Source organism: Oratosquilla oratoria, chromosome 30 (assembly GCF_046742065.1).
Source record: "Oratosquilla oratoria isolate Oo_2021 chromosome 30, ASM4674206v1, whole genome shotgun sequence".
NCBI classification, from domain to species: Eukaryota; Metazoa; Arthropoda; class Malacostraca; order Stomatopoda; family Squillidae; genus Oratosquilla; species Oratosquilla oratoria.
In genome coordinates, this window is record NC_134806.1 from 1400001 (window position 1) to 1470000 (window position 70000).

Consider the following 70000-nt stretch of genomic DNA (forward strand, 5'->3'; position numbering starts at 1 on the left):
GTGTTTACAAGTGACGTTGGATAGAACGACGTAACAATACCGTTACACCCATCCCGTTACAATCCCAAGGAATTCTATGGTTACATTAGAGATAAAAAGGTTGTTAGGAATCACATTGGTCCACTATTATCTGCTGACGGTCAACTTGAATATTCAAATGAAGGAATGTGTAATATGTTAAACAACTATTTTAGCTCGGTATTCGTAAACGAAACACCTCAAAGTGAACTCCAAACTGAAACCTGTGAAAAGTCTAGGGTAAACTTACTCACTACGGTAAATATAACAAAAGAAAAAATTAAAAGGTGTATAGAGACACTCAAAGTTAATAAAACACCAGGCTCTGACGGTTGGCATCCAAGAATCTTAAAGGAAATGAAAAATGAGATTGCTGTTCCATTAGAAATTATTTTCAAGAAATCCATCATATCCGGAGATGTCCCAAGAGAATGGAAGCTAGCTAACGTTACTCCCATATTCAAAAAAGGTGACAAAAAGAAACCAAATAACTATAGGCCTATAAGTTTGACTTCAATCGTAGGAAAAATAATGGAAACTATCATCAGAGATGCTATCGAACATCATTTAGAAAGTAACCGTTTGATAAATGATAGCCAGCATGGTTTCAGACGGAAACGCTCTTGCGTGACTTACTCGAATTCTACAAATCAGTTATCTCGAATTATGACAAAAGAAACAATATAGATTTGATATATCTAGACTTTGCAAAAGCTTTTGATATCGTCCCCCACGAAAGACTACTTACTAAATTAGCTTCACACGGAATAAGTGGTAGCCTATTAAGTTGGACTAGTAATTGGTTGAATGATCGAAAACAGAGAATTGTTCTAAATGACAAAACTTTGAGTCCTCGAACGTACTACGTTTCAATTTCTGCATGCGCCTATATATATATATATATATATATATATATATATATATATATATATATATATATATATATAATTTTGTAAATCAAAATACATCAACGTATTTTACTTGGAAGAAACCAATAACAACAAACCTTGCTAAAAGCGATATACAAGCAACAACTCAGACGTCAGCTAGCTTCGAGACGCCATGTTTGTTTGTTGAAGAAGACGAACTAACGGAAGTCTAATAAATTGGTCTAATCTATTCTGATGGCCTCTAGGGATGTTAAATGTACACTCCATTGGAGGTTAGGCTAGGTTAAACCAATTCATTAGACTTCCGTTATTTCGTCTTAGACAACAAACATGTATCGCTTTTAGTAGCTTTATTGTTATTGATCTTCGCTTAGGTATGCACTTCTGAAGAATTGGCTTAATTCATATTTAAATAATAAATCACTTGATAAATCTGATGAAAGTCTATTTTTTATTCTGAATTTCAAAACCAAAAATAACATATTGATTAATAAAGTACAAAATCTACTTTTCGAGTATCCAAGTGAATTGTGGAAGAAAGATTGTATGGTAGTCGAATAGAAAAAAAAGAATATTTCAATAAATCTACAAAAATTCCGAGAATGAAGAGGAGGAAATACATTTTATCTATAATCAACAGACATTCTCATGACGAAAACAGGAAGTGTCCGTTTCAAGTCGATAAAAAATCACAATTAGGTGGAGGCGAACGAATAACGACATTATTATGACAACATGTCTGCCGCACCTTCATAGTCATTTTCACCGCGAGCCGGATTTGTCAATTAAAACTCAAGTGTTCTAAGATAAAACCTAATCTAATAACAAAGCGGACTGAAAAGAAATATAATGTTCCCCTCGTGAGATAGGCGGTGGTGAATCTTGTACCTTGAGATATGTAACAGGTGATCAATGAACACCGCCAGCTTTGATGAAATAAACCTGGGAGCGGTCGGCTTTGCGCGGGCGGCGGTCCTGTTAGCATCTGCTACAAAATGCATAGTTTACATTTGACTAAACTTTATTCTTAATATATATATATATATATATATATATATATATATATATATATATATATATATATATATATATATTAGAATCTTACAATTAATGCTGTCGGCAGCCGGTAAAGCGATACGACGTATAGACCAGTCAAAGTAGGGCTGGACCTAGAACAAATTGCAATAGAAGGTTTTTTGGCTTTATCTTGTTTATTAGGTCCCTCTGATGAACATATAAAAAGTCTCCAACTTTTGGACACCGGGAAAGTGGTTAATTTGCATAAATTCAAGATGGCCGCCGTCCAAAGCTTCAATTTACAGATAACTTTTTTCTGGCTGCTCCCAGACCCTATAAATGTATTACAAACAACAGTTTTTGGCTTTAACTTGTTTATTAGGTCCCTCTGATGAACATATAAAACATAAATTCAAGATAAATTCAAGAAATACAGAATGAGGCATTGCAAATGTGATATGACGTCACCATGACGTAGTATGACGTCATTAAGAGGCATGATAGGAGTTCGTATTTAGAAAGCTTGATCCCATTTCAGCATCTGACAAGCTTGAAAATCTGGACATACTGTGGAAAACGTCAGGGTTGCTACGACCAGGCTGGTCCGGCTTAACGCAGAGTGTGTGCCATGGACAACACCCAGGGAAATCTTCCGTCCATTTCTTGCCCATGATTGACATGGACCCTACGGACATGAGTTGTATTTACTCAACACTTCACTTCGTTGCTGCGGAAAGCCATCGCCAGGGAACGACGCCAATGCTGACATTCGACCAACCGCTTTATTGGAAAGCGAAGACGATCATTGTTCATGAGAAGGAAGGAAGCGAACTGAAACCCATTGTTTTGAACCTTGGTGGCTTTCACTCTGTGATGAGCTTCTTGGGATGCATGGGCCATGTTATGGAAGCATCTGGGCTTAAGGAGGTTTTGGAACTTATATACGCTGAAAATGCTGTGACCCAAATCCTATGTACGAGCAATCAGAGGCCACTTCTTGGTTGACACAGCCTTGAGTTCGATTGTGTTAGGCAGGGCATACGGTGTCAACCTCTCAATGGTAGATGAGGAAAGTGACGCATGCAAGGACTTCCAGGAGGCTGCAGATCTTTTGGACAAGCTGTTGCGTGAAGACGTTTCACCGGATGAAGTCTGCAGTAAAGACGTTTTCAACAGAATTTCTGAAAAACTTAAAGCTGAGAAGAGCTCCTTAGCAGAGCATAAGATGGGAAAGCTATGGATTCAATACATGGACATGATTGACTTGCTGCGTCGCTTCCTGAGGGCACTGAGAATGGGCGATTTCCTACTGTACCTCGGAACACTCCAGGAGATGTTGCCGTACTTTGCAGCGTGTGGTCATAACAATTATGCCAAGTCAGCCCATGTGTACATTCAAGACATGATTGAACTTGAGCAGCTCAACCCGGACATGTTCTGTCAATTGAACTCCGGTCTATTTGTGATCCGCCGAAGTGATCGGCTGTGGGCAGGACTGCCAAGCGACTTGGTTATAGAGCAGGTTTTGATGCGCTCTTTGAAAACGAATGGTGGATTGACACGTGGTAGGGGCATGGAGGAAACGCAACGCCTGCGCTGGTTACTTGCTATGCCAGCCTGCGCTGCGGTGAGTGAAGTTATGCAAGAACTGGCAGGGAAGCATTTCCACACCTCTGAGCAGCACAAAGAAATGACTGAAGCAAGGCGTGAACGAGATAGGAAGGACACAGAGAAGGTTCTCGCATTCTTCAAGGATTATGATCCATTTCAAGAATCAAATGAACTCAGGAATATTGCCAACGGTGTGACAGGACCAGCCTCGGCCAATCCTCATTTAGTATATGAGGTTGGTATGAACATTGTGCAGAAGATGGAAGGCAGCAATGCTTTTGACTTTTCATTTTGGAAGAAAGATCAAGTTGTGTCGTTGGGTGCAAAGGTTACAATCAGTGCTGAAAAAGTACCAATCGACCCACAGCTCCTTTTCCAGAGGCTCCTCATCTTTGCTAATAACAGTGACTTAGGTGTTGAAGAGGTCTTTGCGTATGAGTTGTCTAGCTACCCTACTGCTCTGTTCGATAAGTGGGGGAGGCTCAGGGAAGCCAATAAATCACAGCTAGGGGATGAGATAGCTGCTGTTGTTCCCAAGTCGGCATTGGAATCATTTGAGGAAGAAAGGACTGTGGCCCATGTTCTGGATGGTGGTTCCTTATTGCAAAGGATTCCATGGAAGAAGTGTGACACATTTGAGGACATTGCAAGCATGTACATGAAGCATGTTTCCAAAAACTTTCTCAACCCGGTGGTTGTATTCGACGGTTATAAATCAGGACCTACTACCAAGGACATGACACACAATCGACGATCAAAAGGAGTCTTTGGTCAAAAGGTGATGTTCACTCCAACCATGCCCCTTCGGTCAAAAAAGGAAAACTTCTTGTCGAACTCGGACAATAAGCAAAACTTCATTGACTTATTGTGTGAAACATTCAAGACAAATGGAATTGACTGTGTCAATGCGCCAGCAGATGCAGATGTCATGATTGCGAAGAAGGGAATTGAGCATGCAAGGGAAACCGTGACATATGTGATAGGTGAGGACACAGACTTGTTGGTGCTGTTGTGTCATTATGCGGAACGAGGGATGAATGATTTGTACTTCAAATCGAGCAAGGAAGGTGGGAAATGTTGGCATATTAACTCAGTAGCAGAAGCGCTCGGTGAAAGCATCTGTAGTGTCCTGCCAGTTGTCCATGCACTCTGTGGATGTGACACAACCTCACGACTGTATGGTATTGGTAAAGGGGCTGCCTTGAGGAAAGTGAGGGAAGACAACGGTTTCTTGAAATGTTTAGAAGCATTCTGTTGCCAAAGTGGAAGTAAAGACGCGATATCATCAGCTGGTGAAAAGGCCTTGGTTTATTTGTACGGGGGAAAAGGAAATGACACCCTTGACGGACTGCGAAAGACAAAGTTTTGCAACAAGGTGGGAAAAAGTTCAACTACCGTTGAAGTTCACAGCCTTCCCCCAACAACCGATGCAGCCAAATACCACTCGTTCCGTGTTTATTGTCAGGTCCAGGAATGGATGGGGAACTGTGTGGACCCCGAGAAATGGGGCTGGTGTCTGCGGAAGGGACAGCTTGAACCGAAGACGATGGATTCGCCAGTGGCTCCTGCTTCACTACTAAAATTGGTCAGATGTCAGTGTAAGGGCAACTGTGACACTCAACGCTGTAGTTGCAAACGGAATGAGCTTGAATGTTCCAGTGCATGTGGTGAATGTAAAGGACTCTGTCAAAATAGCAACTTTGATGCAAGCACCGATGATCCAAGTGAATACGAACTCCTATCATGCCTCTGAATGACGTCATACTACGTCATGGTGACGTCATATCACATTTGCAATGCCTCATTCTGTATTTCTTGAATTTATCTTGAATTTATGTTTTATATGTTCATCAGAGGGACCTAATAAACAAGTTAAAGCCAAAAATCGTTGTTTGTAATACATTTATAGGGTCTGGGAGCAGCCAGAAAAAAAGTTATCTGTAAATTGAAGCTTTGGACGGCGGCCATCTTGAATTTATGCAAATTAACCACTTTCCCGGTGTCCAAAAGTTGGAGACTTTGTACGTGTTCATCAGAGGGACCTAATAAACAAGTTAAAGCCAAAAAACCTTCTATTGCAATTTGTTCTAGGTCCAGTGTAAATTATTGCTAGATTTACTGGACTAGTAGTCACTGACGACTTTGGGTGGTCCCGTAGGAAACATATTAGCTTTTCGTGACCGTTATATTTTGTTCCTTATTGACTTTACAGAAATATCAACCGCATTACGCCGATTCACGATTCAAAACAGAATTATGCATTTCATAGGCAGAATCGCGTGTTGGGCTACTTAACAGGATAGTTAGGGATATTCAAAACCAGATGAACTATACTTTGTACAATTTGTACTTAAAGGACAGTGAGGGTTTCGATAGTTACATTATATTGATAAAAAAAAAGTTCAACCCGATTGACCTTCGACACTCAGTAATGCATCAGCCCTATAAATTAGCTATACTTTATCAGGTACTTGGGCAGTGATGGCTTTTTCCACATCGGAATATCCTGTATGAATGTGAGAAGACTTGTGAATCTCAAGACGTGACCAAAATACAAAATGCAAAGATATACAATATGTTTTGGTACGAAATGAACTAACGGTTATTTTTTGTTTATTTTTATACCAAGGCAGACTTTTTCGGTCGATTGGAATTTGCATATATATATATATATATATATATACATATATATATATATATATATGTATATATATGTATATATAATGTATATATATATGTATATATATGTATATATATATGTATATATATGTATATATACATACATATATATATATGTATACATATATATATATGTGTGTATATATGTATATATATATATATACATATACAGTATATATATATACTGTACACAAACGAATCTATAAACAAATAAAGTAAATAACACAGGGCAGCCAACATTTCACAGTCAGAAGTACCAACCCTTCCAAAACGTGGAATATACTCTTGTAGTTGGACAAACGAATACATTGTGAAATCCACTTCATATCATGCCCCACGAGTCCCACAACCATCACTGTACAAATAACTATTTCTAGAATTCGGTAACTTCCGGTATAGAATACGGAAAGGTTTTCGTAATTTAGAAAAATCCGAATATCAAAATCACTTTCTTGAGGTTTGGATTTTTTTTTTCGTTCAAAATATTGCAAAAAATATTCTACGATAAAAGTACCCCGTAATTAAATAAAACAAACAACAAATGAATAAATATATAAATAACTGAAAACAAAAGAACAAATAATCAAATTTATAGTGTCTATATTCGCGTTTGTATGTGGGGGAGGTTATCAACAGCATGGGAGAATGGCGAAATAATATTTCGGAGCTGCTTGGAAAATCTGTCCTTTATATTAATATGGCAACTATAGTCTTTGGTGTACACTGTTGGAAGGACAATTAACTAATATCTGGTACCACAGTCGCGTTAGACAAGGGACGATTTTATATTAAATTCTTAGCGAAAGATATCAACAACAATCAACGCGGTAGACGCAAAATTAAAATACTGCATTAAACAACAAAGGACACGGCACAAGTATTATTGTAAATCATATCCAGGGCCTTTGTATCCATTCTGTAAATTATCAAAACATAGTCTTCTCAAATTTAGGTTTAATATAAATTACATTCACAGTAAAACGGTCACTTCAATGAGCATGTAAAAATATCACGTAAAGTAATTTAATGTAAAACTAGCATCCAGCGTCATCCATTATAAACATTTCAAATGTCATTCATATTGCTTCTATATTGCATAACCTGTTATTATTATACTATACACATATATACAGTATGAAGAATCCATTACTACTAAGATCATAGCACGAAACTCGTTCTTCACAAAAACCGTTTTTATCTGTCTTAGAGTCGAGTTGAATTTTAAGAAAGAAATTTCAGTAAAACCTAGTAAATCTTACCAATGAAAAGTAGCAGAACTTCCTGCTGTCCATCTACGTCTTCAGAAGGATTGAATAAGCTGACACCAGTATAGATTTTTGCCCAATGAAGTGTTTTCCGGTCACTGAGTTTTGTTTTGAAGCTGTATCGTTGGACCCTGAGGCCTGTGACGGTAGTGGGGCCGTGGGAAGCGCTAATTTCAGTCTCCCTTAATCAAATCATTTATACATAATATGGAATGGTGAATAAAACATAATATGCATGATACAATACCACAAAGCTGTTGTTAATCATTCAAGCTATTAGTATCACAGTTATAATCATATCAAAAACGTTATAATAAAGACACTTATTTTTCAGCATCAAATAACTTGCAACAAACCGTGTGGGATTGGAGTCGTCGTATAATAACGGTTGCAAATCGCAGAGGCGATTCCAGCCAAACATTACAAAAAAAAAAAAAAAAAAAAAATACCAACCATGAAAATATGACCAAAATTTACGCCGTGCACTTGCTGCTGGCGTATTTAATAGCTTTGGTAATGACTTAAAAATAGTGTGCCATTTGTCGATCCTCTAAATTGTATTTCCATTAGTGCTGCCCATATTAATACTGGAGAATCTATGACTAACCATTTTAGTGCTCCTTCCTAAGGTGATTGATATATAATCTCAGTTGAATTCTTAATCTTATTCCTTACAATCAAAGCACTAATGTCTACAATACCAAGCACTGAAATTACCATGTATGTACGTATGTATATATCTACGTATGTATGTATGTATGTATGTTACAACACCTGAGATGGATTTATCACATTTTTTCCAATCAGTAACGATAACAGTCTAGGATGTTAGAAATCCAACTCTGTGTCGACGTCGTGACACCTGGTCTATATTCCTTACACGGACAACCTACTGCGACGAAGTATTGGCCCTGATGTTCATATGATGACGTCACGCGAGCAGGCAGCCTTTCCGTTCTTTCTCAATGCTTCGCGTTCATCAACTATATCAACTTTTGCTTCCATTTCCTTTAAATGGTCAGTATCCAATGACGATAGAAGACATCATTGAACTTATATCTGATGATTAGTAATGAAATAAGAACAATTTCATGAATAATTGATAGAGTTTAGGGCATTTATACACCATGATTGTGTAAATGAAACACCTCTTTAACTTACATGCAATGGAGTTAATTTCTTTGCTACTTATATATATTATTGTACTTTATGAGGAGTACAATAACAGCATCTCCATCAGCGTTTCTTAATCTCCTCCAATTTACGAACATCTTTCAAATTCAGTCACTTTGTACCCCCTGATACGCTGCATAGTCTCGATATAAGTGTAACGTAAAGGTTTGAATTGCAGTGTTGCACTCCCTACATACATACTATAAGAAGATATTTAGGTGTATCAAGGCACAGTACTCGGTACTAAAGTAGATATCCTCGCAGCCTGGTTATGATCCACTTATCTACACGCACGCACACACACACACACACACACACACACACACACACACACACACACACACACACACACACCAAGTTCCATTACGTATTACTTGTATTTAAACAACTAGGCAAACACACACACACACACACACACACACACACACACACACACACACACACACACACACACACACACACACACACACACACACACACACACACACACACACGCACGCACACACACACACACACTACGCCGATCAGGGTTCGAATCCTTTCCAGGGCTGAAATTATTTCAGTATCGCTGCACTTCGAGTCGTTACTCCAACTCTCGTGGGCAGGGAGTTGAGTGTGTGTGCGCGTGTAAGGTCACAGCATTACCCATAGATCGGTCATACGAACTCTGAGCTCTCTTCCAGGAGGGAAACAGCTGTCGATCACGAGTCCAACACGTGATCCAAAAAGACCATGGTGAATCACACACACACACACACACACACACACACACACACACACACACACACACACACACACACACACACACACACACACACTTTCGTCGGATGGACGGCGAAGATTGGAGTTCCGAAGAAAAATCAAAATTTACGTGGATCTCAACGTCAAGGAAGTACCTTATTGTATTTACAGGGAAGGGGAAAACTCGTGGTGTAGTGGGTAGGTGAGAAAAAAGGAGAAGGGAAGGGATTACTGAGGGAAATGGAAGGAAATGAGGAAGGGGAGGACTTGGGCCAAGAGGCCAGACGTCTTGTAAACAAACGAAGGACTGAGGATTTTGGAGAAGAAGGGATTAACAAAAATGTAAAATTAGAAATATAAATAAGAGCAGCACAATGGAAGGTGAGGATAATAATTTCCAGGGATTTAATGAGGGGAGGGGGATACCAACCTCCCCCGATTAGCAAGACTAGAGGAAAAACTTGAAAAAATGACCGAACATTGGGAGAGTAGGTTCGGTAACATAGCAAAGATTGCGCAGAGAGTTGAAAAATTGGAAGAACTAGAGAAGGTGAACAAAAACTTAACTAAAGAAATAGAAGAATAAAAAAGACAGTTAAGAGAAGTAAAAGAGGAGAATGAGGAATTAAAGAGGAATAATTAAGACAATAAAGAGGCCATAGCAAAAGAAGCACAAGGTAGGAAAAAATCCAAGAGAACAGTAAAGTTGCATTTACTGACATAATCAAACAACAAATGAAAGAACAAACTGAGGACTCAGTTATTAAAGTGATGAGACAGAAGGAGAATATAGTAAGAGACTTAGCAGATAAAAAGAAATGTATAATTATATTAGGAATGGAAGAGAAGTATAACCTAAATAGAATTACAAGAATCAAAGATGAAAAAGACAAAGTAAGCAATTTACTAGAATTAGTTCAGGAAGATGAACCTGAAATCATGAAACAAATTGAAGAGATGTATAGACTCGGAAAACATAGTACAGATAAGACCAGAACAATTAAGATTAAATTCAGGTCACAAACGACAGCAGAGAATATCTTAGCAAAAACAGGGAAACTAGCAGCAAATGAACAATATAAAAAGGTATAGATAAAAAGAGAAATGAATAAAGAAGAAAGAGAGGAGGGCAAAATGAAAAGACTTGAAGCTAAGGAAAAAAACGAGAACAGAACAGAGTCAGAAAAAGAGGAATTCTATTGGAGAGTAGTGAATATAAAAGTAAGGAAATGGGACACTAGAGAAAAACAAAAGGGAAATAGAAAATACAATGGAAGTGGCAGAAAACTAGGAGTGTCTTACACAAATATAGATGGATTAATAACAGGATTGAATGAGCTGAATGATTATCTGAAGGAAAAAGAACCGGACATAATGGGAATTGTAGAAACAAAATTAAAAGGTCCACTACCACCCAACAGTGTAGGACATGATGCATATAATTATTGGATTAGAAACAGAGAGACAAAACAAGGGGGTGGAGTTATGTTCCTGACTAAGAAGGATATAAACGTGAGGTGTGTCACATATGGAAAGAATACAGTAGAGATGATTATGATCGAAGTGGAAGACAGAGATAAGAAGAGCAGAAAGTTTGTGATAAATTATGTGCCTCCAAAAACAGCCTCGTGGGAACAGAGTGAACATAAAAGTATGTTAGAAGACACAAGGATAACATTAGATAAGATAATGGAAGATGGAGGTAGAATAGTTATGATGGGCGACTTTAATTGCAAAGAGGTCTGCTGGGAAGAGATGACCATAAAGGGTGGAGACGGCTCATAGGGAAATGTTGTACTCGAGATGATTATTGACCATACAATGACACAATGGATACAAGAGAACACTAGGTATAGAAATGAAGAAGAACCATCGAGACTAGACCTAATAATCACATCTGAACCTAAAATAGTAGAAAAATTGAATATAAAACACCAATAAGTAAAAGTGACCACATATTGATTGAACTGGAACTAAATGAGGAAAAATACATGAAAAGAAATGAACAATATAAAAAAAGGAAGAATGATGTATGAAAAAAACAAATTTTGATAAAATAAGAGAATTCTTTCAAAAATAAAAATGGGAAAGAATATACAAAGAAGAAACAACAGTGGAAGAGAAAAGGAATATTTTGACAAAAAATTATAAAAAAAAAAAAAAGGAGTGGAAAAGTATGTCCCAAGACAAAAACAAGAAAAAGAATATGTAAAGTGCTGGTACAACAAAAGCTGTAGGGAGTTAAAAGACAAAAGAGATAAAGCTTGGACCAAATTGAAGAAAGCCAAAGACCTGAAAAATGGAAAATATATACTTGTTATAGAAATGAATATGTACAAGTGTGCAGAGAGGAAAAGAGAAAATATGAAAAAGATGTCATAGAAAAATGTAAAGATCAACCAAAACTATTTTACAGATTTGTAAACAACAAACTGAAAAACAAACAAGATTTGGAGAAATTAAGACAAGGAGTTGAATACACAGAGGAAATAGAAATGGCAGAAATTTTGAACAAGCATTTTAAATCAGTGTTTACAAGGGAGAACATACAACCTGAAGAGATCGAATGGAAAGAGAAAGTCCCCCCCATGAAAGAAATAGAAGTAACAAAGAATGAAATAATGAAACACTTGAGTAATCTTGATGTCAGAAAATCGCATGGACCAGATGAAATAGCAAATTGGATTTTGAAAGAATGCAGAAATGAACTGGCAGACAAAATACATAGCATAATAAACAGTTCCTTGAGAGAAGGAAAAGTTCCAGAAGATTGGAAAAAAGCAAATATAGTACCTATATATAAAGGGGGGAATAAAGATGACCCTACCAACTATAGACCAGTCTCTCTAACAAATACAATAGCAAAAATTTGTGAAAGAATTGTCAAAAGTAGATGGGTAAAATATAAAAAAAGTGCTAAATCCAAGGCAATTTGGATTCAGACAAGGACGAGCATGCGTCACCAATTTAATATGTTTCTATTCAAGGCTAATAGAGATGGATGGGCTGATTGTGCATTTCTAGACATAAAAAAGCTTTTGACAAAGTACCACATAAGAAGTTGCTTAAGAAATTAGAAACTGAAGGAGGAATACAGGGCAAACTGCTTAAGTGGATGGAAGACTTTTTGCAAGAAAGAAAAATGAGAGTAGTGATAAGAGACAAACACTCAAATTGGGATGAAGTAATAAGTGGTGTTCCACAAGGAACAGTTCTGGCCCCAATAATGTTTGTTATATATATTAATGATATGGATGAAGAAATTGAAAGTTATATGAGCTTCTTTGCAGATGATGCAAAACTATTAAAAAAAAAAGTGAACACGGAAGAAGATTGTGAGTCACTACAGAGTGATCTAAATAAAGTATGGGAATGGAGTAGGAAGTGGGAGATGGAGTTCAATACTAAAAAGTGTAGTATAATGGAATTTGGAAAAAGCAAAAACAGAATAACAGGATCATATAAATTGGGAGAAGAAAGAATGAAAAATTAGAAAATGAGAAGGACCTGGGAGTCATTGTTATGAATAATATGTCACCTGAGAAACATATATATAAGACTTTTGGAGAAACTTATAATTTAATAAGAACAACCAAAGTGGCATTTACATACCTGGATGAAGAAATGGTGAAGAAAATACTAATCACTCTGATAAGACCAAGATTGGAATATGCAGCAACGATGTGGTCACCAAGTACAAAAAAAAAAAAATGTATAAAAAAACTTGAAAGAATACAAAGAGCAATTACAAAATTGGCACCAACACTCTCAAAACTATCATATGAAGAGAGACTAGCAAAACTTGAGCTACAGACACTAGAGCAAAGAAGAGAGAGAGGAGATTTGATAACTATTTACAGAATCATGAAAGGCATAGAAATTATTGATAGAGAGAATCTAATAAAATGGGATGATAGAAATACAAGAGGACACGGAAAGAAAATCAAGAAAGACAGCTATAGAAGAGATCTGAAAAAGAACAGCTTTCCTCACAGAGCAATAGACAGTTGGAACAAGTTAGACGAGAAAGTAGTGTGTGTAAAAACAATACATGAATTTAAAAATAGTTTAGATAAAATGAGATATGAAGATGGGACACCACGAGCATAGCTCCCCTTCCCGTAAAATACAACTAGGTAAATACATACACACACACACACACACACACAGTTCCATTATGTATCAATTGTATTTAAAGAACTAGGTAAACACACATACACACACACACACACACACACACACACACACACACACACACACACACACACACACACACACACACACACACACACACACACACACACACACACACACGTCCGTTGGATGGAAGGCGGAGATTGACGTCCTGAAGAAAAATTGAAATTCTCGTGAATCTCAACGCAAAGGAAGTACCTATTATATTTACAGGGGGGGAATTGCTCGTGGTGTAGTGAGAAAGTGAGGAAAAAGGAGAAGGGGAGGGATAACTGAGGGAAATGGAAGGAAATGAGGAAGGAGAGGACTTGGTCCAGGCAGGCAGACGCCATATAAACAAAAGAGGGCCGGACTAATCTAGTGATGACGAAAGGTCTAACAAAAATGTAAAGATTAGAAACATAGATACGAGTAGCACAATAGAAGGTGAGGATAATAATTTCCATGGATTGAATGAGGGAGGGGGGGTGGATACCAACCTCCCCCGACTGGCAAGACTCGAAGAAAAACTTGGACAAATAACCGAACATTGGGAGAGTAGGTTCTGTAGAATGTCAAAAATGACAGCAAGGGTTGAAAGATTGGAAGCACCAGAGAAGGCAAACGAAAACTTAACTAAGGAAATAGAAGAACTAAAAAGACAGTTAAAAGAAGTAAAAGAGGGGAATGAAGAATTAAAGAGGAATAGTAAGGACAACAAAGAGGGTTGGAAAAAAATCCAAGAAAACAGTAAAGTTGCATTTACTGACATAATCAAACAACAAATGAAAGAACAAACTGAAGACTCAGTTATTAAAGTGATGAGAGAGAAGGAGAAAATAGTAAGAGACTTAGCAGATAAAAAGAATTTTATAATTATATTAGGAATGGAAGAGAAACAAAACCCAGATAGAACCACAAGAATCAATGAGGAAAATGAAAAAGTAAGCAGTTTACTAGAATCAGTTCAGGAGGATGAACCAGAAATAATGAAACAAATAGAAGAGAAGTTTAGGCTCGGAAAGTATAGTACAGATAAGACCATACCAATTAAGATTAAATTCAGGTCACAAACGACGGCAGAGAATATCTTAGCAAAAACAGGGAAACTAGCAACAAGTGGTATGGATAAAAAGGGAAATGAATAAAGAGGAAAGAGAGGAGAAAAAAAGAAAAGACTTGAAGCTAAGGGAAAAAACGAGACCAGAACAGAGTCAGAAAAAGAGAGATTCTATTGGAGAGTAGTGAATATGAAAGTAAGGAAATTCGACATACAAGAGAAAAACAAAAGGGAAACAGAGAACACAATGGAAGTGGCAGAAAACTAGGAGTGTCTTACACAAATATAGATGGATTAATAACAGGATTGAATGAGCTGAGTGATTATCTGAAGGAAAAAGAACCGGACATAATGGGAATTGTAGAAACAAAATTAAAAGGTCCACTACCACCCAACAGTGTAGGACATGATGCATATAATTATTGAATTAGAAACAGAGAGACAAAACAAGGGGGTGGAGTTATGTTCCTGACTAAGAAGGATATAAACGTGAGGTGTGTCACATATGGAAAGAATACAGTAGAGATGATTATGATCGAAGTGGAAGACAGAGATAAGAAGAGCAGAAAGTTTGTGATAAATTATGTGCCTCCAAAAACAGCCTCGTGGGAAGAGAGTGAACATAAAAGTATGTTAGAGGACACAAAGATAACATTAAATAAGATAATGGAAGATGGAGGAAGAATAGTTATGATGGGCGACTTTAATTGCAAAGAAATCCGCTGGGAAGAGATGACAGTAAAGGGTGGAGACGGCTCATGGGGAAACGCTCTACTTGAGATGATTACTGACCATACAATGACACAGTGGATACAGGAGAACACTAGGTATAGAAATGAAGAAGAACCATCGAGACTAGACCTAATAATTACATCTGAACCTAGAATAGTGGAAAAGATTGAATACAAAACACCAATAAGTAAAAATGACCACATATTGATTGAACTGGAACTAAATGAGAAAAAATACATGAAAAGAAATGAACAATATAGAAAAGGAAGAATGATGTATGAAAAAACAAAATTTGATAAAATAAGAGAATTCTCTCAAAAATAAAACTGGGAAGGAATATACAAAGAAGAAACAACAGTGGAAGAGAAATGGAATATTTTGACAAAAATTTATAAGAAAAAAAAAAAAGAGTGGAAAAGTATGTCCCAAGACAAAAACAAGAAAAAGAATATGTAAAATTCTGGTACAACAAAAGTTGTAGGGAGATAAAAGACAAAAGAGACAAAGCTTGGACCAGATGGAAAAAATGCAGAAGGCCTGAAAAATGGAAAATATATACTTGTTATAGAAATGAATATGCACAGACGTGCAGAGAGGAAAAGAGAAAATATGAAAAAGATGTCATAGAAAAGTGTAAAGATAAACCAAAACTATTTTACAGATTTGTAAACAACAAACTGAAAAACAAACAAGATTTGGAGAAATTAAGACAAGGGGGAGTTGAATACACAGAGGAAATCAAAATGGCGGAAATTATGAACAAACATTTTAAATCAGTGTTTACAAGGGAGAACATACAACCGGAAGACATCGAATGGAAAGAGAAAGTCCCCCCCATGAAAGAAATAGAAGTAACAAAGAATGAAATATTGAAACACTTGAGTAACCTTGATGTCAGAAAATCGCATGGACCAGATGAAATAGCAAACTGGATTTTGAAAGAATGCAGGAATGAACTGGCAGACAAAATACATAGCATAATAAACAGTTCCTTGAGAGAAGGAAAAGTTCCAGAAGATTGGAAAAAAAGCAAATATAGTACCTATATATAAAGGAGAAAATAAAGAAGAACCTACCAACTATAGACCAGTCTCTCTAACAAATACAATAGCAAAAAATTGTGAAAGAATTGTCAAAAGTAGATGGGTAAAATATTTAGAAAAAAACAACGTGCTAAATCCAAGGCAATTTGGATTCAGACAAGGACAAGCATGCGTCACCAATTTAATGTGTTTCTATTCAATGCTAATAGATATAATACAAGAAAGAGATGGATGGGCTGATTGTGCATTTCTAGACATAAAAAAAGCTTTTGACAAAGTACCACATAAGAAGTTGCTTAAGAAATCAGAAACTGAAGGAGGAATACAGGGCAAACTGCCTAATTGGATGGAAGACTTTTTGCAAGAAAGAAAAATGAGAGTAGTGATAAGAGACAAACACTCAAATTGGGATGAAGTAATAAGCGGTGTTCCACAAGGAACAGTTCTGGCCCCAATAATGTTTGCTATATATATTAATGATATGGATGAAGAAATTGAAAGTTATATGAGGTTCTTTGCAGATGATGCAAAACTACTGAAAAAAGTGAACACGGAAGAAGATTGTGAATCACTACAGAGTGATCTAAATAAAGTACAGGAATGGAGTAGGAAGTGGGAGATGGAGTTCAATACAAAAAAGTGTAGTATAATGGAATTTGGAAAAAGCAAAAACAGAATAACAGTATCATATAAATTGGGAGAAGAAGGAATAAAAAAAGTAGAAAATGAGAAGGACCTGGGAGTCATTGTTATGAATAATATGTCACCTGAGAAACATATAAATAAGATTTTTGGAGAAACTTATAATTTAATAAGAACAATCAAAGTTGCATTTACATACCTGGATGAAGAAATGGTGAAGAAAATTCTAATCACCCTGATAAGACCAAGATTGGAATATGCAGCAACGATGTGGTCACCAAGTACAAAAAAATGTATAAAAAACTTGAAAGAATACAAAGAGCAATTACATAATTGGCACCAACACTCTCAAAACTATCATATGAAGAGAGACTAGTAAAACTTGAGCAAAGAAGAGAGAGAGGAGATTTGATAGCTATTTAAAGAATCATGAAAGGCATAGAAATTACTGATAGAGAGAATCATATAAAATGGGATGATAGAAATACAAGAGGACACGGAAAGAAAATCAAGAAAGACAGCTATAGAAGAGATCTGAAAAAGAACAGCTTTCCTCACAGACAGTTGGAACGAGTTAGATGAGAAAGTGGTGTGTGCAAAAACAATACATGAATTTAAAAATAGTTTAGACAAAATGAGATATGAAGATGGGACACCACGAGCATAGCTCCCATTCCCGTAAAATACAACTAGGTAAATACACACACATGCGCGCGTACATTCACGACTTGATGGCTGCCACTAAGGGGGCCCGGGTCCCGCCCAGGGCTGAAATTATTTCAGTATCGCTGCGCTGTGAGTCGTTACTCCAACTCTCGTGGGCGGAGAGTTGTGTGTGTGTGTGCGTGTAAGGTCATAGCATTACCCACAGATCGGTCATAAATTAGCGTTGAGCTCTCATACGGGAGGGAAAAAGTTGTCCCTCACGAGTCCAACACGTGATCCATGACAATGGTGAATCACTCACACACACACAAACATGACTTGATGGCGCAGTGGTAGCGTTCGAGGCCGCCAGTACGGCGGTCCGGGTTCGAATCCTGCCCAGGGCTGAAATAATTACAGTGTCGCTGCGCTGCGGGTTGTTACTCCAACTCGTGTGGCGTAGAGTTGGGTGTGTGTGTGCATGTAAGGTCACAGCATTTCCCATAGATCGTTCATATATGAGCTCTGAGTTCTCCTCCGATAGGGAAATAACTGTCGATCACGAATCCAATACGTGGTCCAAAACAATGGTGATTGACACACACACTCACCACGTTCTATTACGAATTAGTTGTATTTAAACAACCTTCGTATGGTAGAACACATATCTATTACATCAATATTCTTTCAACTTCATATACTTAATGTTAATAATGTCCTTTTCTTAATATGCCATCTCCGTTTGGTCACCGAATCTTATAAGACTTTGACAGATTGGAAAAAGTACAACGGTGAGACACAAATCTGATTTCAAATATCAGAAGTAAATCATACGAGAATCGACTAAAACATATTCATCTTTTTGAAAAAAGTAGACTCGGGTGTGATATGCTACAGGTTTAAGATTCTTAAGGGAACTGACAACATCAAATGTGACGAAATTTTCACATTGAATGCGAATCAGGCAAGAAATAATGGTCTCAAACTGTCAGGAAATATATCTAATTTGAGAGTGGGTAGAAACAACTTCGCCAAACGTGTAGTAAATGAATGGAATAATACAGACATAACAACATTTTTTTCGTTTACATATCGATGCTGTTTTATCTATTCATCTATCTTATTTTACCTTTTAACATCACTTCTGCTGTTTCACCTCTTCTAGTATGAAAAATTTATAAATGGCAGAATACTTGGTTGTAAATAATTTAATATTGCCTCAGTTTGGTCGAATATGATAAAAATGATAATAAAATTTAGTACTTTCGGAATAGTTCACACCGTACAAATATTAGTGCCGCCTGTATTTTTTCTTTCGTGTCTAGGTAGGTTAAAATAGTTAGTTTCTTGATCTTATATAGACGAGTAACGGACTATATATTTATATTACCGTCATTTCGTAATTATTATTATATTTGGAATTAATGGGAAATGGGATATTAATGAAGCACTTTTCTATGTAAATCAGTAAATCGATTAAATGAATTGCCATCTGGCATGACAGGAACCTGCGTCCTAGACAATCCAAAGTTTAAACCCCAACAAAGATTATACAAGAGGGAACTCAACAAATAAGGCCGTGAGACGGTAACCAATAACAATAACTTTTATAATTCAACTTACAAAATTCTAGGTAATTGAATATAGACAAATTGAAATATTGTAATCAATCCTTCTCCAGAAATAGTAGAGCATTGTCGAGTGAAAACATTTATCAACCCAAATACGACAATTTACGAGTTCTTTGTATACGACAGTTTTAGCGTTACATATCCGTTTACCACCAAAACACTAACGAACCAACGGCGGCAAACCTTGATTTTAATTTGATTATAGTGATATGTATAATGTACCTGGTATAATTTCGAAAAAAGTGAAGTGCAGTGGAAAAAGAATAGCGGAGAAATGTCGAACCAGCTAAGTATTTACAAAAGAGGATCCACTACAACATTGTATTAACATTAAGGTATGGAACGATATTTTTTTAAATGGGTGGGAGGAATATGAAGTAGACAAATTTATTTGCAGTGTATTTCTTAGTAGATAGATAAAGTATAGTAGTAGAGATGATAGTATGAGTGTCTGGATTTAGAAATTACAGTGATCATCATTAGTGTTTAAAAAAATAGCCTTATCTAATTGAAAACAGCATCTTTGAATTTATATTGTTTTGAAACCTAGCCTAGGTCCTAGACCTAGGCTTCTATCATTTAAAGTTAAAAACCTGTTTGATTAAACAACTAAAGGATTCGAATACTAGGCCTTGTGGTATGAGGCAAAGACACTGCCAATCATGCCATTTCAGGAGAATCTGACAAGTATAAATAATTTAATGAATTCAAATTGCTCTTGAGGAAAAAAAACTTTGAGCTTGCAAATTTTTATAACATGAGTTGATCACAGGAGGCTGGATGTATAGTTCTAAGCATATTTTTATATAGATTTGCCATGGCACAATTGGTAGCATTGTAATCTCATAGTGCACAGTGTAAGTGTTAGTGTAGTCATAGGTTTCAAATCCAAAAATAATTTTTTGTCTGCAAATGCACAGCCACGCTATTACCAACAATTTCAAAGTTGCCCCCATCTGGGAGAATAGAGGCTAAAAAACATGATTAATACATTGATATCAAATTTGCTAGTTTCTTACCTTTAGATTTTTACTTGGAAAACTAATTTGCCAAAGTCAATATAAAAATTTGCCTTTAAATTGGTAAAAATTAGTAAAGTTTTGAAGAACTGGGCATACACTTGCAGAAAAGGAAGACTATTTAAAATTTTGTGCATGCGCTGAACGCTTCAAGCATTCAAACTGAGGTTTACCCCTTCGAACTGGTCACAAAAGATGGTGGTGTAAATATTACCACCGCGATGGTGGTGTCGTCCACGGATTCGTGCGTACCTACCCAAAGAGTCATTTGATCAAACTGTCAAAACAGATACTAAAAATATCCATTGCTGAATTATATATGATTTAAAAGAAAATTAAAATGCCTGTGGCTGGTGCTATGATCAATGAAATTTAGTCAGAGAACATTGGTTAGGTCAGTTTCTGAAGTTCTCTATAAAATCCATAATTCTCTTCCTTTTCTCTAATTTCTGCTGTTCTTGATAAGATTTTCCCATTTAGTTCTCGCTGTTTCATCCCTCCTGGCTTTAATTTGTATCGGCCTTCTCTTTATAGTTATTTGTTACTTTGGAATATTGGATTAAGTTTTATTTTGGCAGAGGTCTATTATAATAATAATGATAATGATAATAATAATAATTTTATTTGGCATTGAATCAATATATGAATTGCAGATAATGAAAAGAATGTGTAGTTCAAAATAACAATTACAAATGCCGAGGATAACACAAAAAAGCATTACATGCCTCATAATTTTTTCTATTCTAGATTCAATTGCCTTTTCAATTAAATCAGATTTTCCTGAAGACTGCAAATGTATGTTTTTTATACTAAAATTTTTCTTTTGTTGTAATGTTATGTCTAATGTATGCACACTGTTTGGCCATCCACATAAAATTCTCTACTCACATCTGTGTCTAGCTTTCTCCTTTCCCTGCGTCTCCACTCACAACTATCTCTTACCTTCTCACCCCCCTGCTCAACAGACATTCCCCTTCTACTCAAGGTCACTTTCATCCCTATCCATCCATCCATCCATCTCTCAGTCTTCCCCTGAAATTTGCTCCATCCAACTCTGCCTTCCACACTCCATTTGCTAATCTTTTGTCACTCATTCTTTCCATGTGCCTAAACCATCGCAGTATTTTTTGATCAACCCTATTTACCAGCTCCCGTACTTCCTCATTTCTCACTCTGTCCATCCTCGTAACTCCTACCATGTTTCTCAAGCACATTAAAAGATAAAACATGTACTAATCATGGAAAAATGAATGACCAACGTCACCAGTAATGGTTTTATTTCTAATTAAATTTACTTGTTTTTGTGCCAACCCAGTAGGAGGTGTGTGTGTGTGGGGGGGGTTGGTCAAAGACCAATTATTTGTGGGAGAAATCTGTATCAGATTTGTCTGAATCAGACTAAAACTGATTTCTGGCATTGTTTATTGTTAATGTGTGGTGGACCTTTTCTAAAATTTTACCTTTGTTTCCTCTCATGTTTTTATGTTCCTGACTCTCATTGTAATTCCCCAAAGATATTGAATTACATTTCTTGCCTTTCATGGAGCTCTTGATAATTTTTAGTGTTTTAAATTTATTTATTTATTTTTATTTATTTATTTTATTTTATTTTTATTTTATTTTATTTTATTTTTTTCCAACTGAAATTCCTTCTTTTTATTGCCAGGTATAAAGCTTTGATTACGTGTACTTATAAGTCATGGTAAAAAAAAATCACAATGAAGTTGATAGACCTAATAAAATGTTTGATATATTCATCTTTTTATTATTATTATTTATTTATAAGGGGCATACCAGAAGAAATAAAAAATGCCGAGGAAAAAAAAAGGACATCCAATTAGCCGACTCAGAAAGGAATCTGCGGATAGAATTGCCCGAAGGAAGCCCGGTGCGACTTCTTCGTCAGGGAATTCAGACTCTGAAGCAACTCCCAAAACTCAAAAAAGACCCCAGAAAAGAGCCTTGTCCAAGGTTTGTCCTTTCATATCTTCTTTTTCATAACAACACATTTTCATTGCTTTTGGTGTTGAAAGTAAATACTGTATTTGCTATTTAAAGTGAAATTTTGATCTTTTATCATTATCTAAGGATTTTTATGGTTTGATATTTGCTTTCAGGAATTGAGTCAAGACAAAGAGCATGGAAGTCTTTCAGGTCTTGAAAAATCACATGAACGGTCAGTTAGAAGAAGGTTAGAAGTTCTTATTTTTGCATATTTATATTTTCCCCCTCCATAAATACATGCATATATCGTACTAAAAGGCCCTTTCCCCCCTATAAGTGGATTGCCTAGCCTAGGCATACACCCCCCCCTTCATGTATCCCATACCTATCGAAAGCCCAATTGTCATCCCTTTTATCTTAGCCCCGTGTGGGTGAATGAACATCTCTGTCCCCCATCCACTACCCTGGTCAGAAGCAATGCAGCAAGACACATCACCTCCACAATAAGGCTTAACAGGCAAAATTGGTCTCTTCCTTGCTATTTTGTAACATGATGATTCCTCTGTATTTCTCTGTCCATACTCATAATCCCAGTTGTAACACACTTGTAAGTTTCAACAAGAACCCACTGTGTTGGATAAGAAGAAATGAAATAGACAATATCCATATATTTCTTCAGTGGAATACAAGTATTCCACTGAAGAGGATCACAGTCCGTGATTGAAATATGTGGATATCGTCTATTTCATTTCTTCTTATCCAACACGGTGGGTTCTTCTTGAAAAATTATGTAATTAATTATAGATATGTGTTATACCTGTAATATATGGGCGGGAGTGGGTGCATGCCTTTGACTTGGCTACTTTCTCTGTAAGGGAAGAAGCCCTTGGTAAATAGATAAATATTTAATTACAGGTTTATTCATGTTCTTTGCCATAAAAGTACAGCAAGTACTTTTGTTTCAGAAGAAGTAATACACCAAGTGGGAAAGAGGAAATGGAGATGATTGCCAGAAGAACGCCCGCAATAACCCCATTCAGAGCACCGGTGGTCAGGTCTGTACGAAGGTCCAGGTTATTTGTGTCCAACCCGCTTAAGAACCAAAAGGCATCCCTGGTGGAGGGTTGGAGGCGGGAGATGTCAGGTAAGGTCATCGTTTGTTTTAATATTTTTTGGCAGGGCTTACTCCAGTTGAATGAAACATATACACTCAACCATTAATGTAATGGACCCCCTCAGTTAATGGATTTTGGAGCCAATGAACAAAATCCAATGACTCGGAACAAATGTCAGTCTCACAGTTATATGATTACAGCACAATCCTTGATATATCTACCTATATAACAAGGGTATCTTCTTCCTTATAAGAGAGATAGCCACTCCAATTTCAACCAAGGATTGAAAAACAATCATAGGTACATACATATACCAAAGGCTTTTTTCCCCCTTATAAGGGAGGTAGCCAAAAAACAAAGGTATAAAAAGCACTCCCAGCTATTCCATCCCCATAACACTCCACTCACCTCCACCCACTTCCCTCCCTTTTATATTGGCACCTCCTGGATGATGGGTCATCCCTGCATCTCATCCACTGCCCTGGGTCAGAAGCAATGTCACAAGACACAGCACATCCACAGCAAGGCCACTTCATTAAATTGGCAACCCCCCTTCTCTGTCCCTCCTGCAGAAGAGAAGACGGGGAGAAATCCCTTTGGGTTGTGTCAAATTATTTCTCATACAAACTCCCTCATGCATTACATCATCATCCGTATACAACCGTTCTCCATTTACCCCTCCTGTCTTCTGTCCTCTCCTGTTCTTCCTCAACAGACATTCCCCTCTTTCCCAAAGCCCCTCTTACGCCAATCCTAGGTAAATCTGATATGTTATGGCTACTGAAGAGGACCACAGTTTGTAGTCATAATATACGGATCACTAATCTACAATTTCTTTTCTCCAACATTGGATTTATAGTTCATTTTACAGAAATGTTACAGCATTTATTTTGTCCATACAGTGAATATATTCAGTTTCTAGATATCTGTATAACAAGAGATTTTTTCCCCTTATAAGGGAAGTAGCTAATGCTCACCCCTCCTCATTTATCTATTGAATCAAAAGATGAGTGTATAATCCTGTTTATAGTGAAAAGTTTGAGATAAGTTATACCATTGGCCTTTTCCCATGTAATGGAGGCGGCCAAATCTAACAATGATTTGATTCTCCGGGAGAGAATACAAAAGAAGAAAAATTCCTCATTATTCTCTGCTCAGTCTAGTTATCTTGTATGACATGCATGGGAACACACTGATGATATTCTTATCCCCCTACTGTAGGGCAGGATAAATGAAGAATCGGTGGCCAAGTACAGGAAGGATTTAGGGCTCTGTCTGTTTCTATATACCAGTTGGCTCTTCCCCCTTACAAGGGAGGTAGCCAACCAAGGCATGTACCCACCCTCCCTCCATCCATCCCGCTCCCACCCATCATCAATTTCCATTTTATCTTGTGGATGAAGGGCTATTGATTGATGAATAATACATACATACATGTACCAAGGGCTTTTTCCCCCTTACAAAGGAGGTAGCCAAAGTCAAAGGCATAAAATCCATTCACACCCATTTCATCCCCACATACTCCACTCCTATTCACTACCCCTCCCTCCCTCTTTTCTTGGCTCCTCCTGGATGATGGGTCATCCCTGCATCTCACACACTGCCTTGGGTCAGAAGCAATGTAGCAAGACACAGCATGTCCATAGCAAGGCTGCTTCATTTAATTGGCAACCACCTCTTTTCATCCCCACATGCAGAAAAAGAGATGATGGGAAGAAATCCCTGTGGGTGGCATCAAAATATCATTCACACATACTCCCTCACTCCCTTCTATCCACTTCACTCCGGGACTTAAATCTCGTGGGCAGCAGCCAATGCCAGCCGTACGACGTGTCGTAATAATACTCGCATCATAAAATATAGTCACCGCTTATATCGATCGTTCTCTCTTTCACCCGTGAATTTTGAAAACCACAGAGAATGGGATTAAGGGCACATTAGGGAGAATGTAAAAACACAGGGACGACTACAATAAATATAATCAAGACGCCGATATGGCAGCGTTGCGAATCCACTTGCTCCTCATGACGCCTACGTGTGCGGCACCGTATGGTAGGGGCTATACATCACAGCATCATCTATACACAACCATTCTCCACTCACCCCTATCTTCTGTCTTCTCCCTTCGTTTCTCAACAGACATTCCCCTCTTACCCAATGCCCCTTTCACCCCATCCATCCATCTCATCCTTGGTCACCCCCTCATGTTCACTCCTTTCACCTCTGCCTTCCACACCTCTTTTACTAATCTTTCTTCATTCATTCTTTCCATGTGTCCAAACAATCTCAATACTCTTTCATCAGCCCTATCTCCCAACTCACTTTCCACCCTCGCCTCCTTGTTTCTCACTCTATCCAGCCTTGTAACCCCTATCATACTTCTCAGACATTTCATCTCAAACACATTCAAACTCCTCTCTTCCTCTCTCATGTTCCATGTTTCTGCCCCGTACATTACTGTTGGCACAATCACTCCTTCATATAACCTCTTAGCATCCATTCCCAGATGTCTATTTCTCATTACACTTTAAATAATACCTGCATAAAATGCTCTGGCAGTACCCCATACGGGGCTGCTTTGTGTACATTAAACCCCATGTAACACCTTTTCCATTGCAGCATCTCGTGGATAAAAGGTGATCCTGCCTTCCCACAATAATATTTAGGTCATTTAACCAGGATGATATTTCCAGTCAATCATATTTTTGATATTTATATGTTTTCAACTTTTGAATTTCAGACTTCATGAGGTGGACATGGAAGGTTGTGTATGCTAGTTCGTTTGAAAACTTCAAATACCGTAGTACAAATCTTAGGAAGGCCTATGAAAATACATTAAAAACAAGAGTAAGTTTGTTATATAGTTACATTTCCTCCAGTTACTTGTGAAAGTAAACATTCTTTTCATAAACAAGATTATACCTAAGCTATCTTACCTGGCTTGATATTTTTTCCCCATAGAACACTAAAATTGTGACAAGACAACTGAGACAGTTATGAAGTATATGGTTAGATGAAAATATATATTTTATTTAATGTTTATAGTGAAATGAAGTGCGAGTGAAGAAATATTAGTAAAAGAAGTGTGGAAGACAAAGATGGATGGAGTGAATATGAGGGGGCAACCAAGGATGAGATGGATGGATGGGACGAAAGGGGTGTTGGAAAAGAGGGGGATGTCTGTTGAGGAAGGAAGGGAGAAGATAGAAGATAGGGATGAGTGGAGAATGGTTGTAAATGGATGATGTGATGCATGGAAGGGAGTGGGTGGGGGATGGGGGGTTAGGGAGTATGTGTTAATGATATTTTGATGCAGCCCAATGGGATTTCTCCCAGTCTTCCACGCTAGAAAGTCCTCTGTAAGGGGCACCGTCCTAGCCTCCCAATAGGGAGGAGTTTGTAACATTAAACCATATTATCCCATTATCATACCCAGCATGGTGTTACAAACATGAAATCATGTATTATTTATTAATGATGTATTATTATGATTAGTTACTCGTCTTCTAAATCAGTCTCTGTTTGCAGTTATTAGAAAACGTAGCTGCTCTTTCCCTCACCGTGTCAATCACGCCATCGTCATGTCTTAACATGAACCCTCTTGTGGATGATGCTGTGGTCATCAAAGTGGAAGCGGTTGTGCCGGGAGACAAGGAGGAGGATGACCGGCAGTATACGGTCTACACTGCATGGCTTTTCAAACACAGGATGCCGCAGAGTCGAGCCAATAAGGGTCTTCTCTGGTTCCCCATTATTTTCTACAAAGGTACTGTTAGGCAGTTGATTTATCATGTTTGTGCGTGTATACTATGTTCTGCCAAGGCAGTGAAAGATTTAACCCCTTCCATACGGTGCCGTATACGTAGGTGTCATGAGGAGCAAGTGGATATGTGAGGCTTCCATACCAGTGTCTTGATTATATTTATTGTAGTCGCCCCTGCGTTTTGACATTCTCTATAAACTGCCCTTAATCACATTCTCTATGGTTTTCAAAATTCACGGGTGAAAGAGAGAACGATCGATATAAGCGGTGACTATATTTTATGATGCGAGTATTATTACGACACGTCGTACGGCTGGCATTGGCTGCTGCCTGCGAGATTTAAGGCCCGTACTGAAGAGGTTAATCAGGGATGACCCGTCATCCAGGAGGTGCTAAGATAAGAGGGTGGAGGGTAGTGGAGTGTATTAGGGATGGAATGGGTGGGGATGGTTTTTGTGCCTTTGTTTTTGGCTACCTCCCTTATAAGGGGGAAAAAGCCTTTGGTATATGTATGTATGTATTTTTATTTTTTTATAGAGTGAGAAACGAGGAGGAGAATGGTGATGGAAAAGGAGTTGGGAGATAGAGTTGGTGAAAGGAGTATTGGGATGGTTTGGACACACGGGAAAAATGAGTGAATACATACATACATACATATACCAAAGAAGTGTGGAAGGCAGAGGTGGAGGGAGTGAGCATGAGGGGGCAACCAAGGATGGGATGTCTTTGCATATTCATCTTCAGTTGCATCTTTCCTAATCCAAATATTTTTAAACTTTTCTCCTGCTAACTTCCAAGACTTGCTGATTACTTCATTTGCCATGGCTTGTGACTTAAACTTTATTTTCAGGTTTGGGAAGAGGCCAGTAGATAGTGTGTATTTGCCTAGTTGTATTATACTGGAATGGAGCTATGCTCGCAGTGACCCATCTTTGTATCTTTCAGCATCTTGTTTGTTCTTAAGTTCTTGAATAGTATTTGCACACACTGTTGCCTTCTAATTTATTCCAAATATCCACCACTCTGTGTGGGAAGCTATTCTTCTTCAGATCTCTTCTATAACTATCCTTTTCGAGTTTCTTTTCATGTCCTCCTGTTTTTCTTGCATATTTACGTAGTTGTATTACATGGGAAGGGAGCTATGCTCATAGTGACCCGTCTTTGTATCTTTCAGCATCAAGCTTTTTCATAAAATCTTGAATAGTATTTGCACACACTGTTTCTTTATCAAAGTTATTCCATATATCCAGCACTCTGTGTGTGTGTGTGTGTGTGTATTTACTTAATTGTAGTGTATAGTAAAAGAGCATTGCATGTTAAGTCCCATCTCCTCCTTGCCAATTTATCATATCTAGCCTCAAAATTCATGTACAGTTCCAACTTTGTGTGTGTTTACCTAGTTGTATTTTGTGGGAGAAGAGCTATGCTCGTAGGGACCTGCAGTTGTATCTTTCCGCATCCAGTTCTTTCTTAAAGTTGTGTATAGTTTTAGCAATCGCTGTTTTCTCTTTCAATTTATTCCATGTATCTATCATCTGGGAGGTGCTAAGATGGGAGGGAGGGTGGAGGGGTGTGGAGTGTTTTCGGGGATGAAATGGGTGGGAATGTTTTTGTGCCTTGTCCTTTTTGGCTACCCCCCTGGTAAGGGGGAAAGAAGCCTTGGTATATGTATGTATGTATGTATCTATCACTCTATGTGGAAAGCTATTCTTTTTCAGATCTCTTCTGTAACTGTCCTTCTTAAGTTTCTTCTTGTGTCCCCTTGTATTTCTTCTGTCCCATTTAAGTAGATCATCCCTGTCAAGGATTTCCATCCCTTTCATAATTCTATATATGGATATCAAATCACCTCTTTCTCTTCTTTGCTCCAGAGTTAATAAGTTTAGTTTGTTCAATCTTTGTTCATATGTCAACATGTAGTCAAAGGCCACTTTTATTGATCTTATTAAGTTGTAGGTTTCTCTAACTATTTTGTTTACATATTTGTCTGGTGTCATGTCATTTGAAATGATCACTTCAAGGTCTCTTTCTGAATTTACTTTTGTAACTTCTTTTGTTCCAATTTTGTATTTACCGGATATTCTATTGCTGCTTTTTCCAAAATCCATTATACTACATTTTTCAATGTTGAAATTTCTTTTTGTTCATTTTACTCCAATTCCAGACTTTGTTCAGATCTCCCTGAAAAGATTTACAGTCTTCTACGTTACTCACTCTCTTCAATAGTTTTGCATCATCTGCAAAGAAGTTTATGTAGCATTTAATTCCTTCATCCATGTCGTTTATATAAATAGCAAACATTATTGGAGCCAATACAGAGCCTTGGGGTACTCCACTTATCATGTCTACCCATTTTGAGTTCTTTTCTCTAAGTATCACTCTCATTTTTCTTCCTTTCAAAAAGTCTTCCATCCATTCCAATAATTTTCCTTGTTTTCCACCTATTGGTTCAATTTTTCTTAGTAGTTTTTTGTGTGGTACTTTGTCGAAAGCCTTTTGTAGGTCCAGGAAGGCACAATCTGCCCAGCCATCTCTTTCTTGTATTATGTCTAGCAATCTTGAGTAAAAGCATATTAAGTTTGTAGTACATGATCTTCCACATTTTTGCGATTGTGCTTGTAAGGGATACTGGTCTATAATTTGTTGGGTTTTCTCTATTTCCTCCCTTATATATTGGTACAATATTAGCATTCTTCCAGTCTTGTGGTACTTTTCCTTCTTTGAGTGAGAAGTAAATTATCTTGTGTATTTTGTCTGTGAGTTCATCTATGCATTCTTTTAACCACTTCACTCCGGGACTTAAATCTCGCGGGCAGCAGCTAATGCCAACCGTACGATGTGTCGTAATAATACTCGCATCATAAAATATAGTCACCGCTTATATAGATCGTTCTCTCGTTCACCCGTGAATTTTGAAAACCACAGAGAATGGGATTAAGGGCACAGAGGCGACTACAATAAATATAATCAAGACGCCGATATGGCAGCGTCGCGAATCCACTTGCTCCTCATGACGCCTACGTGTGCGGCACCGTATGGTAGGGGTTAATATCCAGTTCGCTATTCCGGCTGGCCCATGTGACTTTCTGACATCGAGTTTCTTTATTTGGTCCCTTATTTCTTTCTGTGTCACAATAATTTCTTCCATTTTAGGGGATTCTTCCTGGTGACTATCATCCCACAATTGTGAGCTTTCAATTGTAAAAACAGACTCAAAGTGTCTGGTCATTACTTCGGCCATTTCTACGTCTTCTGTGCATTCTTGATTTCCTTCACGCAGTTTTATTATTTCGTGTTTGTCTTTTAGTTTGTCATTTACATATCTGTAGAACAGTTTAGGTTGATCTTTGTATTTTCCTATTATATCTTTTTCATAGTTTCTTTTTTCCTCTCTTCGTATGTCTATGTATTCATTTCTCAGTTTAATGTATGTTTGCCAATTAGTCTCTTTTATTGTCTCTTTTCCATCTTTTCCAAGCTTCGTCTCTTCTATCTTTAGCATTGCTACATTTTTTATTATACCAGCACTTTATGTACCGTATATTTCCACGTATAAGACGACCCTAAAATCCAAAAATTCACCCCTTAAAATTGGGGGGTCGTCTTATACTACCATTATAAAAATCAGACCTTGAATTCTACATGAGATGACTTGGTAGGCTAGCCTGCCGATAACCACCGATACACAGGAAATGATTCACATTATGATAAGAACTGGTAATAAAGGTAATTAAACCATATTTACCTTATATATTATTGGCATATCTTTATAGTAAATGGCAATTGTTAATAAATTCGAGGAATAATTCTATATTAATGAAATTACGGTACTTTTAACTACTCTATGTAAACACATTTAACACAGCTGAAAAAAATGTAAACATCGAGCACTGGTTGCGTTCATAGCAACCTTTTTCTTTCGCTAACTTTTCAGTAATTTTTAAGACTGAAAATAACAATTTTGGATTACAGTACATAAAACGTTTATTTATCAATAAAAAATATATTACAGTAGTTGCATTTAAAACATAGAAAATTTAAAAATTATAAAACTTAATTTCTAATCATCATCAATATTACACATCAAACGTATTTCTAAAACCTTTATTTTCAATAAAATTACATTACATTTACAACTTAAAACATTATAAATCTTTATTTCTTTATATAAAACCCTTCAAACTTGTCACAATCATCACTCTCTATTTCGAAAAGTTGTTCGAACATATCACAAGATTCCTCAAATATGCCATCATCGTAGGGATCCCAGTCCAGTTCCGGTGAGTCGACTTCGGCTTCGTCATCACTTTCATACAATAAATCATCTTCAGTGCCATCCATGGCATTAGAGATTCCACATTTTTTAAAAGATTTTACGATACTTTCGACCTTAACACTTTCCCAAGCTTTAATAACAAACTCGCAGAGAACATCAAGTGATGCACTACGCATAGCTCCACCTTTTGTAAATGACTTCTCTCCATTCGTCATCCACTCGTTCCATTGATACCTAACGTTATCTTTAAACGGTTTGTTTAAACTTACATCAAGTGGCTGAAGTACAGAAGTTAAGCCACCTGGAATAACAGCAATATCAGTATTGCTTCGTGCCAACCGTGTTTTAGAATTCGCTGTTGTATGACTCCTAAACGTATCCCAGACCAACAAACTGCGTACACTTCCACTTCGCATTGCCCATTTCTTTTTGGGCATTTTTCTTAGATCATCCTCCTTCTTTCTCCATTCTCGCATCATCTTCTCAGTTACATCGAATTTTCTTGCCGCAGCACAATTGTTCGAATCCTTGGCTACTTCTATAACTTTTAATTTGAAACTTGCCTCGTATTTTCTCCTTTTAGTTGGTGGCTCCATGATTGATATGGGCAAGCAGCTGATAAACGCAAGATTGTTGTGTGCCAACCGTTGTGTGCGGTGGAATGAGCTACGTCGAACCAGGAATGTAAACAAATCATTTTTGTTAGTTGACGTGTGTTCTCAGAAAATCATGATACATGATTTGCTTTGTTATTTCATTTATTTTGAATTTATAAGGATACAGTAAGTAATTTATCTGGTATAAAGATACAGTTAAGTAATGAGAAAGAAAAGAGTAAAAGCGGAAAAAACAGCTGATAGACATAATCAAAACAATTCTTTTTGTACAGTAGGTTTGATACACTGATGCTTTTGTAATTTAGGAGTCATCTTATACTACCGATATGAGATATATTCATAAAAATTTGCTCTAATTTTGTACCTCGTCTTATACACGGAAATATACGGTACTCCCTTTTCTGTTTCCGCTTAGGCACATAGTTGTCTGTTTCCTCTTTATATATTTCTTTGAAAATGTTCCATTTCTCTTCCATCTTTGTTTCATCATTTGCAAATTTTTCCCAACAGGCATTTTGGACAAATTTTCTAAGTTTTACAAAATCAGTTTTGTTGTACATCAGTCTTCCTTCTCTATGTTTCTCGTTCCTTCTTACCACATTTTGTTCCTTAAGTTCGATCTCTATTAGTATGTGGTCACTCTTCCCAATTGGTGTTTTATAATTTATTTCTTCCACCATTTCTGGTTCAGAGGTGAGTATAAAATCTAGTCTCGATGGTTTTTCGTTTTGTCTAAATCTAGTATTTTCTTTAACACATTGCGTCAGTGTGTAATCTATGGTCATATCCAGTAGGACATTTCCCCAGAGTTCATCTCCACCTCCCATTGTCAATTCTTCCCAATTTATTTCCTTTTAAGAATATTAGGATGGTTTGGACACATGGAAAGAATGAGTGAGGAAAGACTAGTAAAAGAGGTATGGAAGGCAGATGTGGAGGGAGTGAACATGAGGGGACGTCCTAGGATGAGGTGGATGGATGGGGTGAAGGGGGCTTTGGGGAAGAGGGGAATGTCTGTTGAGGAAGGAAGGGAGAGGACGGAAGACAGAGGTGAGTGGAGAATGGTTGTATATGGATGATGTTGTGACTGCATGAGGAGGAATTTGCGGGGGGGTGTTGGGTGGGGTAGTATGTGTGAGTAAATTTTGACGCAGCCCGAAGGGATTTCTCCCCATCCTTGCCTTATATGCAAAGGGGGACGGAGAGTGGGGGTCGCCGATTAAATGAAGCGGCCTTGCTGTGGATGTACTGTGTCTTGCGACACTGCTTCGGACCCCGGGGGGTGGGGCGGGTGCAGGGATGACCCGTCATCCTGGTGGTGCTCATATGTGAGGGTGGGTGGGAGGAATGTGGAGTGTATTTAGGGATGAAATGGGTGGGAATGTTTTTATGCCTTTCCCTTTTTGGCTACCTCCCTTGGAAGGGGGAAAAAGCCTTGGTATATGTATGTATGTAAGTAAAGTCATCCATAATTACTATATTTTCTCCATATTTCAGTGTCTCAGTTAATTCATTCTTTGTATCTTCTAGTAATTTTGAGTGTTCACTGTCAGTCCAGGTCTTAGTTTTTGGTGGCACATAAACAGCTATAAACCTTCTACTTTTCATACTGCTGTTTTCGACTTTTAACTGTGATTAATTCCACATTATCTTTAATGTGTATCTGTGTTTGTGTGTTTACCTGTCTAATTATAGCATACAGGAAAGGAGCAACTTAGCCTGAAATTGAGGTACATTTCCAACATAAACTATATTCTTGATTTTTACATACATATACCAAAGGCTTTTTCCCCCTACAGTGGCCGCGAAAAGTTTGGGCGCGTAATTAACGAGACACAAATGTAAACACTTGTGACATTTAAATAATCATTTAAAGACCTATAAATGGCTTATTACATACCTTATTTACCAAGCGATTTTCCTTTAATCTTTATGACCTTCTCCAAACGTGCTGGGATGCATCTTGCCAGGTTTTGTACGTGTTGAGGAATAATATTATCCCAAATATCCTGTATTTCTGTTTTTAGCTTAGCTACAGTGGAGACGTCACGATCTTGAAGCTGTTTTTTAATTATATGCCATACGTGCTCAATGGGATTTAGGTCTGGAGAATTTCCAGGCCATTTTTTGAAGTAATCAACACCACAGTCTTCTAACCATTGGGTAACAGACCGAGCTGTGTGAGCAGGAGCTCCGTCCTGCATAAACCAACTAGCATTGCACTTTTCAAAACTTTCAGGCAGGTTATCACACAATAACTCGAAATAAGTGTGCTGATTTACACTCTCATTTTGTGCAAGAAACACTAAATTGCCAACTCCACCAAATGCAAAGCATCCCCACACCATAACACTTGCAGCATGTTTCACCACTTTAGCTGTAAAGCGAGGGTCATTAGGGTCAGACCCCCTGGGGTGCCTCACACGCTTCGACCTGCAGCCCGACGACACCACAAACGTTGACTCATCACTCCACAATACTCGTTCCCAGTCTTCTAAGGACCAGTCCTTATATTTCTTGCAAAATGCTATGCGATCACGTATGTTTTTTGCACTTAGGAGGGGAAGAACTTTAGCACAGCAACTACGGTATTGTAAATCTTTGGCTAAATGATCAGAAATACATCTTACAGACACATCAGTGCAGGGTTATTTTCTTTCAGTTTTCGAGCTGTCCTAAACCCACACTGTTCCTCACCAATTACTCCCTCTGTTCCTCTCCTAATCCTCTCAATCAAGACCCTCCCATAAGCCTTCCCAACTACACTCAACAAGCTGATCCCTCTGAAACTACTACACTCACACTTGTCCCCCTTTCCCTTGTAAAGTGGAACTATACAGGCAGTCCTCCGGCACTCTACCCTCTCTCAAACAAACATTAAACAACCTCACCAGCCAGTCCACCATCACTGTACCTCCCTTTTTCAGACATTCTGCATGGCATCCATCCAGACCAGGTGCCTTACCTGCTCTCATCATCTTAACAGCTGCTTTCACTTCATCCTCCCCTATTTCTCCTCCATTTTCCTCACTCATCACTCTCATTTTCTTAGCGCTTCCCTGCAACTACCTTTCCCTCCCTATCCTCCTTCACATTTAGCAACTCCCTAAAATACTCTGCCCACCTTCCTCTCACTGCCTTCTCTTCCATTATCATCTCTCCATCTGCACCTTTTACCTTTTCTTCTCTAGTTGATTTGCCACCTTCTCTTTTAATTTCCTTCCAAAACATCTTTTTATTGCTTTCAAAATTTTCTCTCATACTCTTACCCCATTTCACATTGACTCTCCTCTTTGCTTCCTTTATATGCTTAGCTTCCCTTCTCTTTACTTTGTACCTCTCATATGATTCCCTCGTCCTAATTTGCAGCCAATCTATGAATGGCTGCTTCTTCTCCTCTACACATTTCTTTGCTTCCTCATCCCACCACTCACTACCCTTCCTTCTTTTTCCTCCTGCCCTCCTTGTTCCACACACAATCTTTGCACACCTTATGACTCCCTCCTTGAACCATCCCCATTCCTCCTCCTCTCCTAGTTCTACTCTATCCTTTACTCCCTCCCACTCCTCTTTCAGTTTCTTCTTAAACTCACTCTCCTTTTTTTCCTCATTTAAGCAGTTCACTCTAAGTACCTCCCTATCTTCTGCCCTTTTCCTCTTTCTCCACCTATTCTCCACTCTCATTTTACCTTCCACCAGAAAATTATCTGATATTCCCCCACTCCCCTTAGAGTATGTACATCCTTAACTCTTCCTACCATACTCCTGGTCACCACAATATAGTCCATTAATGCTCTTATCTGCCACCTTTCCCATGTGTACTTATGCTTGACTTTCTTCTTAAACACTATATATGCTATCATCAACTCTCAAGACACATCTCCACCATCATTTCTCCACTACGATTTTTACCTGGAACTCCATACTTCCCAATCACTTCATCTATTGGCTCATTTCCTACCCTAGCATTAAGGTCTCCTAATACAACTACACTGACATTTCTCCCTAATCCCTCTATGCACTCATATCTACCCAAAAGCCTCCCTTTTCTCTACGCTCTTCTCACTACCAGGTCCATACACACTTACAAAAACCCACATCTCCCTTCCCAGCTTCACCTTCATCCACATCAACCTTGATGAAACCTCCTTCCACTCCACTACCCGCTTACTTATCTCTTCACTTACTAGTATAGCCACCCCTTCTCTCCCTCGTCCCCTCTTCACTCCTGAGTACCTCCCAGCTACACTCCCAAACTCACAGTTGCCCTTTCCTTTCATTTTAGTTTCACTCAAAGCCAGCACATCCATCTTCTCACAAACAAACTGCCTATCTCTTCCCTTTTACTCTCATCTGTACTACATCCACACACATTAAAAGACCCAAACCTTAGGGTACTGGTCAGAAAACTCCCAGGCCCTCTTATGCCTTTTCTTTTCTTTTAAGGAATGTCCCCTTTTGGGGCTACAGGTAGTAGGACTCCTAATCCCATCCCCGTCCCATTTTTTGTCGCCTATTATGACTCAAGTGGAAAGACTTGGTGGTAGCATTCTATTCCCCCACCATAGGGTCGGCGAAAACAGAAAATGAATACTCAGAGAAATGGTACAGGACAGCAACAAGGGGTTGGGGGACAGGATTACGGAGGGACAGTCGTAGTATAAAAGTGTCATCATTTCTCTATGAACAGAGTTTTCCTCTATCATAGACAAAATGATGTGTGGCTCTGGTCTATAGGGGCACCTCATATAGACCCTAAAGTATCAACTGCATGCTACTTTGCCACAATAAAATGCAGCCAATACCCCATATTTAGATTTTTAGGGATAACCCGTCATCCAGGAGGTGCCAAGATAAGAGGGAGGGAGGGTGGAGGGGAGTGGAATATATAGGAAATGGAATGGGTGGGAGTGGTTTCTATGCCTTTTTCTTTTTGGCTACCCCCCCTGTGTAGGGGGAAAAACCCTTTGGTATATGTATATTTAGATTTGTATTCATGTATTGTTTGAACTTGGGCTATAACACTATGTGTGTGTGTATGCTTTTATGGTGGTGTATTTTGAACCCACTTTATATATGTATGCTTAGACATGGCTACCCTCCCTATAAGAGGGAAAGGGCCTTTTGTACATAAATGAATGTATGTCCTGCGAATATTAACGAGATCCCCCTTGCAGGTCGAGAAGGTTATCATCATGTGGTGGTGAACTGGTTGCAGAGATCTTTTGGTTGCTACATTACTCATCGGGGCTTCAGTCACATGATGGGAATGTGGATGGTTGGCATCTCAAGTGGACAGAATTGTGGATTGAAAGAACATAGCAACGAGGATGATACAAGTAAGAGAATTGCTTGTTTGACTTTTTGTTAGTTTATTTGTTATATTTGACTTTTCACAAGATGCAGGGATGACCTGTCATCCAGGAGGTGCCAAGATAAGAGGGAGGGGAGTGGAGTATGTAGGGGATGGAACGGGTGGGAGTGGTTTTTATACCTTTGTTTTTTAGCTGCCTCCTGTGTAAGGGCAAAAAAAAGCCTTTGGTATATGTATGTATGTATTTATATTTGGCACTTTATTTGTTAATGTTTTCTTAGTTTCATATTTTGCCACCTTTGCAAGAAAGTGGAGTGGAGTGTTGGGGATTGAATGGGTGGGAGTGGTTTTTGTGCCTTTGTTTTTTGGCTACCTCCCTTGTAAGGGGGGGGGGGGAAGCCTTTGGTATATATATATATATGTATGCAAGAAAACAATATGTACTATGTTGCTTTGGTTATCAGGTGTGTTATATCATAAGTATATTGCAGCCTTTGTCTCTGTCACAGACAAAATTATGATTTAAAGAACCAGCAGGCACTTGCATGTCATGGTCATATGTGTCAAAAACAGTTAATGACCCAACTTTATCTTTGATTGTTTCACAGCAACTTCCGTGCAGATGGTGTATTGTGTTGAGCCGTTCAAGGGGCTTAAAAACTTGCCTGCACCTAATCACCGCAAGAAACCCATTATCAATATAAGTTTTCTGCCCTCGGATGTCTCGTCTGCGTGGAAACTGTATGTATTAGATATCTCTTATTATCCAATTGTACCCAACCAGGGCAGTGGGTGAGATTCAGGAATGACCCGTCATCCAGGAGGTCCCAAGATAAGAGGGAGGGAAGAGGGTAGAGGGGAGTGGAGTATGATAGGAATGGAGTGGGTGGGAGTGGTTTTTATGCCTTTGTCTGTGTCTTGCGACACTGCTTCTGACCCAGGGCAGTGGACATCATGCAGGGATGACCCGTCATCCAGGAGGTGCCAAGATAAGAGGGAGGGAGGAGGGTGGAGGTGAGTGGAATATGTAGGGAATGGAATGGGTGGGAGTGGTTTCTATGCCTTTTTCTTTTTGGCTAACCCCTGTGTAAGGGGGAGAAAGCCTTTGGTATATGTATGTATGTATGTTTTTGGCTACTTCCCATATAAAGGGGAAAAAAGCCTTTGGTATATGTATGTACCTAAGCTTGCTCGTCTATCTATATACTTGGGTCCTCATCCCCCTTATAAGGGAGGTAGCCAAGCCAGAGGCATGAACCTATTCCCACTCACCATCTTTGTTTCCCTCTCATCTTAGCTCCTCTTGGATGAAAGGTTATCTCTGTCTCCCACCCAGTGCGCTGAAACTATCAGTTGTTTTAAGAAACGATTAAACAGTTGTATGGGTGGGGATGACAGGTGGTGATGGATACGGAGCTGCCTAGTGTAGGCCTTATGGTCTCTTGCAGTCTCCTTCATTCTTATGTTATGTTCTTATGTTCAGAAGCAATGCAGCAAGACGCAGCATATCCACAGCAGGGCTGCTTCATTTACACAGTGACAACCCCCCCCACCCACCCACACTTCTGTTCCCTCATGCAGAAAATAGATAAGACTGGGAAAAATCCCTTCAGGCTGTCAAAATATCATCCAAACACAACTATCCTTTACTCACCTGTATCCCCTTCCTTGCTTAATAGCCATTCACCTCTTGCTCCAAGCCCCTTTCAACCCATCCATCTATCTCATCCTCAGTTGCCCCCTCAAGTTCACTACATCCACCTCTGCTTTCCACACCTCTTTCTTATTTTTCTTCACTCATATGTCTGTTTGTCCAAACCACCCCAATAATCTTTCATCTGCCCTATCTGTCAACTCCCATTCCACCCCATGCTCTCCTCCTCACCTCCTCACTCTATCCAATCCAACCTTGGAATCATTACCATACTTCTCAGACACTTCATCTCGAACACATTTAAACTTCTCCTTTCAGCTCATAAATATACTTATTTTCTTAAATTTAATGTATGTGGATAATGAGATGCTGTTGTGAGAAAGAGGGATGACAGGTGGTGATGGATACGGAGCTGCCTAGTGTAGGCCTTATGGTCTTTTGCAGTCTCCTTTATTTCTTATGTTCTTATGTACTGCTGTCCCTCTTTTATATTATCCCCTTAAATCTATTCTTTAAATTTTTTTGTGACACTCCTTTGTGTCTGATTCCCCTGTGGTTTGGTTTGGGGGTGGGTGGGTCCCACTACCATGTTCTCATGTATGTCATAGGTGACAAAATGAGATGAAATCAGGAAGACTTATGATATCTTACTCTTTTTCTCAAAGAATCAAGGTCTGGGATGAAGATGCCAACCAGTGTGCATATATATGGTATAGATAAAAGTAAAAGGGAAGAGATTGGTAGTATGCTTGTGAGAAGAATGATGGATGTGTTAGCATTGAGTGAAACAAAACTGAAAGGAAAGGGTGAGTTGGAGTATGGAGCGTGATGGGTAGGGTGTCAGGAGTGATGAGGGGATAAGAGAAGCAGGGGATTGTACTATTGGTAAGTGATGAGATAGGAAAGTGCATGGTGGAATGGAGAGAATTATCATTGGGGATAATGTAGGCAATGGATAGTGCTAAGAAAATAACAGTGATGAGTGAGGAAAATGGAGGAAAATTAAGGAAGGATGAGGTGAAGGCAGTTGTTAAGATAATGGTATTGGGTAGGTGTGTAGTGTTTGAAGGATAGATATATGCTCTGACTTGGCCACCCCTTTATTAAGGGGGAAAAAGCCATTTGGTATACATATGTACATATCAAGTAGAGTACATACATACATATACCAAGGCTTTTTCCCCCTTACAAGGGAGGTAGCCAAAAAGGGAAAGGCATAAAAACACTCCCACCCATTTCATCCCTACCTACACTCCACACCCCTCCCACCCTCCCTCTCATATGAGCACCTCCTGGATGACGGGTCATCCCTGCACCCTGCCCACCGCCCTGGGTCAGAAGCAGTGTCGCAAGACACAGCACATCCACAGCAAGGCCGCTTCATTTAATCGGCGACCCCCCCCCTCTCCGTCCCCCCTTGCATATAAGGAGAGGACGGGGAGAAATCCCTTCGGGCTGCGTCAAAATTTACTCACACATACTACCCCACCCCCCACCCCCCTGCCCATTCCTCCTCATGCAATCACAACATCATCCATATACAACCATTCTCCACTCACCTCTGTCTTCCGTCCTCTCCCTTCCTTCCTCAACAGACATTCCCCTCTTCCCCAAAGCCCCCTTCACCCCATCCATCCACCTCATCCTAGGACGTCCCCTCATGTTCACTCCCTCCACATCTGCCTTCCATACCTCTTTTACTAGTCTTTCTTCACTCATTCTTTCCATGTGTCCAAACCATCCTAATATTCTTTCATCAACCCTATCTCCCAAATCCTTTTTCACCCCTGTTCTCCTCCTCACCTCCTCATTTCTCACTCTATCCAGCCTAGTAACCCCCACCATACTTCTCAGACACCTCATCTCAAACACATTCAAACTCCTTCTCTCTTCTTCTCTTATGTTCCACGTTTCTGCCCCATACAGTGCTTTTGGCACAATCACTCCTTCATACAGTCTCCTCTTCGCATCCATTCCCAAATGTCTATTCCTCATTACACTCTTTAATCCACCAAGGCATTTACTCGCTTCTCTCAATCTACATTCTACCTCCACCTTCACTCCACCTTTTCCTGCTACACTTGCACCCAAGTATCTAAAACTATCCACTTCCTCCAGTCGCTCTCCCTTAATGTTCACTTCCAGTCTACTGCCACTTTCACCCCTTGTACATCTCATCACCTTACTTTTACCTACATTTATCTTTAGCTTTCTTCTATCACATACTCTCCCAATCTCTGCCACCAGCTTCCTCAATCCCTCCTCTGACCCTGCCACAAGCGCAGTGTCGTCCGCAAACAACAGCTGGCTCACCTCCCACTTTTCTCCATTTTCTTTAACCATCTCCAATCCCTGACCCACTACCCTAGCATTCACCTCTCGCACCACCCCATCCATGTATAAGTTGAACAGCCAGGGCGACATAACGCATCCTTGACTAAGTCCCACCTTTACTTCAAACCACTCACTCTCTCCATTTCTAATCCTGACACAAGCTCTACTACTCTCATAAAAACTCTTGACAGCTCCCAAAAGCTTTCCTCCTATCCCATAAATCTGCATAACCTCCCACAGTGCCTTTCTGTCTACCCTATCATAAGCCTTTTCCAGATCCAAAAAAGCCCAAAAAACAACCTTCCCCTTTCCTATAGCTTTCTCACATATCTGTCTTACCACAAAGATCTGATCTACACAACCTCTACCTGTCCTAAATCCACACTGTTCCTCACCAATTACTCCTTCTGTTCCTCTCCTAATCCTCTCAATTAAGATCCTCCCATAAGCCTTCCCTACTACACTTAACAGGCTAATCCCTCTGAAACTACTACATTCACACTTGTCCCCTTTTCCCTTGTAAAGAGGAACTATACAGGCACTTCTCCAGTCCTCCGGTACTCTACCCTCTCTCCAGCAAACATTAAATAACCTCACCAACCAGTCCACCATCACTGAACCTCCCTTTTTCAGACATTCTGCATGGCATCCATCCAGACCAGGTGCCTTACCTGCTTTCATCATCTTTACAACTGCCTTCACCTCATCCTTCCTTATTTCTCCTCCATTCTCCTCACTCATCACTCTCATTTTCTTCGCATTTCCCACTGCAGCTATCTTTCCTTCCCTATCCTCCTTCACATTTAGCAACTCCCTAAAGTATTCTGCCCATCTTCCCCTTACTGCCATCTCTTCCATTATCATCTCTCCATCTGTACCTTTTACCTTTTCTTCCCTACTTGATTCGCCTCCTCTTCCTCTCTTAATTTCTTTCCAAAACATCTTTTTATTACTTTCAAAATTTTCTGTCATACTCCTACCCCATTTCACATCTGCTCTCCTCTTTGCCTCCTTTACCTTTTGCTTTACTTCTCTTTTCTTTTCTTTGTACGTCTCATATGACTCCCCTGTCCTCTTTTGTAACCAATCTGTGAATGCTCGCTTCTTCTCTTCTACAACCTTCTTTGTTTCCTCATCCCACCATTCACTACCCTTTCTTCTATTTCCCCCTGTCCTTCTTGTTCCACACACCATCCTTGCACACTTTAAGACTCCCTCCTTGAACCATCCCCATTCCTCCTCCACACCCATCTCTGCTCCATCCTTTACTCCCTCCCACTCCTCCTTCAGCTTCTTTTCGTACTCCTTCTCCTTTTCCTTTTCATTCAAGGAGTTCACTCTAAGAACCTCCCTACCTTTTGTCCCTTTCCTCTTTCTCCATCTATCCTCCACTCTCAGCTTACCTTCCACCAAAAAATGATCTGATATTCCCCCACCCTCTCCCCTTAGCACATGTACATCCTTAACTCTTCCTATCATAATCCTATTTACCACTACATAATCCATTAGCGCTCTATCTACCACCCTTCCCTCCACCACCCTCTCCCATGTGTACTTATGCTTGACTTTCTTCCGAAACACTGTATTTGCTATCATCAACTCTCTTTCTAGACACATTTCCACCATCAACTCTCCACTACGATTCTTTCCTGGAACTCCACACTTCCCAACCACTCCATCGATTGGACCATTTCCTACCCTAGCATTAAGGTCTCCCAGTACTATTACATTAACATTTCTTAAATGAAATTTCTGTGTATATAAATTTACTAATTGGTTTGATGGTACATAGTTATGTTTGTATTTATGTGTTAATCATTTCTTTCCTCAGTTTTGTGAATGATCCGGATGCAGTGACCTTTCAAGAGATGCAGACCTTCAATTGCTGTATATTGGGTGCAGTGGAGGAGATAACACTGATACCCCAGAAGCTGTTTTCTCTCATTCGCTTCAAGAACTCCTGTTTAGGATTTTCACTAGATGGAAAGGTAAGGGAATAAGAATATTTGAGTGGTGCATCCAGTGCCCTTGGCCCCTGTTTCATTTGTAACCTTACGTTGTTCACTCAATCAACTTATTGTCAGGTTTCTCTCTCAAAGGAGACCTGTTGCCTCACAGTGGTACTTGTGAATTACTGTGTAGCTTTCTCTCACTGCCCGTGATTCTGGCAAGTTTCTAATTCAATATTAGGAGAGGAACAGAGGGAGTAATTGGTGAGGAACAGTGTGGATTCAGGACAGGTAGAGGTTGTGTAGATCAGATCTTTGTGGTAAGACAGATATGTGAGAAAGCTATAGGAAAAGGGAAGGATGTTTTTTGGGCTTTTATGGATCTGGAAAAGGCTTACGATAGGGTAGACAGAAAGGCACTGTGGGAGGTTATGCAGATTTATGGGATAGGAGGAAAGCTTCTGGGAGCTGTCGAGAGTTTTCATGAGAGTAGTAGAGCTTGTGTCAGGATTAGAAATGGAGAGAGTGAGTTGTTTGAGGTAAAGGTGGGACTTAGTCAAGGATGTGTTATGTCGCCCTGGCTGTTCAACTTATACATGGATGGGGTAGTACATACATACATACATATACCAAGGCTTTTTCCCCCTTACTAGGGAAGTAGCCAAAAAAGAAAAGGCATAAAATCATTCCCACCCATTCCATCCCTGAAAACACTCCACACCCCTCCACCCTCCCTTCCATCTTAGCACCTCCTAGATCAGTGGTTCTCAAACTGGGGGTCCCTGAGAAGGTCCTAGGGGGTCCGCGACACAATGAAAAAAAAAAAAAATCCAGAAAAAACTATATAATTATAAAAATATACAAAACTGATTCTGTCATTATAGTGTCTGTGATATCGATATTTTGTTGTGCAATCAGCCAGCACTTCTCTATTACATTTTTATATGTCATAATATTTCATTTGTTTCTTTCTAATTAATATTTATATTCATTCAAGCTTTATTCTATGCTTACAGAAAGTGTGAACTGAAGATGGAAATGTTTTTAAACCGAAAATCGACAAAATTTTGAAAATATTTTAAATGCTTATTTTTATACTTTCTTTGTGTAGGAATATGCAAATAGTAAATTTACTGCATTATAATCATGTAATGGGTATCTTGGTATGGTAATAATAACTTTTGATTGGCTGGGGGTCCTCGGATGGGACTTAAATATCTGGGGGGGTCCTTGGCATGGTAAAGTTTGAGAACCACTGTCCTAGATGACGGGTCATCCCTGCACCCTGTCCACTGCCCTGGGTCAGAAGCAGTGTCGCAAGACACAGCACATCCACAGCAAGGCCGCTTCATTAAATCGGCGACCTCCCCCTCCGTCCCCCCATATAAAAGAGAGGACGGGAAGAAATCCCTTCGGGCTGCGTCAAAATTTTGCTCACACACACTACCTCACCCCCCATCCCCCCGTCCATTCCACCTCATGCATCACAACATCTTCCATATACAACCATTCTCCATTCACCCCTGTCTTCTGTCCTCTCCCGTCCTTCCTCAACAGACATTCCCCTCTTCCCCAAAGCCCCCCTCACCCCATCCATCCATCTCATCCTAGGATGTCCCCTCATGTTCACTCCCTCCACATCTGCCTTCCATACCTCCTTTACTAGTCCTTCTTCTCTCATTCTTTCCATGTGTCCAAACCATCCTAATACTCTTTCATCAACCCTATCTCCCAACTCCCTTTCCTCCCCTGTTCTCCTCCTTACCTTCTCATTTCTCACTCTATCTAGCCTAGTAACCCCCATCATACTTCTCAGACACTTCATCTCAAACACATTCAAGCTCCTTCTCTCTTCCTCTCTTATGTTCCTTGTTTCTGCCCCATACAGTGCTTTTTGCACAATCACTCCTTCATACAGTCTCCTCTTAGCATCTATTCCCAAATTTCTATTCCTCAATACACTTTTTAATCCACCAAGGCATTTACGCGCTTCTCTCAATCTACATTCTACCTCCACCTTTACTCCACCTTTTCCTGGATGGGGTAGTGCCAGAGGTAAATGCAAGGGTAGTGGGTCAGGGTTTGGAGATGGTTAAAGAAAATGGAAAAAAGTGGGAGGTGAGCCAGCTGTTGTTTGCGGACGACACTGCGCTTGTGGCAGGATCGGAGGAGTGATTGAGGAAGTTGGTGACAGAGTTTGGGAGAGTATGTGATAGAAGAAAGCTAAAGATAAATGTGGGTAAAAGTAAGGTGATGAGATGTACAAGGGGTGAAAGTGGCAGTAGTCTGGAAGTGAGCATTAAGGGAGAGCGACTGGAGGAAGTGGATAGTTTTAGATACTTGGGTGCAAATGTGGCAGGAAAAGGTGGAGTGAAGGTGGAGGTAGAATGTAGATTGAGAGAAGCGAGTAAATGCCTTGGTGGATTGAAGAGTGTAATGAGGAATAGACATTTGGGAATGGATGCGAAGAGGAGACTGTATGAAGGAGTGATTGTGCCAACAGCACTGTATGGAGCAGAAACATGGAACATAAGAGAGAAGGAGTTTGAATGTGTTTGAGATGAGGTGTCTGAGAAGTATGATGGGGGTTACTAGGCTAGATAGAGTGAGAAATGAGGAGGTGAGGAGGAGAACAGGGGTGGAAAGGGAGTTGGGAGATAGGGTTGATGAAAGAGTGTTAGGATGGTTTGGACACATGGAAAGAATGAGTGAAGAAAGACTAGTAAAAGAGGTATAGAAGGAAGATGTGGAGGGAGTGAACATGAGGGGACGTTCTAGGAGGAGGTGGATGGATGGGGTGAAGGGGGCTTTGGGGAAGAGGAGAATGTCTGTTGAGGAAGGACGGGAGAGGACAGAGGATGGGTGAATGGAGAATGGTTGTATATGGATGATGTTGTGATGCATGAGGTGGAATGGGTTGGGGGGTGAGGTAGTATGTGTGAAGCAGCCTTGCTGTGGATGCGCTGTGTCTTGCGACACTGCTTCTAACCCAGGGCAGTGGACAGGATGCAGGGATGACCCATCATCCAGGAGGTGCTAAGATAAGAGGGAGGGTGGAGGGGTGTGGAGTGTATTCAGGGATGGAATGGGTGGGAGTGATTTTATGCCTTTTCCTTTTTGGCTACCCCCCTTGTAAGGGGGAAAAAGACTTGGTATATGTATGTATGTAAATATTTTAGTTTCATGAATGATTCTAAGTTCGTAGGAACTATTGTTGGGTCCCTGTATGTGGTGGTCATGCAAGGACAAGGGAGCTGCCCATTTTCAAAATTGTCAACCTCCTTGCTTCCATCAGGGGGTGCAACCCCAAGGGGTTGGCACTTGGTCCTTGGGCTGGGCTCAAGATATCTTTCTGTCAACTTCATATATATGTCTTACATTTTCACAAACCATTTTCAGTGGATTTTATGCCTTTGTTTTTTGGCTACCTCCCTTGTCAGGGGGAAAAAGCCTTTGGTATATGTATGTTTGTGAGTTTCCTTCATGCCTTACCAACAATGCCATTCCTTCCCTCCTTTACACTCCCAAACTCAGACTCACCTTCTCCTTTCAGTGTCATTTCACTCAATGCTAACACATCCATCCTTCCATGAACATACTAACAGTCTCTTCCCATTTACTCTCGTCCGTACCACGTCCACACGCATTTAGTGACTCAGTTACTAGGTTATTCCTCTGTCTGCACCAGCACAGTTATTCTGTATGATGATAGCAAAGGTTTGTTGAGGTGTATACAGGAAGTCCTTGATTTGCACTACTTTAGATTGCACAAATTCAAAATAGCACGGTGTCAAAAATAGGGTTTTCCCCCTCTTATTACACAGATTCCTTAAAATAACAAGATTGTATTAATAAAAACATTAAAAACTACAGAACATGAGCATGAAGAGAATCATGTTTACTCAGTACGAGTAATTGTTTGTTTTATTTCCAGCAGCTCCCATCGTTTAACATAGTGTATGTACAGTTTATTCCTGTACTAGAGGTAATCATCCTTACATTGCACGAAATTTACTTTGCACAGTCCCTTTTGGAACGTATCTATCGTGTAAATCAAGGACTCCCTGTATTTTGAATTGCTTCTGACCCAGGACAGGATAATGGATGACCTGTGATCCATGAGGAGCTAAGATGAGAGTGGAGGAAAGGGTGGTGGAGGGGAGTGGAATGGGTGGGAGTAGGTACGTGTCTTTGAGTTGGCTACCTCCCTTGTATTTAAAAGAATAATATATATATTTTTTTTTTTTTTTTTTATAATAATAATAATAATAATAATAATAATAATAATACATACATATACCAAGGCTTTTTTCCCCCTTACAAGGGAGGTAGCCAAAAAGGAAAAGGCATAAAATCATTCCCACCCATTCCATCCCTGAATACACTCCACACCCCTCCACCCTCCCTCTTATCTTAGCACCTCCTGGATGACGGGTCATCCCTGCACCCTGTCCACTGCCCTGGGTCAGAAGCAGTGTCGCAAGACACAGCACATCCACAGCAAGGCAGCTTCATTAAATCGGCGACCCCCCTTCTCCGTCACCCCATGCATAGAAGGAGAAGACGGGAATATTCATGATCATTTTCTTGTATTCTAATTGAATACCCATTACTTTGATTCTAGGTTCGCATTATGTGCAAAAAGGGTGTAAAGGTTGTCTTGGAGAATCTGCTGGAGCTGTTCTTGCACACTGTGTACTCCAATGTCTTTCAAGATGTAAGTAAACTGTAGCTTTGTCTTCTTCTTCTTCTTCTTCTGTATTCAGTCTCTTACACAAAGCATTCTCCTCCTCTTCCTTCTCGTCTTCCTCCCCTTTTTCCTTCACTTCCATCTCTTTCTCTTCCACCTCTTCCTTCTTCTCGTCCTCCTCTTCCTTCTCTTCTGCTTCCTCCTCCTCCTCAAAATTCTCTGGTTATCTTTAAGTGGAAGTGAGTTGAGGGTCGATCATGAAGGGTTTCCTTCTTATGTTTTATGTTGCTGGAGTGAAAGAGGCATGTCCATTGTTATGGTCAAGGACCTGGGTTGAAATTGATATCAACCAAGAGGTGAAGTTGTAGAACTTGGTGCTGGAGTACTGACCTCCTTGTGTGTGTGTGTGTGTGTGTTTTTTTGTTTTTTTTATGCTTCATGTTTTGAACATTTATTCAGATTCAGATTGTATTGATTGTTTTTATCTTAAAAATTATTATTATTTATTTATTTTTTCAGTTTATACACAAGAAGTCTGATAAAGGTGAAACTACCCAAGATGAAATTATTTCAGACGAAGAACTGGATTCATAACCCATTATATTAGGTCTAAAGTTATTCTCACTGTAAACAGAAACTACTTTTATTAGTGTTATTTGTAAAATAGTGTGAATTATGGGGTGGGAAAATGTGTGTACATACACATTACACCTTTATTTTGTATATAGCTATTGCTTGGTTTTTATAATGCTTTGTAGTGTCCATACTAGTACATTTGCACGTTGTATGTGCATCTTTTTTTATGCCATTTTCTAGTTTTGTAAATTCTACCTTTTGATAAGGAAAGTTAATTTTTTATTAATGGACTTTGAAAGTCTTCTGGATATCAGAAATACTTTGATATGCTGATGTGTAATTGTGTAGCTTAACATACCTAATGTTTTGAGAGAGATTGGAGACTGCCATATTTGTAAACTACATTTGTTTTTTTATCGTATTTTTATTTTACTTCAGTTTTCTCTCTTATTTCATCCATTCCTCTGGTGACACATTTATATTTGTAGATACATTTTATTTTATTTTTTTTTTCTTTCTTTAAATGAGCTTTTAAACAAGGTCTTTAATTTATTAATTTCTTTTAATACCCTTTTATTTGGACACACAACTTCCAATGTGATGGTTACTTTTTTGTAGAAACCCTATACTGTTTATATGTGTAAAAGCCCCCAACTCACATTATATACTGGTAATGATTTATATAAGCCATTGGATTGTAAAATTGCCTTTTGATCAAAACAATGCCAGGCCACACAATGTCTACTTTTTATTATATATTGTGTGAAATGCTGTTTATGAATGGCAGGTGAACTATGTCTTCCTGCACTGCATTAACCTACACATTGGAGCAAGGGACCCTGCACTCCCAACATGCTAAGATAAAACGCACATTCCACAAGACGTCCTTCCTCTTACAAGGGGGGTTGCTATGTCAAACCATAGACCTACTCAACGCCTAACCCGCACCCATCCAAATCCAATTCATTGCCTTTCCTATCTTAGCATCTCATGGATGACAGATCATCCCAGGGCTCTACCACATCACTCAGGTCAAAGGCAGTGCAGTGAGACACAGCACCTTCACAGCAGGACCCAGCAGCCAGAGCGGATTAGCCCTGACTGCTTCACTATATGGCAACCTCTACTCCCAGTCATCCACTCAAAAAAATAGATGAATAGATAAGTAAGTAAAAAAAAAAAAAAATGGAATAGACAAGATAATCCCTTTGGGCTATGTGGATTATTTGTCCATTTATAACCACTTTCTACTCCTTTCTTTTGCTGCACTCTCTTGCTCAACAGATATTCCTCTTGCCACCAATACCCCATTTACTCACCCATCCACCTCATTCTCAGTCTTTCCATATACCCAAACTACACCAGCACTTTTTCATCCACTTTTTCATCCACCTATCTTCCCATTCCTGCTCTCTGCCTCACCACATTTCTCATTCTGTCCTTGTAACACCTCCCATACTTTTAAACATTTAATCTCAAACACATTGTTTAGGTTCTTCCTCTCTGTCTCCCTCAGATTCCAAGTCTCTTTTCCGTACACTGCCCTAGACACCAACTCCATCGTACAACCCTCCGCTATGTTCATCCTCAGAGGCTTGCCTCTCATGACATTTCATTTTCATTCCACTCTATAGATTACCTCCACCTCTACTACCCGATCCACTGCCTCATGTGACCTTAAGTACAGATTGACCTCTCATTAATGGACGTTAATTAGCTGTGTTTGCGGTGTTTTTGCTGTGTTTGCTGTGTTTTTGGTGCTGTTGTTTAGTGCTGTGCAATCACTATGCCACCCAAAAACCAATCCAAATCAACGGATTATTCACATCAACGGACACCATTACCCTCCTTTTAGTCCGTTAATGAGAGGTCAATCTGTACTTAAACTCTTCCATGTGATGGCGCCTATGTAGGCATCATGAGGCGTGAGGGGGTAGATGAGGATGCCAGTGTCTACTTCTTGATTATATTTATTTTGTAGTTGTAACTGAGTGACCCCTAAATTCTGCAAACTGGCTTGATTACATTTTCAATGTTTATTATTACTCGGTGAAAGAGAATGAGTAATACATCAGTGACTTTATGCTTTATAATGCAAGTATTATAATGTATCAATCATCATACATCAGGTATCCAATGCTGCGCACAAGAATTTGATTTGTATTGAAGAGGTAATTTCACTGCCTCCAGCTTCTCTCTCACTTTTTTTTTTTTTTTTTTTTTTTTTTTTTTCTTTTTTTTTCTTTCTTTCTTTCTAATTTGCCATCATCACTTCTTGTACATCTCATCACCTTACTTTTGCTTACATTTCCTTTTACCTTTCTCCTCTCACACAACCTTTCAAACTCCACCATCAGCTGTTTCAACCTATCTTCAGGTTTGGCCACAAGTTCAGCAAACAACAATTGGCCCACCTTCCTCAAATCTCACCCACCAACTCTGAATCCTTACTCAGTATTCTTGTGTTTACTTCCTATACCACTTAATCCATATATCATTGATCAAACACGGCACAGCTTCACCCTCTCCCTCACACAACTCCACAACACTTGTTTATCAACCCTGCCATATGCCTTCTCCAAATCCATGAAAACCTAGAAGGCATCCTTATCATGACGAAAAACTTTTTGCAAATCTTTCTTGCTGCACATACAGTAAACCCTTGGTATAATGGATCTCGATATTCTGGATATAATGGACAACAAATCTGACAGGACATACCCTCGCTATAACGGATGAAAATCCGTTATAGTGAGGGATACTTGATTATAACAGATCTTCGGATATAACGACAGACCCCTGTCTCCATATCATCCATTATATCAAGGGTTTACTGTAATTTCTAATACCGGACAAACTTTGAGATATAACGGATCTGTCCGGTATTTCCATCGGATATAATGGATCTTTCAGATATAACGGCAGACCTCTGTCCCCATATCGTTTGTTATATTGAGGGTTTACTGTACTGTAATTTCTAATCCTATTAATTTCTAATACTGGACAAACTTTGGGATATAATGGATCTGTCCGGTATTTCCATCGGATATAACGGATCTGTCCGGTATTTCCATCGGATATAACGGATCTGTCCGGTATTTCCATCGGATATAACGGATCTGTCCGGTATTTCCATCAGATATAACGGATCTGTCCGGTATTTCCATCAGATATAACGGATCTTTTGAATGTAACGGCAGACCCCTGTCCCCATATCGTCTGTTATATTGAGGGTTTACTGCACTTGGTCTGTGCATCCTCTTCCTTTCATAAACCCATACTGCTATTCTCCAGTTTCTCCCTCAGTTCCTCTCCCCATCCTCTCCATCAACACCTTCCCATGCATCATATTAACCACACTTACGAGACTGATCCACTTAAAATTGTTACTGTACAAGTTCAAAGACTTTGTTTGGATCTTTAAAAATCCAGATTTTTTTTAAGTTGTTACCCTAAAACTGAATTGATAAGTAATTAAAACAAATCACAACTCACTTCACAAAGTCAAAAGGCATAAATCCACATCCCCCCATTTCATCCCCATCCCCTCCAATCCCATTCACCACCCATCCCTCCCTCTTTTCTTGGCTCCTACTGAATGACTGGTCATCCCTGCATCTTGCCCACTGCCCTGGGTCAGAAGCAATGTGGCAAGATACAGCAAGGCTGCTTCATTTAATCAGCAACATCCAACTCAATCCACTCATGCAGAAAAAAGAGAAGACAGGGAGAATTCCCTTCGAGTTGCATCAGAATATTCACACATACTAACTCCCCCATCCCCCACCCACTCCCTTCCATGCATCACAGCATCTTCCATACACAGCCATTCTCCAGTCACCCCTATCTTCTGTCCTCTCCCTTTCTTTCCTCAACAGACATCCCTCTCTTTCCCAATGCCCCTTTTACCCCATCCATCCATCTCATCCTTGGTTGCCCCCTCCTGTTCACTCCATCCACCTTTGCCTTCCACATTTATTTTACTAATGTTTCTTCTCTCATTCTTTCCATGTATCCAAACTATCCCAATACTCTTTCATCAACTCTATCTCCCAACTCCTTTTCCACCCCCACTCTCCTCACCTCCTCATTTCTCTTTATATCCAGCCTAGTAACCCCTATCATACATCTTATGCATTTAATCTCAAACACATTTAAACTCGTCCTCTCTTATGTTCCATGTTTCTACCCTATACAGCACTGTCAGCACAATCACCCCTTCATACAATCTCCTCTTAGCATCCATTCCCAAATGTCTATTTCTTGTTACACTTTTTAATCCAGCAAGGCATTTACTTCCTTCTCTTTTTTTTTCTCTGGAAGGAAGTGGAAGAGTGATAATCTAGATTAGAATGAAATGGGATAGTAATAGAGTTCGAGTTTCTGAATCTGTTTGGGATCAGCTCATCAGGGCCACATCTCTAGGTGGAGGTATTCTGTTCAGACATCTACGGTAATATGACCCCCAGTACCTTACAAAAGATCTATACAAAAACACATAACTTGGGTAGGTTTTTGGATAAACTTAAATGAATGATTAGAGAGTTTTAAGAGAAATATGAATACAGTGGTTATAGACTACAAGAGACCATAACTGTCTTGTGTAAGCCTTATGGTCTCTTGGAATCTCTCATTCTTATGTTCTTAAAGGGCTTCCTTGCTAGAGTAGGAGATGGACCAATAAATGCAGTAGTAGGGAAGAAATCACTCAAGAAAAAATATTGTACCAGCACATCTACATTTAGGTCACCACCCAGCATTGCCAAAATAGAACCAGCCTGACAACAGATTCCAATAGGCCGAGATGCAAACACTATACAGAAGACACAGAGTATCTCATATTACTCTGCCCTACATTCACCCATTCCAGACACCAACATAAAATCTCTTCACTAAGTGACTTGTTAGGGGAACTAGTGGCCAGCTTCCCATGAGCCACAGGACTCCAGCAAGAGGTAATGGATTGACTGTTCTGGCTTACACTGAACAATTTCATTCAGCTAAAGGCGAAAGGGCTCTCAAACAGTAGGGATTAATCTAAGAGACCTGTACACCCATGGTTCAAAAGCCATTTCAAGCGGATCCTTCAGTTTTGCATGGAGTACAGGATCTTCAAGATGGTACGCATCAGTAATACTGGTATCGCCAATGTTGTCACTGCAGCTGTGTTCATCTTGCGCTGCATTAAAGTGTTCGACAAAAGTGAAGAAGGTATGCATTCCAACCCTATCCGGGGAAGAAGTCAAATGTGCTCTACCCTACCTCACTGTACATTTAGTGTCTTAAGTACAGGACTGCATCCATCCAGTGGGACCTCTTTGGACCTTCAAGTTCCTCAATTGTAGCAAATTGATTAGATTCTTTTTAGACATTTGCATAAGGTATGTTAAGCTTCTGTTAAGACTCAGGTCTATAATGCATGGAAGATCCAGTCTTATGGATTTCTTGGTGAGAAGCCAGATTACTGAGGGTACTAGAATAATAATAGCTCTCTTATATGAACCAGACATAAGTTATACACTTCTGTGACTTCTGAATAGTATAACTTCTTTACTTATTGTATTCATGTTCGCTTGTATACATATGGTAGAGGCCCTTTCCCCTTACAAAGTGGTTGGGAGATTCAAAGCACATATCCTCATCATTAACAAATAAAAGCCGTTCAACTACTCCCTTCTTGGGTATGAAAGGTCAACCCCTCCCTGCTTCACTGCTTGGGTCAGAAGCAATGCAGCAAGGCTCAATGATTGGTGAGGAGAATGGTAAGGCTGTTACAGAGAAGATACAAGTAGCATTGAAAGAAATGAAAGTTGGAAAGGCACCTGGACTTGATGGATGCCATGTGGATTCTGACAAAGTGGAGTAGCTATTGAGATTGTTCAATGTGTGTCTATGGGAAGGAACTAGCTTGGTGGATTGGGGGTAGTGCATTTATAGTTTAGTTATACAAGAGGAAAGGAGACAATTATGAATGTAGTATTTTTAGAGGGATTAGTGGTGAGTATGGTTGGTAAAGTGTGTGTGTATTGATTTAATTTCTTTTTTCCTATAAACTGGGGAATTTGCTCAGTCCAGATGCAACATCATACTAGTAGATGGTTCTTTTAGACTAAAAGCAATAAGCTAATACACTGCCATTAGTTCTGGATAGTATTGTGTCATTATGTACAGTGACTATGTCCATTACCTTTTCTCTTCCAATTTATAGAAAATTTGCTAAGTTTAGATGTTCCTGAATCTGACACTAGTGCATGATTTGATACACAAATCATGGGTTTCTGTTGGAATGGGCACTGCATGTTGATATGTTGTTATATAAAAAATATACAAAATCATGTACAGTACTACCTCTCATTAACGGACTAAAAGGGGGGTAACGGTGTCCGTTGATGTGAATAATCTGTTGATTTGGAGTGGTTTTTGGGTGGCATAGTGATTGCACAGCACTAAACAACAGCACCATAAACACTGAAAACATAGCAAAAACACAGCAAACACAGCTAATTAATGTCCGTTAATGAGAGGTAGTACTGTATACTGGAAATCAATTGCAATCTGTTACACCTAGTTATAATGATGTATCTGTGTGATAAGTTGAAATTACAAATCATGCACTAAGTGTAGTAAATGATAAAGCTCACATGAGTAAGAGGGATTGTGTTCATAGAGCACAACTGACTGAAATTATTTTTACAAATTAAAATTTACATGATATATGGTTTTATTTCTTAATCACATTACCCTATTGGTTGGAAGTAGGCCAGCACCCTGGCCATTGTGGCCATTTCACAACCTGCCAGACATATCTACAGGTAAGGTAGTACGACAGACAGCAGATGCCTTCTCTGATAGGCTACCTCACATAGAAGTCACATACACAAGGGTCAATTCTAGTATCTATGATTTTTCTTATTTGTGTCATTGATATAGAATGAGAGATACCCTTCCTTCAATAGAACAAAGAGTAGTGAGTGGTGGAATGATGAAGCAAAGAAGGTTGTAGAAGAAACGAGCCTTCATGGACTGGTTGCAAAATAGGATGAGAGGTACAAAAAAAAAAAAGAAGAGAAGTAAAACATTAGATAAAGAAGAGCAATTGTAAAATGGAAGAATATGACAAAATTTTGAATGTAATAAAAAATGTTTTGGAAGGAAATTAAGAGGAAGGGGGAGGCAAATGAAGTAGAGGAGAAAAGGTAAAAGGTGCTGATGGAGAGATGATAAAGGAAGAGGCGGCAGTAAAAGGAAGATGTGCAGAGTATTTTAGGGAATTGCTAAATGTAGAGGAGGATAGGGAGGGAAAGGTGGTTGCAGTGGTAAGCACTAAGAAAATGACTGATGGGGAGAAATAGAAAAAAATGAGGTAAAAGCAGATATCAAAATGATGAGAGCAGGAAAGGCACCTGGGTTAGATGGGTGTCATGGGGAGTTTAAAAAAAAAAAAAAGAGGTACAGTGATGGTGGACTGGCTGGTGAGGTTGTTTAATGTTTGTCTAAAAGAGGGTAGAGTGCCTGTATAGTTCCACTTTATAAGGGAAAAGGGGACAAGTGTGAGTGTAGTAGTTTCAGAGGGATCAGTTTATTGAGTGTGGTTGGGAAGGGTTTTGATGGAGAGGAACAGGGAGTAATTAGTGAGGAACATTTTTGTGGTAAGACAGATATGTGAGGAAACTTTAGCCAAGGGTAAGGATGTATTTTGGGCCTTTATGGATTTAGAAAAGGCTTATGATGGTAGATAGGAAGGCACTGTGAGAGGTTTTGCAGATATATGGGATTGGGGGAAAGCTGTTAAGATTGGTCAAGAGTTTTTATGAGAGTAGTAGAGCCTTTGTTAGAATTAGAAATGAAGAGAGCAAGTGGGTTGAAGGTTAAGGTGGGACTTCACCAAGGATGTGTCATATCACCATGACTGTTCAATATGTACATGGATGGGGTGGTGCAGGAGGTAATAGGCTGGGGATTGGAGATAGTTGAAGGAAATGGTGAAAAATGGGAGATAAGCCAGTTGTTTACTGACAATACCATATTTGTAGCAGGATCAGAGGAGGTATTAAGGAAGTTAATGACGGAGTTTGGGAAGGTGTGCGAGAGGTGGAAGTTGAAGGTAAGTGTGGGTAAATGTAAGGTGATGAGATGTACAAGGGGAGATGATGGCAACAAATTAGTACGACAGACAGCAGATGCCTTCTCTGATAGGCTACCTCACATAGAAGTCACATACACAAGGGTCAATTCTAGTATCTATGATTTTTCTTATTTGTGTCATTGATATAGAATGAGAGATACCCTTCCTTCAATAGAACAAAGAGTAGTGAGTGGTGGAATGATGAAGCAAAGAAGGTTGTAGAAGAAACGAGCCTTCATGGACTGGTTGCAAAATAGGATGAGAGGTACAAAAAAAAAAAGAAGAGAAGTAAAACATTAGATAAAGAAGAGCAATTGTAAAATGGAAGAATATGACAAAATTTTGAATGTAATAAAAAAATGTTTTGGAAGGAAATTAAGAGGAAGGGGGAGGCAAATGAAGTAGAGGAGAAAAGGTAGAAGGTGCTGATGGAGAGATGATAAAGGAAGAGGCGGCAGTAAAAGGAAAATGTGCAGAGTATTTTAGGGAATTGCTAAATGTAGAGGAGGATAGGGAGGGAAAGGTGGTTGCAGTGGTAGGCACTAAGAAAATGACCGATGGGGAGAAATAAGATAAAAAAAAAAATGAGGTAAAAGCAGATATCAAAATGATGAGAGCAGGAAAGGCACCTGGGTTAGATGGGTGTCATGGGGAGTTTAAGAAGAAAAAAAAAAGAGGTACAGTGATGGTGGGCTGGCTGGTGAGGTTTAATGTTTGTCTAAAAGAGGGTAGAGTGCCTGTATAGTTCCACTTTGCAAAGGAAAAGGGGACAAGTGTGAGTGTAGTAGTTTCAGAGGGATCAGTTTGTTGAGTGTGGTTGGGAAGGGTTTTGATGGAGAGGAACAGAGGGAGTAATTAGTGAGGAACATATTTTTGTGGTAAGATAGATATGTGAGGAAACTTTAGCCAAGGGTAAGGATGTATTTTGGGCCTTTATGGATTTAGAAAAGGCTTATGATGGTAGATAGGAAGGCACTGTGAGAAGTTTTGCAGATATATGGGATTGGGGGAAAGCTGTTAAGATTGGTCAAGAGTTTTTATGAGAGTAGTAGAGCCTTTGTTAGAATTAGAAATGAAGAGAGCAAGTGGGTTGAAGGTTAAGGTGGGACTTCACCAAGGATGTGTCATATCACCATGACTGTTCAATATGTACATGGATGGGGTGGTGCAGGAGGTAATAGGCTGGGGATTGGAGATAGTTGAAGGAAATGGTGAAAAATGGGAGATAAGCCAGTACTTTACTGACAATACCGTATTTGTAGCAGGATCAGAGGAGGTATTAAGGAAGTTAATGACAGAGTTTGGGAAGGTGTGCGAGAGGTGGAAGTTGAAGGTAAGTGTGGGTAAATGTAAGGTGATGAGATGTACAAGGGAAGATGGGAACAAATTAGAAGTGAGTATTAAGGGAGAGAGGTTGGAGAAAGTGGATAGTTTTAGATGCTTGGGGGCACATGTGGTGGGAAAGGAGGAGCAGAGGTGGAGGTAGAATGTAGATTGAGAGAAGCAAGTAAATGCCTTGGTGGATTAAAAAGTGTAATGAGAAATAGATGTTTGGGAATGGATGCAAAGAGGAGATTGTATGAAGGGGTGATTGTGCCGACAGTACTGTATGGAGTAGAAACACAGAACATAAGAGAAGAGTGTAAATGTGCTTGAGATGAAGTGTCTGAGAAGTATGGTAGGGGTTACTAGGCTGGATAGAGTGAGAAACAAGGAGGAGATCAAGGGCGGAAAAGGAGTTGGAAGATAAGGTTGAAAGAGTATTGGGATGCTTTGGACACATGGAAAGAATGAGCAAAGAAAGATTAATAAAAGAAGTGAGGGGGGCAGAGGTGGAAGAAGTGAACAGGAGGGGGGTAACTGAGGATTAGATGGATGGATGGGGTAAGGGGGGTGTCGGGAAAGAGAGGGATGTCTGCTGAGGAAGACAGAAGATAGGGGTGAATGGAGAATGGTTATGTATGGATGATGCTGTGATGCATGGAAGGGAATATGTGTGAATGATATTTTGATACAGCCCAAGGAGATGGAGGGGGGGAGTCGCCGATTAAATGAACCAGCCTTGCTGTGGATGTACTGTGTCTTGCTGCATTGCTTCTGACCTAGGGCAGTGGGCAAGATGCAGGGATGACCTGTCATTCAGTTGGAGCCAAGAAAAGAGGGAGGGATGGGGATGAAATGGGTGGGAATGAAATGATGCCTTTTGCTTTGGCTACCTCCCTTGTAAGAAGAAGAAAAAAAAAAAGCCCTTGGTATTATGTATGTATGTCAAAGGCACAACTAGCTATGTTAACATGTTCACAGATGATCCAAAAATCATGAGGTGAGAAGGACTGTAGGTTGTTGCAAACTTATTTAGATAACATACATGCTCAGAACCTAGAATGGAAAATTGAATTCAGTGCCCGAAAACACAAAATATTGGAGATGGGACATGGTTAAAAAAGAACATTGACTTGTTCAGTGTGAAGTAAGATAAACAAGGTGAAAGAGGATAGCGATCTGGATGTTGATAAGTGACGACCTGTCATCTGACAAAGATATGACTAACGTAGGGGGAATTAAAAACTGCTGAGGAAGAGAAAGGTATTCTTTGACTACATGAATGTGAGAGAAAAAGATCACAGGAGACACTAATCTATCATAAACTGGAATGTACAACAGTGGTATGACCTCTACACAAAACAAACGACTTAAATAAGCTCAAGACAATACAAGGGCTGGCCGACATCTTGCGACCATCACTACAAAGAAAGAAAACGCGTGACGTCGAGATACGTGACACCTCCCCACCAAGAGAGAAAATAAAAATGTGTAGGAGCGCTCTTACGCTTTTTTTATTTATTTATTATTATTTTTTTTTTTAAGATTTTCATTTCCTGCGGACATCAATACAAAACTTCTGGCTACCGTCTGACTAAGGCAAAAGGAAAGATGGGCGAACGACACTCACTCACTCATGACGAATGAGACCCACTTGCAACAAAACAAAAACTTCTCCAACAAGGCGCTTAACGAGGATGTACTATACGGAAAAACTCCACCGAGATGGCGTCACTAACACAAAAGTCGTAAGCTACTGAGATGGCCAGCCCCAGGGTCTGTCTTCGAACACCTGGGAGGAACTTATCCTTTACGACGAGCAGTTTTCGTTTCCGCTCGACGCTCAGGTGCCCCCACTTCCGACCCCAGCGGCGGTGTTCTCAGACCAGACACCAAATAGAAAAAATAGCCAGGAGGTCGTCCTCTGCCTCTACCTCGTCCTCGGCTGCTCGCCAGGCCCGTTGAGGCAAACAGGAACCTCCCTTAAGGCTCTTCAGAGACACTCATGCTAACCCTTTGACAAGTGATGTGACACAGCCACTGTCTGCGGCTCCTATCTGGTGTAGCGATCATGTAGTTGGTAACCCTCACCTTTAAACAGAAAACGGGACAGACCATTGATACTTGGGCTGCAAAAGCGTCCCCTAAAAAGACAGAAGGGCCAAAACTAAAATGCCTTCCTGTCAAACCTGTGCTTGAGCACGGGATAGAGACTCGTCCAGGTGCTCTGGATTGACTTCCCAACACACAATTATACAAAATCTCCTAACCATACTACCAAAACATGTACACCCCTAGGCCACTACTAAAAACAGAAAATGAAAACAGTGTTGAGCACTACACACAATGGCACTTAGAATAACCGCCTTTGCACAAAACAAACTCGGTCGTCTGGCGGCGGCTTTACGCCACGCCCACATCTCAACGTCATTAACACCAACACTGAAAAATGAGGATTGTATGGTAGGGATAATTTCTGGTCTGTCCCGTTGGTTGGGAGACCCGGCTACGTGGTCCTCGACCTTCCGACTTCCTCGACGAGAGAGGGCCTGGCTTCGCCTCTCGAAGGTCTCGCGGACGCCTGGGTGACCCGCAAAGCGTCCGTGGTGGGCCACTTCTAAGGTGGCTCTTCGGTGAGCTGCTGGGACCACGATCTGCTCACCGGGTACCCAGAGATCCTCGACCTTGGGAAAGGTTGACGGCAATCGCCGTCTGCACGACACCGCGTCGCGTAGGTGGAGGACGGGTGATAGTCTACCTTCCTCCTCCTCATTGTCAGTTTGGTAAGCACCAGGGATGACCATCCACCATCCGCTGTCTCGCCTCCTCCTCCTCCTCCTTGTCACCTTATCTCCTCTCCTCCTGGCGAAGAGAGGGAACAACCAGCTGTTCCCCAGCTGCCCAAGGTACATTTCCCTTGGATAAAGTGGACGGTAACTACCGTCAACGCGACACCTCGCTGCGTAGGTGAAAAGGTGTGTGTGTCTCTCATCTTCCTCATCCTCGTCAGTTTCCTCCGAAAGAGGGACCAACTCCTCGTCCTCCGTCTGCACTGCAATCGGATCCGATCTCTCTGAAATGGACTCCGGTTCTGCAACCAACTCCTGTCTCCCTGAAATGGACTTATCTGGGGGAGGGCTAACAAAAGAATGATCACTTTGGATAAATAAAAGGGAAATATCCCAAAGAACATCGTCGGGCTCGCCGCCCGTGTTCTCTTTAACGGGGTTAAGTGACACGGGGGCGTGAGGGTATAGCTGTCATCGGGCGGGTGACAGGACTCAAAGGAAAGAACAGAGGGATGGCCTCTTCTACTGTGGGTAAATCTTGGGAACTGTCAGGCTTCACCTGGAGAATCTGAGTGCGAGAGGGACTTGGGAGTTCTGGTGAGTCCGGACCTTAAAACCAGGAAGCAGTGCATTAGCGCCAGAAATAAAGCTAACAGGGGTAATTATTAAACTCTATCTAGCGATAGTTAGACCCATCCTTGTCTATGCGGTACAGTTTTGGTCTCCGTCCTACAGAATGGACATAAATTCACTAGAATCAGTACAGAGAAGAATGACCAAAATGATACAAGGACTCGGAAATTTGCCTTACGAAGAGAGGCTTAGGCACCTAAACTTACACTCTCTGGAAAGACGCAGAGTGCGGGGTGATCTAATAGAAGTGTTCAAGTGGATCAAAGGCTATAACAAGGGTGATGCAAACAAGGTCATCATAATAAAACAACAGGGCAGGACTCGCAGTAATGGGTATAAACTGGACAAATTTAGATTTAAGAAGGAAATAGGCAAGAATTGGTTTACTAATAGGGTGGTCGATGAATGGAATAAACTTAGTAACCATGTAGTAAGCGCTGAAACTATCAGTTGTTTTAAAAAACAATTAGACAACTTTATGGATGGGGATGACAGGTGGTGATGGATACGGAGCTGCCTAGTGTAGGCCTTATGGTCTTTTGCAGTCTCCTTTATTTCTTATGTTCTTATGTTCTTATTTCCCCTCCTGTTAAATCGTCCCCTAAGTCCGCATTAACGTACTGAGTTTGAAGCTCAGGCAAAACCTCTATTGCCGCCTTCCCCTTAAAACTCTCTGTGTCCGTGTGCACCTCAACCAGGGGGCACTGTTCCGATCCCCAGTTGATGACGTCACTACACACTCCCCCAGTCTCCTCTCCTTCCACTAAACCAGCACGAACGGGGTTTTGTGGATCCCCCGAATCGTGCAAAACTGTGACGGGTTTCGATTCCTCGTCTACAGTGACCTTCTCAACAGACAAAAAGATCTGGTGACCTACGTCTGGTACTTGAATGACACTCGCTACCCTGCCCTTTTTGGTTAACCTTAGGCTCTGGGGCCTTCGAAGACAATATTACAGCCTTAGACTTCTTTGCCTGCATCTTTCGCCCCACACTCTGACAGCCTCCTTAGCCCACACTCATCTACCTCATGACCTCTTATTTTGTAGTATGAACAAACTGCGGACATAAAATCCAAACCAAAAGACGGTTGGGGAGACGTACTACCTGCATTTAACTCCCCTAACTCTGTGCCTCTACGATTTCACACAGGAGACGACGTACCTCAATATCTTTCTCTAACTCTTCCCTCACTCTTTGTGACTTGTTCGACATTTCGGTACCGTTCAAAAGAAAATTACAATATTGTAACACTATTAAAAATTTGATTAAACAAAAATCTCACGTGAATTCTGGCAAAAGGTCGCCACCGTAACGGGTGGGGGGCAGAGATTAGCAATAGTCGTCGCTGCTTTGACCATTGTATGACCTACTGGATGTGTCAAACTTTGTCCACAGCTGGGTGATAAAAAAAAGGGGGGGGGGGGTGAAACCTGGGTGCTGATCGACTACTTGCGACCATCACTACAAAGAAAGAAAAAGACGTGACGTCGAGACACGTGACAGGGTGCCGCCAAAATTCAGGGCAAAAATAATTTTCGTTTTACCGACTCTGTCATCCATTTTTGTTCATCAAAGCAGCATCAGTGTAAAGATGAGTATTTCCATATTATCCAGGGACAAATTTTTACACTGATGTTGAATCAACAAAATACTGGCCAACTAGAATTTAGATTTTCTAATAAGGGTGCTGGGGACTTCTGAAAGGCTTGGCAAGGTTGCCTAAAGCCAGAAACGGTTGGGAACCATTGCTTTAGGCCATATCTAGCTATCTTCGGGGCTCACAAGTCTCTTGGTGACGTCATCGGAAGCGTGCTAGTCGCGGGTTCGAGTCCCGCACTCTTCTCCGTTTCCCAGCAGTGAAAGTTACCTGTCCCAACAGTCCCCAAAGCGCATATACACATAGGGCAAAGGTAACGGCTTCGGCCGCAGATACTCAGCGCCTCCTGGCGTGAGCTCTTCATTTTAATATTCAGGATGAGATGTACGCTCGGGGGGTCCTTCTCTGTGGCTGTACAGGTCAAACTTCGCCCCAAATTCGTTCAAGTTGTCTGATTAATATTTTATTCTCTCGATTATTCCACATATCTGCATCTCTGAGGGGAAATTATTTCTATATGTATTTCAAAAAACATTGTCTTTTTCGATTTCTTTTAGCGTTTGTGTGTATGTGTGTTTTACGATTCGCGTGGGTGTTTGTGTGCGTCTCTGTACACACCTACAGACAAAAAAATTATATTCATGCAGACACACAGACATATACGGATGTACATATACACGCGAAAACACGCACACGCAAACACATATTCTGACAAGAATATGTTAATTCATGCAAACGCACACGCGCACACATACGCATACAAGCATACATATACGTATGTTAATCTAAATACACATACACATGAGAGAAATTCGCTAATGACAGCGACATAAATCTGATAGTTTTTATGGCAGTTGCATGCAGGATTCGAACCCACTTACGGGTGGCCGAAAGCAGTGGGTTCGAATCCTGCGTGCAACTGTCATGAAAATTATCACACATACACATATATGCGGGCTCGCACACATTGGTAAAACATAATCTGACGAACATCAGAATGTATTTTGACTATATAGACGATGAGATAGTAACAAATCTACTAATAATAAGAATTAAACAATTTCAAATGTGACACATCTTAAAAATGTTACATGTCTTGGAGAGGAGGGCCTGTAAGTCCTCCGAGGTCGTAAGTTCTCTGAGACAGTAAGCCTTTCGTGGCTGTAAGTTCTCCGAGGGTGCAAGTTCTCCGAGGGTGCAAGTCCTCCGAGGGTGCAAGTCCTCCAAGGGTGCAAATCCTTCGAGGTTGCAAGTCCTCCCAGGGTGCAAGTCCTCCCAGGGTGCAAGTCCTCCGAGGGTGCCAGTCCTCCGAGGGTGCAAGTCCTCCGAGGGTGCAAGTCCTCCGAGGGTGCAAGTCCTCCGAAGTTGTAAGCCCTTCGAGGCTGCAAGTCCTCCGAGGTCGTAAGTCCTACGAGGGTGCAAGTCCTCTGAAGTTGCAAGTCCTACGAGGTTGTAAATTCTCCAAGGTAATGAATCCTCCAAGGTAATAAGTCCTCCAAGGTAATAAGTCCTCCGAGGTAACAAGTCCTCCAAGGTAACAAGTCCTCCAAGGTAACAAGTCCTCAAAGGTCGCAAGTCCTCAAAGGTCGCAAGTCCTCAGTGGTCGCAAGTCCTCAGTGGTCGCAAGTCCTCAGTGGTCGCAAGTCCTCAGTGGTCGCAAGTCCTCAGTGGTCGCCATGTTCCCTTGAACTGACCAGAAAAAAATGTCCCTTGGGTTTGGCCTCGGCCTCGGGGCAGAACCCCAACACGGGATCCCTATCGTGAGACTAGAGCGCGGAGCGCTGCAGCCGAAGGCCGCTGTTTGCGCAGCCAAGCCCCCGGCAAAGCCGGGAAGGGCGAAGCCTGCGGCTTGTAAATAAACAAATAAGTAAAAATCATAGAATGAATCCGTCCTAGACTAGAATATACAGCGATGATATGGCTTCCACTCAAAGTGAAATATAAAGATAAAATCAAGAGAATACAGAGAACAACAGCTAATTTGACTTTCAGCGTTGAAGATAAGACGTATGGACAGATTTAAAATCATTGGACCTGTCAACATTGAAAGAAAGAATAGAGAGGGATATGTGACTTATTGTTTGGGTTATTAAAGGAAAAGATGAAACTGACGTAGCGTCAGGTCTAGAGTCAACTGAAGAAGGTCCCACATGGAAAATGAAAAAAACAAATAAATAAATAAATGAATAAAAATAAGAAAAAATCTCAATACAGGCTTATCAAATTCTGTAATACTTTGGAAGGTTATATCCCAAGGTACAGCATAACTATGGACAAATTTAAAATTAGACATTTTAGTTTGAGAAAAAATAAGACAAATCTAGGAGTGTAGCACCATTTCTGTATTAGGTAAACACACACACAAAGGATTACAAAGGCGGAGCATGCCGACAGGAGATCTTTTGGTCCATATCTAGGTCGAATGCGAAAAAAAATCATAATAATAATAAATGAATAAATGAAAACTATAATGATAAATAACAAATGAAATACATAAATGCATAGGTATAGTTAAATAATAAACAGGTAAATAGTAAATAATAATAAATGAGAATCAAACAGACAAATGATAACAAAACAAAAACAAATAATATAAAATAAATTATAATCATTACAGCATCGTGCTTAGGTGTTTATCTAAATGATTCTTAAAGCTTCGAACTGAACTACATTGCATTGCCTCTGCAGGAAGTTTATTCCACTCATTAACTACACGGTTGGCGAAGTTGTTTCTACCCATTTCCAAATTGGATCTATTTTCGGACAGTTTGAGACCATTGTTTCTTGTCTGGTTCTCATTCAGTGTAAGAATTTTATCACTTTTGATGGTGTCAATTCCCTTTAGAATTTTAAAGACCTGTATCAAGTCACCTCTGAGTCTACGCTTTTTTAGGGAAAACAGATTCATATGTTTTAGTCGATTTTCGTATGATTTATTTTTGATATATGGAATCAGTTTTGTGGTTCGCCGTTGTACTTTTTCAAGTCTGTCAATGTCTTTAATGAGATTCGGTGACCATACGGAAACAGCATATTCCAAATGTGGACGAACTAACGATTTATATAGCTTGTTAATGAGTGATGGACACACAACCCGTGGCGCAGTTGGTAGAGTTCCCGGCTGCCACTACGGCGATCCGGGTTCGAATCCCGCCCAGGGCTGAAATCATTTTAGTATCGTTGCGGCTTGTTACTCCAACTCGTGGGCTGGGAGCTGGGTGTGTGTATACATGTAAGGTCACAGCATTACCCATAAGTCGGTCATATATGAGCTCTGAGCTTTCTTCCGGGAGGGAAATAACTGTCGATCACGAGTCCAACACGTGATCCACGACAATGGTGAATCACACGTATGCACGCATTGGGAAATAGAAAGATACAGCCCAAGTTCCAACAATATTTGAATTTATAGGCAGGTTTGATGCAAATGGAAAGTGAGAGACAAACTATCACAAACGTTATTTCTTTTCTGTATACAGCAATAAGGTACACACACACACACACACACACACACACACACACACACACACACACACACACACACACACACACACACACACACACACACTTTTGTCGGATGGACGGCGAGGATTAGAGTTCTGAAGAAAAGTTGAAATTTTCGTGGACCTCAACGCAAAGGAGGTACCTATTGTATTTACAGGGAAGGGGATAACTCGTGGTGTCGTGGGAAAGTGAGGAAAAAGGAGAAGGGGAGGGATTACTGAGGGAAATGGAAGGAAATGAGGAAGGGGAGGACTTGGTCCAAGAGGCCAGACGTCTTGTAAACAAACGAAGGACCGATGATTCTGGTGATGGGATTAACAAAATTGTAAGGATTAGAAATATAGATAAGAGCAGCACAATGGAAGGTGAGGATAATAATTTCCAGGGATTTAATGAGGGTGGGGGGGGATACCAACCTCCCCCGATTGACAAGACTAGAGGAGAAACTTGATAAGATGATCGAACATTGGGAAGACAGGTTCGGTAACGTAATCAACATTGCGCAGAGAGTTGAAAAGTTGGAAGAACTAGAGAAGGCGAACAAAAATTTAACTAATGAAATAGAAGAATTAAAAAGACAGTTAAAAGAAGTAAAAGAGGAGAATGAAGAATTAAAGAGGAATAATAAAAACAATAAGGAGGCCATAGCAAAGGAAGCGCAGGGTTGGAAAAAAAATCCAGGAAAACAGTAAAGTTGCGTTTACTGAGATAATTAAACAGCAAATGAAAGAACAAACTGAAGACTCAGTTATCAAAGTGATGAGACAGAAGGAGAATATAGTAAGAGACTTAGCAGATAAAAAGAAATGTATAATTATATTCGAAATGGAAGAGAAACATAACCTAGATAGAACTTCAAGAATCAGTGAGGAAAAAGAAAAAGTAAGCAGATTACTAGAATTAGTTCAGGAAGATGAACCTGAAATCATGAAACAAATTGAAGAGATGTTTAGGCTCGGAAAATATAGTACAGATAAGACCAGACCAATTAAGATTAAATTCAGGTCACAAACAACAGCAGAGAATATCTTAGCAAAAACAGGGAAGCTAGCAGCAAGTGAACAATATAAAAAGGTATGGATAAAAAGAGAAATGAATAAAGAGGAAAGAGAGGAAGAAAAAATGAAAAGGAAAGAAGCTAAAGAAAAAAACGAGACCAGAACGGAGTCAGAAAAAGAAGAATTCTACTTGAGAGTAGTGAATATGAAATTGAGGAAATGGACCATATAACAGAGAGAAACAAAAAAGAAACAGAGAATACAATGGAAATAACAGAAAGTTAAGAGTGTCCTACATAAATATAGATGGATTAATAACAGGACTGAATGAACTGAACGAGTATCTGAAGGAAAAAGAACCGGACATAATGGGAATTGTAGAGACAAAATTAAAAGGTCCACTACCACCCAACAGCATAGGACACAATGCATATAATTATTGAATTAGAAACAGAGAGATAAAACAAGGGGGTGGAGTTATGTTCCTGACTAAGAAGGATATAAACGTGAAGAGTGTCACATATGGAAAGAATAGAGTAGAGATGATTATGATAGAAGTAGAAGACAGAGATAAGAAGAGCAGAAAGTTTGTAATAAACTACGTGCCCCCAAAAACAGCCTCGTGGGAAGAGAGTGAACATAAAAGTATGTTAGAAGACACAAGAATAACATTAAACAAGATAATGGAAGATGGAGGAAGAATAGTTATGATGGGCGACTTTAATTGCAAATAAATCTGCTGGGAAGAGATGACCGTAAGGGGTGGAGAAGACTCATGGGGAAATGTTCTACTTGAGATGATTATTGACCACACAATGACACAATGGATTCAGGAGAAGACTAGGTATAGAAATGAAGAAGAACCATCGAGACTAGACCTAATAATCACATCAGAACCTGAAATAGTGGAAAAGATAGAATACCAGGCACCAATAAGTAAAAGTGACCACATATTGATAGAACTAGAACTAAATGAGAAAAATACATGAAAAGAAATGAACAATATAGAAAAGGAAGATTGATGTATGATTTTTTTTTTTTTTTTATAAAATAAGAGAATTCTTTCAAAATGAAAACTGGGAAAGAACACACAAAGAAGATACAACAGTAGAAGAAAAATTGAATATTTTGACAAAAATTTATAAAAAAAAAAAGGAGTGGAAAAGTATGTCCCAAGACAAAAACAAGAAAAAGAATATGTAAAATGCTGGTACAACAAAAGTTGTAGGGAATTAAAAGACAATGAGACAAAGCTTGGAACAAATTGAAGAAAGACAAAAGACCTGAAAAATGGAAATATATATACTTGTTATAGAAATGAATATGTACAAGCGTGCAGAGAGGAAAAGAGAAAATATGAAAAAGATGTCATAGAAAAATGTAAAGATCAACCAAAACTATTCTACAGATTTGTAAACAACAAACTGAAAAACAAACAAGATTTGGAGAAATTAAGACAAGGAGGAGTTGAATACACAGAGGAAATAGAAATGGCGGAAATTATGAACAGGCATTTTAAATCAGTGTTTACAAGGGAGAATATACAACCGGAAGAGATCGAATGGAAGGAGAAAGTCCCCCCTATGAAAGAAATAGAAGTAACAAAGAATGAAATAATGAAACACTTGAGTAATCTTGATGTTAGAAAATCGCATGGACCAGATGAAATAGCAAACTGGATTTTGAAAGAATGCAGAAATGAACTGGCAGACAAAATACATAGCATAAAAAATAGTTCCTTGAAAGAAGGAAAAGTTCCAAAAGATTGGAAAAAAAGCAAATATAGTACCTATATATAAAGGAGGAAATAAAGAAGACCCTACCAACTATAGACTAGTCTCTCTAACAAGTACAATAGCAAAAATTTGTGAAAGAATTATTAAAAGTAAATGGGTAAAATATTTAGAAAAAAAAAAAACAGCGTGCTAAATCCAAGGCAATTTGGATTCAGACAAGGACGATCATGCGTCACCAATTTAATATGTTTCTATTCAAGGCTAATAGATATAATACAAGAAAGAGATGGATGGGCTAATTGTGCATTTCTAGACCTAAAAAAAGATTTTGACAAAGTACCACATAAGAAGTTGCTTAAGAAATTAGAAACTGAAGGAGGAATACAGGGCAAACTGCTTAAATGGATGGAAGACTTTTTGCAAGAAAGAAAAATAAGAGTAGTGATAAGAGACAAACACTCAAAATGGGATGACGTAATAAGCGGTGTTCCACAAGGAACAGTTCTGGCCCCAATAATGTTTGCTATATATATTAATGATATGGATGAAGAAATTGAAAGTTATATGAGCTTCTTTGCAGATAATGCAAAACTATTAAAAAAAAGTGAACACGGAAGATTGTGAGTCACTACAGAGTGATCTAAATAAAGTATGGGAATGGAGTAGGAAGTGGGAGATGGAGTTCAACACTAATAAGTGTAGTATAATGGAATTTGGAAAA

The 70000-nt window shown here is 39.6% G+C and overlaps 1 protein-coding gene across 3 annotated transcripts; it reads left to right on the plus strand.

Annotated features, from left to right (window-relative positions):
* The first annotated feature begins 19440 nt into the window (after positions 1-19440).
* Positions 19441-50791, plus strand: LOC143040973 (centromere protein L-like). Of its 3 annotated transcripts, none has more exons than XM_076212423.1 (11): positions 19441-19655; positions 22126-22310; positions 22457-22530; positions 23249-23427; positions 26139-26245; positions 26927-27164; positions 37232-37393; positions 37977-38109; positions 43188-43344; positions 47930-48022; positions 48515-50791. In XM_076212423.1, exons 2-11 carry the CDS (start codon positions 22149-22151, stop codon positions 48587-48589), a joined length of 1380 nt encoding a protein of 459 aa, XP_076068538.1. In that variant the 5' UTR covers positions 19441-19655; positions 22126-22148; the 3' UTR covers positions 48590-50791. The 3 variants fall into 3 exon arrangements, with proteins under 3 accessions (XP_076068538.1, XP_076068539.1, XP_076068540.1); XM_076212424.1 differs by having other exon boundaries at positions 23252-23427; XM_076212425.1 differs by having other exon boundaries at positions 22457-22515.
* Positions 50792-70000: the final 19209 nt, after the last annotated feature.

What these genes read in the sequence shown, in the direction of transcription:
- LOC143040973 (XM_076212423.1), top strand. Translation starts at nt 22,149, where the DNA reads ATGCCGAGGAAAAAAAAAGGACATCCAATTAGCCGACTCAGAAAGGAA. An exon ending in TTGGAGGCGGGAGATGTCAG is followed by an intron (nt 23,428 to 26,138) that starts GTAAGGTCATCG and finishes TTTGAATTTCAG; the next exon opens with ACTTCATGAGGTGGACATGG. An exon ending in GTCTCGTCTGCGTGGAAACT is followed by an intron (nt 38,110 to 43,187) that starts GTATGTATTAGA and finishes TTCTTTCCTCAG; the next exon opens with TTTTGTGAATGATCCGGATG.